Below are 72,089 nucleotides of genomic sequence, written 5' to 3'. Positions count from 1 at the left end.
TATATAATATTATGGGATCGTGTGGCACGCCGTCCACTTATATATGATATTATGGGATCGTGTAGCACGCCGTCCACTTATATATGATATTATGGGATCGTGTGGCACACCGTCCACTTATATATGATATTATGGGATCGTGTGGCACGCCGTCCACTTATATATATATATATATATATATCATGGGAACCGGAGTCTCTTCTGCTTATTTCCGATACTTCATTTTTATCTGTTACTCCCCGATAGCATGTCCCCTCCCAGTTTTACTTTGTATTATCTTGTTATTGTTTTCTTACACTTGTTGTATATATATCTGTATAGGTTTAATGTGGTAGGTACTGTCTAGCCTCGTCACTACTTCGCCGGGGTTAGGCCAGGCACTTACCAGCACATGGGGTCGGTTGTGCTGATGCTACACTATGTGCAAATTTTTGTGCACAGATCAGGGAGCAGCTTACGGACCACAGCAGTAGGATTTCTGGGAGCTGTCTTCAGTCCAGGGACTCTCGAGGTAGCCTAGTTGGCGTTCGCAGGCCGAAGTCCCTTTCCATGTTTTTCGTTTATTCATCTTGTATCAAACAAACAATATGTATTTTCTTTCAGACATTGTTTGTAGTATTCTGTAGTAGTCCGTGAGCTAGTGACACCAAACCTTGGGTAGTGATGTGTATTAAACTTCCACACTTTTGGTTTTCAGTTGCTTTAGATTTAAAGTCTTCCGCTTAGATTTTGTCTCGTTTATTATATTGTTTGAAAGAAAGCAGGAAAGGTGTTTTGAATATTTGACTTGCCTAGCTCTGATAGTAGGCGCCATCACGACACCCGATGGTGGGAAATCCGGGTCGTGACACATACAATCATAATACTCGACCTCAACTAATTCAAAAGAACAATGTTCCGGCAAAACTTTGATTTGGTCAATTATGGTAGTAAATGAAGTCACCTTGCTAGATCACAATAATATATTATTTTTGCAGCCTTCAAATTCTCTAGGACTCGTCTTAATACTGTTCAAGCTCACATGGCCAGAAAATTATGCACTGTGGAACAAACAATGAAATTTGCACTTTGGGAAAAGAATAAACTAGGTTTTGTAGTCGGAACTTATATGAAAAGCATCTATAGATGTGAGTTAGCGGAGCAATAGGAAAAATGCAGAGTTATTGTATTGTCGTGGATTGAAGCACTGTCTCGAGTGAGTCAATGTCAAACATTCTGTATGCATCAAACATAAAGAAAGTGTGGAATGACTTTCAAGAAAGATTCGATAGATCAAATTTGACAAGGATTTATCACCTTTGGAAAGCTATTGCGACATTAAGGCAAGGTATTGTCTCTAGTACTAGTTATAACTCTAAAATAAAGGACATGTTGGATGAATTAGCTCATTTTCCCTCTTACGACTATGAAGAATCTAGACCTTCCGTCGAACATCTGAAATCACAGTGTCTATTGTAATTTCATATGGGACTAAATGAAATCTATAGGAGTAATGTGCTTGCTAGGAGACCTGTTGTAACTGTGAATGAGTCATATGCCATAGTCACTCAAGAAGAAAGCCAAAGATTCTTGGGTGTTGTAGACACATAGGAAACCACGTCAATATTAGTAGGGAGAGGTCAGGATTTCAGGCCTAAGAAACCAGGGCTAATTTGTGAACATTGTGGATATAAAGGACATCTAAAGGAGAATTGTTTCAACATAATTAGATATCCGGATGACTTCAAAAACAAAAGGAAGAATCAGCCAGGTGGAGAAAAAGCTTATGCCAACAATGTTAATAAAGCTAGTGAGGAAGGAAAGACAACTATAATACAGGTGCACGAAGCTGGGCAGCTCTTCACTGAGGAACAATACAAATAGTTGATCAGTCTATTGTCCAAGACTAATGTAGGGTAATGCTCTACCAACATGGTAGATATAATCTCTTTATTATCCAATGCATGTTTGTGTGATTGGGTAATAGATTCAGGAGAAACGCATCATGTTACATATGTAAGGACATTTTAAATAATATAAAATATGTTGATGATCAAGATAGACATGGAGTGCAGTTACCCAAAAGAAATAAATCATAAATAACACACAGAGAGGAGACGCATCCATAATAAGAAATAAGACAGTAAAAAATATCTTTATATGTAATTGACTTTAAATTGAATTACTATCAGTGGCAAAGCTCACCATGCATTTCTATTTTTCAGTAACATTCTTTCCTGACTCCTATATGTTCTAGGATTTTCTTGAGAAAAGGAGCAGATACTGAGCTTTGGCATCTAAGATTGGGGCATGTATCACTAAAGTCTATGCAACATATTACATAATTACAAAATAAAGTGGATTTGCAAGTACAGGGGAATTGCCAAATTCCTCTATCGGCTAAACACTGTAGATTTAAATTTTATGTTAGTAGTACTAGTTCCACTAGTTGTTTCCAGCTTATTCACTTAGATATGTGGGATTGTCACGATCCAAAATATCTCCTTAGGAGTCATGATGGCACCCTAGTCTCCCAACTAGGTAAGCCGGTCACTCCATATTATTTCAAACAATGAAAACATGAATTAACAAAAATGGAGTCTAACCTAAATATGGAAATAAGAGTAATACAGGCCAAAGCATCAAATATTCAAAATAATATCCCAGAACTAAGTGGTACATAGTCATAAGCTCTAACTGAATATAAGAGATCAATCTCAAAATACAGTATTGTCAAAAATGCATAAACAACATAAATGAAACAAGAGGATAACTCCAGGGCTTGCGGTCAGATCATGCAGGAATATCTTGAAGTTTCTGGTGTATGCAATGCCTCATTGTTGATTAGTCCGGTTTGAAGTACCTGATTCTACACAAAAATATGCAGAAGTATAGTATGAGTACACCACAATAGGTACCTAGTAAGTATCAAGATTAACCTCAGTGGAGCAGTGAAGAGGTTCAAGTCGTTTAATACTCGTTAGACAAATAACATGTACAATTAATATATCAAAGAAAACTTATAGTTGAAATATAACTGAAAACAGTAATCATAACCCTTTTAGAACATGTAATAATAACTCAATGTAGTAAAATCAAATTTTTGATCATATAACATCATATAGAGGTAAGGCATGAGATAAGATGTCAAATATGGCCATTAACTCAGATAAGTGTCAAACGTAAGCTTTTTAGAAATAATAATGGAATAAGAATAACAAGCCCGACTCAACACAATCACAACAAGAATGACGATACCCCAAAATATCACATAACATCATCAAAATGCCACCCTTATTACGTCACATGTGCACATAAAAATGATATGACACCTTTATTTCACCACGTGCGCATATAGCCACCAATATTACGCCATGTGAGCGGCCCTAGATAATGCCACCCTTATTTCTCCCCACGCGCACAATCATAGACAAAGAAATCGCACGGCAAAACCTCGTGTTGACACCTCCAATCAATCCGCTCAATATGTCTACAAGTACCACGGTACTACAAAACAATAATGCCAAGTGCCATATATCACAACAATAGTAACAAAGTGTCGTCAAAGTATAAGTTCACAACTTTCAACAACCGTGCACGAGGACCTAACAAATAATTATAGAAGTGGAGGGATGTCCAATAGATAAAGCATGTATATGTCTAAGTCTATGAAATGAGCATGATCAGATATTCATAAAGTGATTACACAAGTTTTATATAAAGTTCATTATCACAGTAAAACACATTAATAGCCTACAGTCTATTTCGGTCAAAACCACGCATAGTATTTGTATACATGCCCGTCACATCATGTAAAGGTCATTTAACACATAATAAAAATCAACAATTTGGGCTAGCACCTAAGGGGTGTTTCCCCCACATAATGTTAGGCCAGATACTTACCTCAAACAATCTAAATCAGTCCACTAACAACTCTTTCCCGCGCAAATTTACCTCCGGACGGCTTGAATCTAGCCAAAATAACTTAATATCATAATTAAAAGCTATAAAATTAATTCCGGATAATAAAGATTCGATCATTAACTAAAATCAAAAAGTCAACCTCGGGCCTGCACCTCAGAACCTGAAAAAACTCATAAGTTCCGAACACACATTCCAATACAAGTCCAACCATACCAAAATCATCCAATTCCGACCTCGAATCGGCCTTCAAATCATCAATTTATGCTTTTAAAAAGTTTTTACAAAAATCCTCAATTTCTCCAATTCAAATCACTAATCAAACACTAAAATCAAGGTAAGAATCATGAAATGATAACAAATCTGAGTAAAAAATACTTAGCCCAATCTAAATCATAAAAATCTCCTCCAAAACTGAGCTATCTAACTCAAAGCATGATAAATGTAATAAAACCTTCGTCCAAGCTATTTTTGCACAATGAATTCTGCACTTGCGGTCACTTAACTACATCCGCGGTTCCGCATTTGTGGTCAAAACATCGCATCTACGATTCCCCCTCAACACCAGGAATTATGCTTCTGCGGTCTAGACCCCGCACCTACAGACACACGTTTGCAGTCCTCCAGTGAAGGTGCGGTCTTGCTTCTGCGAATTTCTTCCGCATCTGCAGAAACTTCTAAGCTCTATTACCATCGCTTATGCGGTCAAATATCCGCACCAGTGAACCTAGATCCATCATTCCCAGCTTCGCTTTTGCGGCTCCATGTCTGCATTTGCGGGCTCACACCTACAGTCATGCCTTCGCAAGTGCGAAAACACCAGAATTCAGATACCTTTAGCTATTCATCCAAGTCCAAGATTAATCCAACAATAATCCGAAACACACTCGAGGTCCCCAGGACCCCTTCCAAGCATACCAAACAATCTCAAAACATAGCACGGACCTAATCGAGGCCTCAAATCACACAACAATTCAAGCCTAAGGAAACTAATGAACTTTCCAAATTCAAAACTTGCACCGAACAAGCCTAAACAACTCCAAATGACCTCAAATTTTACTTGCAAGTCCCAAATGATACAACGGACCTATATCAACTCCCGAAATCATAATCTGATCCCGATATCAATAAAGTCAACCCTCACTCAAATCTATCAACCTTCCAAACCTTCAACTTTCTAACTTTCGCCAAAATGCATCAAATCGACCTACGGACCTCGAAATCCAAATCCGGATATACTCCTAAGTACAAAATCACTATATGAATCTATTGGAATCATCAAAATACTATTGTGTGGTTGTCTACATAAAAGTCAAACTCCGATCAACTCTTACAATCTAAGCCTGAAGCTAAAGGATTAAGTGTCCCAAATCAATCCAAAACTCTCCCGAAAGCACACCAATCGTCCCGAAAAGTAACGTAACTACAAATACACATATGTAAAGCATAAAATAGGGGAAACGGTTCTAGAATACTCAAAATGACTGGCTAGATAGTTACATTTTCCCCCTCTTAAAAAAAACATTCATCCTCAAACAAGTATAGAGGCATACCTGAAGTGCCAAAAAGGTGAGGATAACGAATCCGCTCTATGCTCGGTCTCCTAGGTTGCCTCCTCGCTAGTTAAACCCTCTATTGAACCTTCATTGAATCAATGTTCTTTGACCTCAGCTTCTGGACCAGCCTGTCCAAGATAGCCGCCAGCTCCTCAACATAAGTCAAATCCTTGTTCAATTGGACTAAGTTGAAATCTAATACATGTGGCGAATCACCATAATAATTCTAGAGCATGGAAACATGAAATATGGGGTGAACTCCCGATATGTTGGGTGACAATGCAAGTTTTTAGGCCACCTCACCCACTTTCTTAAGAATCTCAAAAGGACCAATATACCGAGGGCTCAACTTGCCTTTCTTCTCAAACCTCATCATACCCTTCTTGAGAGAAACTTTGAGGAGGATCCTCTCACCCACCATGAATGTCACATCACGAGCCCTCCTATCAGCATAACTCTTATGTATGGACTGCACCACACTAAGCCAATCCTCAATCAACCTCACCTTCTCCAAGGCATATCTAACCAAATCAGAGTCCAACAACCTAGCCTTCCCAGGCTCAACCCATCCAACCAGAGAACGACACCGCCTCATATATTAGGCCTCATACTGAGCCATCTAGATACTCGACTGGTAGTTGTTGTTGTAGGCAAATTCTACGAGCAGTAGGAACTGATCCCATCAAGTTTCTGAAGTAAACCACCTGGTCTATGATGGTCGTGTTTCACCTACTGACAGTTCAAACACCGGGCCACATACTATACAATCTCTTTATTCATTCTTCTCTACCAGTAGTGTTGCCTCAAGTCCTGGTATATCTTCGTGGTTCCCATATTAATGGAATATCACAAACTGTGGGCCTCCTTAAGTATCAACTCACGCAAACCATCCATATTAGACACACAAATCTAGCATTGCATCTTCAACACCCCATCATCACCAATAGTCACCTCTTTGACATTATTGTACTGCACTGTGTCCTTCAGGACAATAAAGTAAGGATCATCATATTGACGTGCCTTGATGCACTTAAACAAAGAAGATCGTAAAACCACACAAGAAAGAACTCGGCCCGGCTCCGAAAAACCAAGCCTTATGAACATGTTGGCCAAAGCCTGAACATCCAAAGATAATTGTCTCTTACCAACTGGAATAAAAGCAAGATTACTCATGCTCTCAGCCTTCCTACTCAAAGCATCGGCTACCATATTGGCCTTCCCGGGATGATAAAGAATGGTTATATCATAGTCCTTTAGTAGTTCTAACCACATCTGTTGCCTCAAGTTCAGATCCCTTTGCTTAAACAAGTGCTATATACTCTTGTGATCTGTGAATACCTCACAAGACATGCCGTAGAGATAGTGCCTTCAAATCATCAGTGCGTGGACAATGGTTGTCAACTCTAAATCATGTACTTGGTAGTTCTTCTCATGGGGCTTCAATTGATGCAAAGCATAAGCAATCACTCTACTTTCATGCATCAATACACATTCAATTACAATCCGCGAAGCATCACAATAAATTGTATAAGACGCCGATGATGAAGGCAAAACCAAAATGGAGTTGTGGTCAAAGCAGTCTTGAGCTTCTAAAATCTCTCCTCACACTCGTTAGACCACCTGAATGGGGCACCCTTCTGGGTCAATCTAGTCAAATGCAATGGACGAGAAGCCCTCCATAAAATGGCGATAATACCCAACCAAACTAATGAAACTCTGAATCTCAGTAGCAGAAGACGGTCTGGGCCAACTCTGAACTGCCTCAATCTTTTTTAGATCCATCTTGATCCCCTCACTGGACACCACGTGGCCCAAGAATGCCATTGAATCAAGACAAAACTCACACTTAGAGAATTTAGCATACAGCTTCTTCTACCACAATGTCTGAAGCACGATCCTCAAGTGCTTTTCATGCTCCTCCCAACTGCAAGAATACACCAATATTTTGTCAATAAACATGATGACGAAGGAATCAAGATATGGCTAGAATACACTATTCGTCATAAAGGCTGTTGGGGCATTGGTCAGCCCAAAAGACATCACTAGAAACTCATAATGACCGTAGTGAGTCCCGAAGGTCGTCTTCAGAATATCTGAATCTCGGATCTTCAACTGATGGTACCCCGATCTCAAATCAATCTTCGAGAATACCCGAGCATCTTGAAGCTGATCAAAAAAATCATCAATATGCAGTAGTGAGTACTTGTTCTTGATTGTCACCTTGTTCAATTGTCTGTAATCAATACACATCCTCATAGAGCCATCTTTCTTATTCACAAATAGAACTGGAGCACCCTTAGGTGAAATACTAGGCCTGTTGAAACCCTTCTCAGTAAACTCCTGAAGTTGTTCCTTTAATTCTTTCAACTCCACTGGTGGCATATGATATTGTGGAATAGAAACGGGCTTAGTGCTTGGCACTATGTCAATACCAAAATCGATATCTTTATCAGACGGCATGCTCGGTAGGTCTACTAGAAACACATCTGGGAAATCTCTCACCATCGAAACTAACTCAACGTAGGAATATCAGTACTGATATCCCTTACAAAGGCCAAATATGTCAAGCACCCCTTCTCAATTATCTGTTGTGTCTTCAGGAAAGACACCACCCTGTTAGGAACATAATTCAATGTACCTCTCTATTCCAATCTCGGAAACCCTGGCATAGCTAGTGTTACAGTCTTGGCGTGACAATCAAGAATAGAGTGATAAGGCGACAACCAATCCATGCACAAAATCATAACAAGTCCAACATATTGAGTAATAGAAGGTCAACCCTGGTCTCATAACTCCCGATAATGACCAAGCACTACCAATAGATACGGTCTACTATAATAGAATCTCCCACAGGCATAGACACATAAACATGGATATCCGAAGAATCACGAGATATATCGAAGTATGAAGAAAAGTAAGACAATACATACAAATATATGGAACCCAAATCAAATAAAATTGATGCATCCTTATGACAGACCAAAACAATACTTGTGATAAAAGCATTTGATGCAACAGCCTTAACTAAGGTTGTATTGTGGGCCAGGCCCGGGCCTAAATGCGCTAAACGGGCCGGGACAAATGTGCCCGGGCTCTGGCGGGCCGCTCTCTGGCGGTCCCGAGCCAAACGGTCCCGGGATTAGCGGTCCTGGAGGGTGGAACCGGCCCACTACGGGCCTAAGCCCACATGGCCCCGGGCTAAATGAGCCAGGCCCACAGGCCTAAGTGTTCCGGGCTATTTTTTTTTTGAATTTTTTTTATCTAAAGCAATTTCTTGTAAATTTTATATATATATATATATATATATATATATGTGTGTGTGTGTGTGTGTGTGTGTGTGTGTGTGTGTGTGTATATATAAGCTATATAATTTACAAGAAATTGTCTTAGATAAAAAAAATTTTAAAAAAAATAGTCAAGGCCTGTTTCTTCTTTATTTTAATAGTACAACACAAACACAAACATAGAAACTTAACATAACTTAAATTCAGTACAACTAATAAAAACACATGACACGGGAGACATAAAGATACATTACTAGGCTCAACACGTACATGTCACTGTTTAGTCACGACCGCCTAGTATTCTCTACTCCAACCACTTAAATTTGTCTTCTAGCTTATTTTTTTCTTCTTCCACCTCATTGAGTTTCTCCTTCAACTCTGCAACTTCTCGTTTGGACTGTCGCTCTCTTTTCCACTGCTTCAAACACAAACAATGAAGATACTGCAACTTTTCTTTGTAGTATTCCTGCTGACAGGGTTCATCAATCCATACCTCAAAATTGCAAACAATTTCGTCGGGAACCCTATAAAACTTGTTCATACACGCGCAGTAGAGGCGTCTAGCTTCACCATCATCCCAACAGTCTTGCATCATGCATTTTTTTCCGCACTCGCACCTTGGCACATAAAGGGGTTCAGACATTTGTTAAAGCGTAAAGAAAAACCTTGTTTTATGGAAATATTTGCTATTGGTTATTGTTAAACACAGAAATAACTAGAATGTGCCCATTATTTATAGACAAGCCAACACACAAAACGTTGTATTGTACCGCGCTATACATATTCACTTTTTCTGAAACGAAACAACATTTTTTGCAGTCTGTCAGCTTTTCAGACCGACAAGACAACACACAAAAAGTAGTCCACCACCATCTATACATATTCACTTTTTCTGAAACGAAATAGCTTTTTTGCAGTCGGTCAGTATTTCATACCGACAAGACAACACACAAAAAGTAGTCCACCAACACCTATACATATTCACTTTTTCTGAAACGAAATAGCTTTTTTGCAGTCGGTCAGCTTTTCAGACCGACAAGACAACACACAATTTATGCTTTTAAGTTAATTTGAGACATTTTGTGTTAAATTATATATATATATATGTCTTAATATAGCTAATGTTATATCGAAATTCGAATATAGCTTATATACTATACAATTAGTAGTTAGTATATTGCCATATATAGTATATTGCCTTATATAAGATTGTATACATTAGCAATATATATATATATATATATATATATATATATATATATATATATATATATATATATGTATATGTATATGTATATTAAGATGAACTCGGTATCAAAGCTGCAAATTAAAGTTTACATTTAATACTTCAAATTAAAGTTCAATGCCTTTAACATAATACTTCAAATTAATCTAACAAACTAAAACATTAAGAATAATACATCTAATAATTTTAAAATAACACAAATTGTCTCAAATTAACTTAAAATCTTAAATACGAATGTCTGGAGAACGCACAAGACAACTCTTTATATGCCTCCTTAAACTGCTTGTGCCCTCCTTTGGACGACGAGTGTAGACGACCATAGTTCTTGCACTTTATTATGTAAACTTCTTCATTTTCTTCTACCACATTAAAGTGTTCCAAAATAAATGGGTGCAATCTAGAATCACTGGGCATGATTTAACTTGAATTAAGAATTTGAGTTTGAGAAATGAGAGATGAGTGAAGACTTGAATACTTCAATTTGAGTTTGAGAAATGAGAGAGATTGATGATTTTGTGAGTAAAAATAAAAGAATGAGGGGGTATTCATAGTTGAGAATAGGGAAAAAGTGTGATTATAAAAAGTTTGGGGTTAAAACAAAGTTTGGAGGCCAAATGGCTATTTTTTAAAAAGTCAAACGGCTAAAATGGCAGGCCAACGGCTAGTTTTTAAACTTCTAACCGTTGGCTTTTTTTAAAAAAAAAAATTAAAAATAATCGTTGGGCCCGTTAGGCCCGGTTGAACCGGCCCAAGCCCGCTTGCCGGTCCCGGGCTCGCGAGTATTTTGGGAGGACCGGCCCACAATGGGCTTTTAGGACCATTAGGGACCGACCCGTTTGAACCAGCCCATTTGGCCCGTTTGCTAACGGTCCTGGGCTGGGCCCGGCCCACAATATAGCCTTAGCCTTAGCCCTACCCGAAAAAGCATAACAATGGACTTGACCTCCCCCTCTAGGATAACCTCTACCGCCTATCCTCCACCCTAGCTAGTTGTGTTGGTGGAGCAGCAACCATGGCCTATGTACCCTGTGGAGGTCCACCCCTCCTAAGTTTGGGACAATTCCTCAGAATGCACCTAGTATCACCACACTCGAAACAACCTCTCGGCAGGCGTGGTTTCTAGAACTGAGCCTGATTCGGACAGCTAGAATAATCGTTGTAAGCACTATTGATACCTAATTTTGCCCTCATATATTTTCAAATAGTATATATACTTTCAAAACATCATTTTGCATCATTATCTAGTTTACATTTTTCTATAATTTTTAGAGCTTTAAAATTAATTTTCTTGCATTTAAATTACATAAATATTTAGTAATTAACCCTTTCAATTATTTGTGATGACTTAATCATCCAAAATTACTATTTTTGTATCCCCATGTATGTTTCATAATATTTTCGCTTCATTTCGTATAATTATGTTTGTATTTTTAAGTTATTTACCCAATTTTGCAATAACAGCCTATATTCATATACAAATGCTCCTTACTTATATTATTTGTGTCAAAATAGAATTTTATATTTTTATAATGATAAATTATTATTTTTAATTATTTTAGTGCATAAATAATATTTTTATTTATTTAGTAATCATTTTATAAATTATTTTTTATAAATTAGTTGTATTTAAATAGTAGCCCAACCATTAAACCAATTTTTAGACCAAATTGGCCCAATGACCTAAGCCCAATAACCCCAAGACCAACCCGGTCGGACCCCTCTAAAATAACCCACCCCAGTCACTTTTTAAAATCATGATCGTTGATCTTAGAGGCCCACGATTAACCCTCCACTTTTAATTACCCCCCCCCCCAACCTAAACCCTAGAGAATCACTCGCCTCTTTACAATCGCCTTTACACTCTCTCGAACCTTTCCCCTTCTTCTACGAATCATGGCCGATGTATCTCTCAACCTCTCCAAATCCAGCTCTAAAATGGAATCAATCATTGATTCACTTACCTTATTGGTCTCCTCTCACTACCGGTCATCCATTTGTGGTGTTACTTAGGTGCTTGCCTAAGTTTGGCAAGTGAGACTGAGATCGGGCTAAAGTGGCTTGAACCTTTGATTTTGGGCATTATCTCATCTATATACACTCAATACCATGCTATGTGGCTCTGATTTTAGTGATATCTCTGTCGATTTGTGTTCTCCCTCTTGAACTAGGGTTTACCCGTTTCTCTCCTAAATTGATTCTGAATCGATTTTGCATGCTTTCTTTCCTTATTTTAGGTTTGATTTACTTTGTTTCCTTGTTTATTCGTCCAATTTTACTGCTATATAAACCCTTCCCCTTTGAGACAGACCTTAATCACTATATTTTCACTAAAATTGGAGCATTGTCCTGTTATTCTCTGGTTCTGTACTTTGTTTTTGGCTAGCTGAAAACCAAGGTCAGTGAGATTCTATTATTCAACCTTCTCTTGGTGCGAGCATTGCTCGGGGTTCCTTTGAAACTCTTGGGATCTTTAACGCATTAAGATTCTAGGTTCTTGTAGAAGTTTGTTCTTTATTGTTATCCGTTTAACTGGTAAGTCATTTGACCTTTTGCAATTTCGTTTTATGTCTCTCTGATTAGCAAATTCCTACTTCTACAATCCATGGCTTAATGTGTTTCTAGGCTACTCTTGTGTGTAACTCTGTTAGCTTTATAGTCGTTTTAAGTCTCCTTAACTTTTAATTTCACCTAATGCTGCTAGTTTTGAGATTGTCTATGTCTAACTTGGATAATCTGAACCCTCCTAAGCTCGTTTTGCTAATGTATTGGTTCCTGAATGTTCATGAATATGCTTACCTGCTTTATGTTGAATCCCAATAATGAATGCCTCACATCTGTAATAACCTGTATTAAAACCTTCATTGTTAACTATGACTTGTTTCCCTGTCATTGTGTCACTTCATGTCTTTAGTTCACATGGTTCTATACCCCTTTAGTGATTACTTGAGATTTTAGAATAGTTATCTCAACTTGTGTTTTCCTCTACCGTGTTTGAACTGCTTTGTTTCATGATGTATGATATATCCTTGGCATAACTGGGACCTTTTTTAGTTAATTAGTTTGTTGTGTCAACACCTGAATGCCTACATTTGCTATCTGACGTAAGTTTACTTTTCCCACTCTATTTTGAATCATAGTCTTGCATGTGTAATGTGCTAAGACCTTTTCTATCGACTATGATCTGCTCCTTCACGGTATATCTCTATTTTGCTTTGTTCTATATCCTTAATAACTATTCGAAACCTTTAAAATGGTTATCTTAATTTGTGTTTCCATATCATGTTTGATACTCTTCTGCTTCCTAGCATGGTTGTCTCATGACATTGTGTTGAATCCTAAGTATAATTTGGACCTTTTAGGTTTTAACTTGTTTGGTATTGTGTATGATAATCTTTGTTAATCCTGCAAATTTGTTCCTCCCTTAATTCATTCAATACGTGATTGTATATGTGTTGTTTTGCTTAAGTGTTTAACCTACTTCTAAGTCTTACTAAACCTGCTTCTAATTCTAGTGACATGTTTGATTAGTTGCTTTGTGTTCTCAACTTTGCTATGTCCACTTTAAGCTACAAGTGTATGTCCTCAACTTATGTCCTTTAACCATTGTCCACTCTCTCTCATTTGTTACCTATGCTATCCCGAACCTCTCATTCTTGGCCAGCTGAAAGCCAAGGCCACCAAGGCTCTTACTACTGACCTCCCTAGTGTGAGTATTTCTCGGGGTCCATTTGAGACTCTTATGAACTATGACACACTAGGGTGTGGAGTCTTTTAGCCATTCTCTTTACTTCTAATACTTGAACTACCCCACTCAATTCTTCCTTCCTATTATCTGTTGAATATATAAATTGGTTGGTCAATCTATGGTTGTGTAATCTGGCTTAAGTTCTTCTATGGATTCTGGGTTGTGGTGATGAATATACTTCCTGGGTATGATGCGTGAGAGTGTTGAAGGCCCAGTCAATGCTGGGTATTTCCTTTTGAGCCTGTTATGGGACTATTGTCGTTATTTGTATAATATTTGTAATCATATTCATCATTGGTGCAGTAATCTTTGTAATAAACAATTAGATGTTAGTAAAAAAAGGGGTATGGGTAGATTCTTAATGTTTGCATGAAAGGGTAGAAAACATACATGTAGGATTAAACGATTTACTTGCTATATATGCATGCAATCTCTATATGCACTGTAGAAATCATGTCATTAGGAGAAACACACACACACACACTACTTGTCTACTGGCAAAACATGAGTTCAAACGCTTCAATTATTCATGTTGCTACGTGTTATTAAAGAACCTGCCTATAGGAAACAAATACCATCGAACTTTCTTTCAATTCGCACAATTATAGCACATCCACTAGAAATCATGCCTATAGGATTTTAATCATCCCATTTGCTATTGTATTATACTGCTCACTTAGAAAATATGTCTATAGGGACCAAGCGCCAATTAGAGATCCTGCATATATGGTATCACTATTCGCCTTAATAATTATTAATACTGAACTTCTCAACATTGTTTATTGCTCACTTAGGCCGCTGTCAGAAAAGTATGAGTAATTCTGGGATCTTCTCCAATAGATTTCACTGTCTTTACTGCATAAATCACTTAGACACAATATCTATAGGATTAATAACTGGAAATATGTATTCTTAACAATCAGCTTGTAACAATTGTATAATCTCGTCTATGAGCAGCGCCTTGCATCTGAAACTATCCGTGTATTTTAAGTCATAGTCACATAGAAATCATGTCTATAGGGCTTAAGGTTCTTAATTCTGAATTGCCTAACATGAAAACTTGTCTCGCGTGCATTTGTTGCTTAAGTGTGGAGGCAAACTTAAGCCCTTAATTGCCCAATATTTGAAGTCCATTATGTTTTGTATGTCGCCTAGTTTTGACATTTTTGAGCAGCCTAAGTAAGGTCTAGAACCACCCAAGTAGAGGTCCAATACCTCCTGGACCATAGGTATGGGAAGGGTAGTGCACTCATAGAGCACGACTTAGAATTGAATTAGCACGTTTCAGGTAAACAACTTTAACATAGTAATCGGATAGTAGGAGATGATAGTCTGTGCCAGCTGAATAATATGAGTAACTCCTATCTCAAGGGAGTTGCGAAGTATTATTTCTGTTGCACGGGGTGATCTTTTAAGCTAAAAACTTAGAATCCCCACCCCCTTCCTTTATATGTTGCTATTAGATCTAAATAGTTGTATCCCTATATATTCGTATTAAGATCTGTACTAATCATGTTGTAATGAAATTCTTGGACCTTTATATTCCCTTTTTCTATTTGATCACTTAGCCTATTTGTATTACACATAATCTTAAGTTCAGTTGGGACCCACAGTTGTGCACCTCGAAGAGTGTCTAACACCTTCTCTTTGAGGTAATTTAAGCCCTTACCCGATATTTGGTGGTATTGACTAGTCAAACAGAGTTATTTGCATAATAGGTGCCCTAACGCACCTCAAAACGATTAGGTGGAAATTCTCCTTTTTAATACCTATTTAACAGAGTTGTCATATGTCAAAACCCGCTTTCACGAGAAAACAAGACGCGACAAGCACCCTGTGTAGGAGGTGCACTAGAAAATGGTTGTGCAAAATGAGTAATCAGAGATCCCAGAATAGCTGGGGCACCATGAGTGGCCTAAAGTGCAGACTGAACTAGTCAACTGATAAAACCTCTTCCATGACAGATCTTGCCCCCAGAGTAGGAGCCCTAAAATCCTCATGAACTGCGAGTCCTCTTGGCCTCCCTATCCTCCCTCTCCTGACCATGCACACGCTCTAACCTCCTAGCAATCTCCATAACCTGCTGGAATGGAGTATCGATCTCCAGCTCCCATGCTATACTGAATCTAATAGCATAATTGGTTCCCTCGATAAATCTGCGGACTCACTCTGTAACTATTGAAACCAAAGTAGGTGCACGGCGGGATAACTCAATAAACCTTATGGCATACTCTGACACTGTCATAGTCCTTTGACACGACTGCTCGAACTCTGTGTCACACATTTCGGAGGATATGGGACAAACTCCCTCAAATATATATCAGAAAATAGAGCCTAAGTGAGTGGCGTTGTACCAACTGTCCTACCCTCCTCATAAGCATGTCACCACCTATATGCAGATCCCATTAGCTGAAATGTAGTAAAGATGACTCTACTTACCTCCACAATGCCAATAGTGCGGAAAATATGGTGACACTTGTCTAGGAAATCATGTGCATCCTCCAAAACTACGCCAGTGAAAGTAGGAGGATCATACTTCTTGAACCTCTCAAGCCTCCTCTACTCCTCCTCTGATGACACTAGTCTGACCTCAAGATGAATTGCGATAATGGGCTGTTCTGGCTTAATATTTGGGACCTAACCAACATGAACCCGCTGCCCTAGATTACGGACAGTGGGTGTCTAAGCTCCTCCCCCATCCTGAGAAGTAGCTCGTGCTACTGGGATCAATCCCGTCTGAGCTAAAATACTGAACATGTTTAGGAATTGTGCAAAAGTCTCCTAGAGTCCAAGGGTAGTAGCAGGCATCTCATGTGCTTGCTCCCAGACCGGAGCTGTTGGTGGCTCCTCGGTCACCAACCTAGATGGAGAGTGACGAGGTTCAAGTCGTTTGACACTCACTAGACAAATAATCTACGCAATGAATATATCGAAGAATATTGATAATTGAAATATAATTGAAAATAGTAATCACAACCCCTTTAGAACATGTAATAACAACTCAATGCAGTAAAACCTAATTTTTTATCATAAAACATCAAATAAAGGTAAGGCGTGTCATAAGATATCAAATGCAGCCATTAACTCAGGTAAGTTTCAAACGTAAGTTTTTCAGAAATAATTATGAAATAAGAATAACAACCCCATCTCAACACAGTCACAACAAGAATGGGGACATCCTGAAATATCATACAACATCATCAAAATGCCACTCTTATTATGCTGCATGTGCACATAAAAATGATATGTCACCCTTATTTCATCACATGCACATATAGACACCCTTATTACTCCACGTGGGCAAACCGATATAATGCCACCCTTATTTTTCCCCACGCGCACAACCATAGAGAAAGAAATTGCACAACAAAACCTCGTGTTGACACTCCCAATCAATCCGCTCAACATTTCTACAAGTGCCACCATACCACAACACAATAATGCAAAGTGCCACAGTATTACAACAATAGTACCAAAGTGTCATCAAAGTATAAGTTCACAATTTTCAACAATAGTGCACAAGGACATAAAAAATATTTATAGAAGCGGAGGGATGTTCAATAGTTAAAGCATGTCTATGGCTAAGTCAATGAAACGAGCATGATCAAATAGTCATAAAGTGATTTTACAAGTTTCATATAAAGTTCATTATCATATTAAGATATGTTAAGAGTCGGTGGTCTATTTCGGTCAAAATCACACATAGTGCTCGTATACACGCTCGTCGCATCATGTACACATCACTTAACACATCATAGAAATCAACAAATTGGGCTAGCACCTAAGGGGTATTTCTCTCATACAAGGTTAGGCAAGATACTTACCTTAAACAAGTTAAATCAGTCCACTAATAAGCCCTTTCCGTGCAAATCTACCTCCGGATTGCTCGAATCTCGCCAAAATAAATTAATATCATAAATAAAACTTATAGAAAATAATTTTGAATAATAAAGTTTCGATCTTTAACTAAAATCAAAAAGTCGACTCAAAAGGTCAACTTTAGGTCGCACCTTGGAATACGACAAAACTTACAAATTCCGAGTATCGATTCCGATACAAGTCCAACCATAACAAAATCATCCAATTCCGACCTAAAATCAACCTTCATATCATTAATTTATATTTCAGAAAATTTTTCACAATAATTCCCAATTTATCCAATTCAAATCACTAATCAAACACTAAAATCGAGGTTGGAATCATGAAATAGTAACAAATCCGAGTCAAAAATACTTACCCCAATCTAAATCGTGAAAATTTCCTTTAAAATCGCCCAATACCGAGTTCTCTAACTCAACGTGTGATAAATGAAATAAACCCTCGTCCAAGCTATTTTTGCTCAGTGAATGTCATATTTGTAGTCACTTAACCGCATATGTGGTTCCGCATTTGCGATCAAGACATCGCATCTGTGATCCTACCTCAACACCAGTACTTCTGCTTCTGCAGTCTAGACCTCGTACTTGCGAATACGCTTATGGGGTCCACCAACGCAGGTTCGGTCTCGCTTCTATGCAATTCTTCTACATAGATGGAAATTTTGAGCTCCATTAACACTGCTTCTGGGATCAAATATCTGAACATATGGACCCAGATCCATCCTCCCCAGCTTCGCTTCTGCGGATCCATGTCAGCATTTGCGGGCTACTTACAGTCATGCCTTCACAGGTGCGAAAAAACCAAAAATCAGATACCTTTAGTTATTCAACCAAGTCCAAGATTGTTCCGACAATAATTCAAAACACACCTAAGGCCTCTAGGACCCCGTCCAAGTACACCAACAAATCTCAAAATATAGCACGCATCTACTCGAGGCCTCAAATCATATAAAATAACATCGAAACTACGAATTGCACCCAAATTCAAGCCTAAGGAAGCTAATGAAATTTCTAAATTAAAAACTTGCACCGAACAAACCGAAACAACTCCGAATGGCCTCAAATTTTGCAGGCAAGTCTGAAATGACACAGTGGACCTATAACAACTCTCGGAATCACAATCTAAGTCTGATATAAATAAAGTCAACCCTCAGTCAGACCTATCAACCTTCCAAACCTTCAATTTTCCAACTTTCGCCAAAAAACATCAAATCAACCTGCGGACCTCGAAATCAAAATTCGGACATACGCCTAAGTCCAAAATTATCATACAAAGCTATTAGAACCATCAAAATACTATTCCAAAGTCGTCTACATAAAAGTCAAACTTCAATCAACTTTTACAACCTAAGCCTCCAACCAAGGGACTAAGCGTCCCAAATTAACCCAAAACTCTCCTAAAAACACACCAATCACTCCGACAAGTTACGTAACTACAAATACATATATGTAAAGAATACAATAGGGAATACAATGCTAGAATACTCAAAACGACCGGCCAGGTCATTACAGGGACCTCATAGAACTCCTACCTATAATGAGAAGCATTGCTTTGTTACCATTGTAGATGAATATTGTAGGTATATCTGGGTATATTTTATTCTACCAAAGTGTGGGGTATTCTTTGTAAAAAAAACATTATTGCAATAATAAGAAATCAGTTTGGTGTCACTGTAAAAAGTATTGAGATCACATAATGGCACTAAATTTTTTAACTCTCATTGTAATGAACTGTTAGCGACTCTTGGGATCATACATCAAAGCAGTTGTTTATATACATCTCAACAAAATATTACAGTGGAGAGAAAACACATATTCACATCCTGGACTGTAAGGGCTTTGCATTTCAAAGTTCAGTGCCAATAAAATTTTGGGGTGATTGTTTGAGAACTGTTGTATATTTGATAAATAAATTGCCTATATGAGTATTAAAAAGGAAATGTCCTTATGAAATGTTACATGGTAAACCTGCAAAAATAGATCGCTTAAGGTATTTGGCTGCTTATACTTTGCAAGCAATTTACTAGGAGAGGATAAATTTACACCTAGGGCAAGAACGTCTATTCTCATTGGTTACTCTGAAATACAAAAAGGTTACAGACTGTATGATCTAGAAATTGGAAGGGTGTTTATCAGCAGAGGTGTATTGTTTAGGGAGCATGTTTTTCCCTTTAAGGAAGGCATAAAATTCATAGAAGATATTTTTCCGCATGAGCCTATTTCAGTTGTCACAGATGACTAGATGCCTACACAGAAGAATCGCCATCATTCCGAAACTCTGGTCCCAAATGAAAGATCTAATGTTGCAGCGTCTCTAATAGAAGTTGATGGTGAACATCCTACTCACATTGAAGTCATGGCATAACTAACACACATGAAACCTCAATTAAAACCTGATGATGCACATGACATACAACCACATCCTGCAAAGTTAGTTGAAGTACCTAAAGTTGTAGTTGAACTACTTGACGAATACAACTCATATAGATGAGTTGAATATTGTACCAATGTGCATACCAGAAAGTCTGGTAGAGTCTCCATACCTTGTATTTGGCTCAAGGACCATGTTACAGCACCCAGACCATAGAATACTATTTAATCCTTACTATATCGCAGACTTTATCTCCTATGATCACTTGTTAGAAGGTTAGATGTCTTATTTGGGAGTCTTTTCAACTAGAGTTGAACCAAGATCCTTCAGAGTCATGCCAAGATAAGAAATAAATATAAGCTATGTCATAATATATTAAGACACTTGAAGATAATGCAACATGAGAGTTTGTTGATCTGCATGTTGGTAAAAAAGCAATAGGATCTAAACGGGTGTTTAAGATCAAATACAAGGTAAATGGTAAAATTGAAAGATACAAAGCCAGATTAATAGTCAAAGAATATACTCAACAGGAAGGTTTGGACTATCGTGAGACCTTCTTACCAGTAGAAAAAATGATTACTGTGAGAACCATTATCAGTATAGCAACTTCTTATAAAGGATGTGGCCTAGTTCAAATGAATGTGAATAATGCATGGACTTCATGAAGAGGTTTATATGACTCTACCTTAAGGTTTCCACAAACAAAGGGAGATTAAGGTTTGCAAATTGCTTAAATCACTATATGGTCTCAAGCAAACTTCAAGACAATAGAATACTAAGTTGGCCGAAGCTCTTTTAGGAGCTAGTTACACTCAGAGTGCAAATGACCATTCCTTATTCACTAAGAAAACAAGTTCTCATATTGTCATTATTTGTGGTGTGTGTGATGATTTACTTATCACTGGTAGCAAAATGGAGTTGGGTGAAGAAGCCAAATAGACCCTACTTAGCTTTTTTAAGGTGAAAGATTTAAGGAAATTAAGATACTTCCTTAGAATTGAAATTCTGAGATCAAAGAAGGGATATTGCTCACACAGAAAAAATATGCTCTTCAGCTTATTTCACAAGTTGGTCTTGCAGCAGCTAAGCCAATTTCTACTCCTATTGAACTGAATCAAAAAATAACCACTATTAATTATGACAAATATGTAAAGGTTACAGGAGATGAAGAATTGCTAGATGTTGATAATCACCAAAAGCTCATTGGCAAGCTCCTTTACTTGACCACTACCAGGCCTAACATTTGTTTTACTTTCCAGGTGCTTAGTCACTTTTTGCAACATTCCAAACAATCTCATTGGGATGCAGTTTTGTGTGTGGTGGGGTATGTCAAAATGCTCCAAGCCTTGGGTTATTATTAAACAGAGGCCCCAAGAATCACCTTTCTATATTTTGTGACTCAGACTGGACTTCCTGTCCCAAAACTAGGAGGTCAGTCACAGTCATAGGTTACATTATCAAATCGGGTGAATCTTTGCTTTCTTGAAAATCAAAGAAACAACAAGTTGTTAGTCAAAGTTCAGCTGAAGCTGAGTATCGAAGTCTTGCAGCAGCATCACCAGAAATTATTTGGTTTCTGGGATTGCTTAAGGAGTTCCAGGTTACCGTTCATGAGCCAGTTGTTTTGTATTGTGATAGCAAAGTTGTCTTGTAGGTAGCTGCCAACCCCATGTTTCATGAAAGAACCAATCACATTAAGATAAATCGTCAATTTCTGCGATAAAGATCAAGAGTGGCTTGATAGCTCCACAGTATGTCTCTACTAGCTACTTTGCAGTTGGCTAACTTAATGACAAAAGGTGTAGGATCAGCATAGCACCACTTTCTTCTGTCCAAGCTTGGGATGCTCAATGTATTTCATCTTCCAACTTGAGGGGAGTATTATTATATGGGCTGAAATGTTAGGTGTACCAAGCAAAGGGGATCGTATATAATATCAAAAACTTTTGAGTTAGTAAGTGGTTAGAGGATAAAAATTAGTTGCTATAGAAGGCCACATTCAAAGTGTATTTCATTTGATAGTTATCATTCTCCTAAAACAGTTTTCTTCTCTCGGCTTCTTTTCTTCTCTTCCATATTCTCTCTCTCGATAATTCCATCCAAATTGATTGCATGCACAATTAGTGCAGAGAATTCAGCTGGTTTTATTAGTGTTCAGGTTGTTCCGCTTAGCAGCATGACACTTAACTGCTTTTTCATACGATCATATCAATAACATTCGTTGGCATCAGATGGAACTTGTACACTTTTCCACTGATGATGAATCGCTTTCTCAAGTGCGTTCATTATATATAGCAATTGCCCCACCAATATTCAAGAAATTTTTAATAAATATTGTTTAGAGATCCTTGGGCATGAACCAACTTATTATGTAATGATGACTATATTACTAGCAATAGGATTTTGTATAGTGGCCTCAACTTCCTGGTTTAGCTACCCTCCAGCATCTTTAGCATAACTTTGGTAATATTATTGACTAGTATTTCTAGTTATGAAAAACTTGAAGTATAACTTTCCCATTTGGGCTAATATGGTAGTTTCTGCAGAATCTTATTTACCTTGAACAGCTTTAAGCTTTGAAACGTTTTGACTAGTGAACATTAAATAAATCCGTTATTCTATATCGTGTGTGATCTCTTACACTAGCGTACTATGGGTAATTACGACGCAGAAATGAACAGTGGCGATGATACTTATGCTGCTTTTCAGGGTATATGTTGTTTTCCTTGATACTGCCTCCGTTTTTATACTATTTGTTGTTGATAAACTGAATTTGTTCCAAAGTATTTGACGTTTTCGAAAAATAAGAGATATTTATTATTTTTCCCACTCCAATTGGTGGAGTATAAAATAAGTGAGATTTCTACACATAACTAATGTGTAAGAGGTCAGTTCAGGAGAAACATCGGTAAAACACATTCATCTGATTGCTATGCAAATATAGAAATGCAGTAAGATTTTTATCCCCAAATAATAATCCCAACTGCGAATATATTCCCAGTTCTAATTCAACCCTTGCTATAATATACCCCAGTCCCAGTTTTATCTCATCAGTCTATTTTGTCAATGTTTGCATCCATAACTTATGTCTTGTTTAATCAACAAGAACTTAGTAAAGTATATTGGGCTGGGTAAGACAACAGTGTCATTGTTAGTGTTGAAAATGTAAATCACTGACATCACACGCCTCAAAGAACAATCATTAGGGAAAATAAATAAGCTTCTTTACTAGAACAAGGATTTCCTTCTTTCAACCAAGAGTAATGTACATCAACTTCAACTTTACATAGCACTTATTCCTTGATGACAAAGGCAGATTCAGTCTCTACTGGTAAATTTAAGATGGTTCAGTATTAGAGCTTTGGAAATTTAACCTTTTAAACCTCCAAATGCATCTCAGTATCATCCATAAATGACTGACTAAAAACTTATCGAAAAGTGGCTACAACTAAGAGTCAAAAATAGGATGCGAGATATGGCAACCCCATCGGTCCCATTAGACAAATGATTTGTTGGTATCTTAAGAGGTGGGATTTAAAGCAAAGCAAACGAGGACCTCATCGTTCAATTGCCTAGCCACCAAGAGATATGTCGTGTTCTTGGACCTGCAAATGTGTGTTAGAAACACACAGGTACATATTGTAAATATGTGATAGACCACGACTCAGATTCGGCTAATTACGAAAGCCCAAAAAATTGAAGCCAAATTCCGGCTACGGCCAAAAATCTCTTTTGGAGTCACAGAACCAACTAGCTTGAAACTTCCAGCTCTTCCTCTTTGCTCTTTTGGTTTTTGATCCTCTCTGATTGAGAAACAAGCAACTCATAAACTCTATTCTTCAACTGCAAAAACCCAAAGAATATGTCAGAACATACTAACGAAGAAAGTTAGCTTCATGGAAATAATGTCTACCTCATGCTGATTATTGAGTTCTATAGCCTATAGGATGAACTCTTAGAAACTGTGGATAGTGAAAGCAATTTCGGGAAATTTTTTAACACAATCAGTATCAGCTAGTAAAAAGTAAAGAGCTCATAGAGCCATGTTTTTGTCTCTGGCTCTGCTACTCCTTAATCATTATAGAAACAAAGTAATTTTCAGTTTTTCACTGATAACTTCAAATAGGAGCTCCCAAGCTCTGAACCTTTTGTCCAAGGTGAAAAGACTAGCAACTCGTCAGAATAATCATATTCTGTTGCGGCCGGAAAAGGTTCAACTTTCAGAAAAACAGCAAAACACTGCTGAATAAACTATTACCAATACGAGCATAAGACACTTGTCACCCCAGGTACAATGAGAAGACAAAAGAGAAGTCATAAAATTAGCAGACGCTCTTGAATACATGTTCAAGTTTTAGACGCTAGCAGTTACATGCACAACTTAAACATTTGAAATCTCTCAAACCTGCCATTCAATAGCAACCAATATAGAGAATAATCATACAGGGGGATTTGCATCTTCCAAGGATCAAAAGTGGTCAACTTATTGCCAATAAGATGTATAATACATTATCTCAACTGCGAGACGAATTCCCAAATTATGTTTTAAGTTCTAAAACTTGTATTTCGTGACGCTTCGGAAACTCATACAGGTTTAAGTTAAATAACCTGCTCAGTAATCTGTAAGATGGCATATAAGGGTAATAGAATGGTACCTCATGAAGACCAATCTCATTCTTGACTGACACATGTAACGCTCCATCAGGTCCCATTGTCCTATACCTCACCAGCTCAACGTCATCAATATTACATTCATCTGTTGCAAAGATGACAGGAGATGCTTGCAGCAAGTCACATTTGGACACAATATCAAGCCAAATGTGGCTGCTGAACCTCTCTCTCATTTCCTTATAGATCACAAACTGCATAGGCGGAAGTTAGCAATCAGCCCTCCCTACAATATGAGAAACTAGAGAAGATTGAAAAATAATAATTTGACGTGCAAAAACCAGTATCACAAAGGGTATTAACATTGTCCTATGCTTTTAAGATTATTGAAAAACATTCATAACTCTTCTATGATTGGGGAAGGACCGTCCCAGCCCCCTATCAAACAGAAGGAACAAGGAAAAGAAAGAAAAAAGGAGTTTGAAAGGGACACTTAACTCTTCTATGATTGGGGAAGGACCGTCCCAGCCCCCTATCAAACAGAAGGAACAAGGAAAAGAAAGAAAAAAGGAGTTTGAAAGGGACACTTGCTGAGTGTTCACTGGGAGCTCTTATATTAATACAGCTACTAATTCACATTCTACTAACTCGTGACCCACTCTCAGTTGATCCATCCTATCATTACCTGGAGAAAATAGCTTTTTATAGAACACCAATATGCAAGTTCTAGCACGTCAAATTTCTGTGCATATAGGCTTTACTAGTTCATGACCATTCTCATATGATCCATCTTCTCATTATTGGAGAATCAGATAAGATAGCTTTTTAAAATCATCAATATGCAAGTTCAAACACGTTAACTTTTTCTTGCACAAATTACTTCAGATATATAATATATCTCAGTCTCCATGTTTAACAATTCTGGTATAGAAGAATAATCAATCCATCACTTCTCTAGAGTACTTGAAGATCAGAGTTCCAGTAATAACCAAAACATAGAAAGCATTGGAGGTACCTGATCAGAAGGCGACATCCCACATTCTCCGGATAAATCATGAACATAAAGTACTGCAGTCGGCAAATGAGTCAGAACAGCAAGTGTTAACTTTTCCAAGTTATTCCTGTCCTCTGCAGGTTCAATCAAAATAAAGAAAATTTGTGAAACATAAATATAAAATGATAGAGAAGTAATCCATGACTACAGAACAGAAGAGTCCAGATTACAAGAAAGAAATTTACTGAATTATGAATAATTATCTCACCATTTTCTGAGCAGCATAGCAAAAAGAAAACTATAGTTGTTTTATTTTCTTTAAAGTCAAAACATGAAAATTCACATTTATACTTATTTCAGACAACTTTGCATCATTAGAGTTATTGTAATGAAGAAACTGAGTAATGCTTTCTCATCTCAAATTAGACTATCTGATTCTACTTTTTCTTATTTACCCCTTTTTTTTTTGCACGAAGTAGCCTGTTACTTGAAGAAGAGAAATTGCAGCTATTAATATCATAATTTTTCAGAGATCTAAGTAACACACAAATATTTGCACGCAAAGAAGGTACAATTTCTGTCAATAGTATACCAAGTTTTAATAAAATGAATTCACTCTTCCACAAACACATACTGTTCTCCGCAAATGAACCAAGATAATATACACATCTGGTTTCCTACAAACAACCATTTCATTATCAAAAGCGATGATGTGTCATCAGCTTCTTTGCAATATGTGGGAGAAAGCAAAGGAATTCAGAGAAACAATTATCCACATTATGCAAATGGTAAACGATCAAGAATTTTTACCATCACATCGCCTTAAGATACCAGGGGTATCAGTAACCTGAAGATACAAATGCTTAATCAGTAAAATAGCAAAAGAAACAGAAAAGGAAAGAAGCATTAAGGAAACATTTCCATTTTGAGAAAAAAAAATAACCTGAAAATTCTGGTAGCTCAAAGTAATATGACCCATCAGAATTCCTCTAGTTGTGAAGGGATAGTTGCAGATCTGACAATATTCAGTGACATTACTGGCAACTCAATCAAAGAAAACAATGTGATGAAAAGATGCAATCAACTGGAAAAAGTACTTGAGAACTTTCTATAGAGTTGGTAGAGAATCAAACGAGGAAAGTATGTATAGCTGAGGATTTAGTTCTAGATAAACATTGAACCAAATTCCATAAGATCTTTGACTTATTCGTAAAGCTGTAGACAAGTATCTCTCTAATTCATCTGTCTACCAATGCATCCATGACTATGATATTGCCAAACTAGTAGAGATATCTGTATCATAAGCCAGACAAAATTAATGATGAAGTACCAATCCTTTTGATTACAGTGGAGCATGATAAGAAAGAGAACACAAAATTGATTGGGTAATAATTGACCATATCTGATTATTCCATAAGCTTCCATCTCATTGTTTATCTTTCTCTTCTCTTGACTTTTTCCTTACAATTAATTGTACACATACTAACACTTGAGACCTGAGTTAGCAAAACTAAATGCAGGTCAGAGTTTTAAAAAACCTTTGGAGGCAAGCTAAGTTTTAGAATAAAAAGCTTCTTCTAACCCAAGTTAAAAACCATGGTTTTAAAAACTGGTTCTCTATCTTCCTTTTTCTTAACATTTAGCAATTCTGGAAAACTCGCCTTCCTCAAGAGCATATTATGACATGGTTTTAATTCTCTAAGATAGATAGGTGAAATCCCTAATCCCAGAAAAAAAAAGTAAAAATGGAAAGAAAGCTAACCAACTGAGTACATACCTCAGGCTTCCCTGTTGAAAGTACGCGAACCAAAGATGATTTTCCGACATTGGGAGCACCGACGAGACAAAGAGTTGGTGTTTCCAGATTGACAACTGGCATTGCCCGTAATGTCTGTCACCATTAAATTTTGTCAGACTGGCATAAACCACTGAAACTTTTCTTTTTGACTCGAGAGCAAAGATCATTGCTTAAAAAACATCTCTATGAAGTAGTCCAACTAAAAGCTTCCACACAATCAGGAAGATAGCTATCATGACTGGTAATGCTACTACATTTACCAGTAAAACCATAGACAGAGATGTTTGATATAATCACTTCATGTCTCCTTTTTTTCCTGGACATCCTTCTAAGTTAAAAATGAAGGTCCGTGTATAGTTGTTTGAAGGTTCATTCCAGTTTTCAGTATACTAATTTCAGCATAAATCTAACCACTTCTTTGAACTTTTAGTTTGTCCCAAGGCCTTCATAGACTCATACTGCGTGGATTCATTATATCTAACTGGCCTTACCTTGGCAATGTTCAATAGTTCATCAACAGCTTTTCCATCACGACCAAAAATTTCCTCAATTCTTTTCATTCCCTACAGAGATATCCTATTACTGATCAACTTATGAATATTATAAAATAAGGAATTCAGTTAAAATGTGAAACTATCAGCCTACCTCATTCAATCGCTCCTCTGCTTCTCGTTTAGATAATGACTGCCACAAATTGCATCAATTACTTGATTTACATCTTAGGTAGAAATGTAAATTGTAAAGATAGAACATAAGCACTTCTTAAATTAATAAAAATACTTCATTGAATCAATAAGAGAAAATAGAACATATTATTTGCTTGTAAACACAAGTACACAACCCAAAGAGAAAATAGAACATATCATTTGCTTGTAAACACAACCCAAGGGACTGATGTATGCTAAGACCTTGGTAGCCGTTATTTATATTTCAAAGAAAAAATTGTGACCATGTTTCTTTAGCTACAATCTACATAAAAGTGGTAATGCAGAGGTGGTGTTAATTGTTAGGAAGGTAGAGAAGTTGAATCAAGAATTTGGAGTGAATAATGTGCTCGCCGCAAGGAAAGGCTAACTTGAGTGCTTGACAGGAGCACCTTTTCCCCCTAAGAAGACTCACTCAATTGTATGTTCCATAGATAGTTAAGGTTTCTTGAGATCTTTTGGCCCAAATAAGCGTTGCATCTATTTGAATTATTACTGACTGAAAGCATGAGAGAGAGTGAACTCTATTCAACCAATGATAAGCGTCAAATTCAGCAAGGGTGGAGAAAGGAATATTCATGGCCTATTCTCCCTTTCCATTTTGCTCAAAGATTTTTACACGGCTCTTTACCTCTTATAACCTTCCATCCAAATAAGCAATCAGGAGCTATAGAGCTTTAGAATTTTCTCTGTTTCCTCTGCAATTACAACTCATCTGCTCTCACATACTCGACAAAGTCTCAGTTTTTTCTCACCAGGGGGGAGGAGAAGACTAGAAGCACACAAATATAAAGTAGGTCACTATTTTATGCAACCAGTTTCCAACCTTTGCACATAATGATGCATGTTCTTTTCCAACTGATACCACCCTTTTCCTTAAAGCTTCAAGCTTTCCTAAAACCTGCAAAAGTGCAGTTACTTAGATGTAAGACATGAAAGAGACAAACCAAGAATAAAGAAATAACTATACAGGATTGAGAAGGAAGGGGGGAAAGGAGATAGATCTATTAATAGGAGAAGCAGAAAAAAACATACAAGAACAGAGAAAAATTGATCTCACTCAAAATTAAGTAACAAACATTAGTTAGTCCAATTCAACCAATCAACTCACAATTATCACGTTACCATCACTGTGTCACAAATGCTGAACAGAATTTGATACAGATAAAGAACTTCAGATAAATTGAGAGTTACAGCAACTGAACTTTTCGTTAACACGTGCATGAAATGAAACCGATAAACCCTCTGAGAGGGGGTTGAGGATATCCAAAATTCTAGTTTCGATGGATACAGAAAAATGAATCGAGACCTGAAAATCAGTCCAACCAACTAAAGGGCCCAACAGAATCATTTCAAATCTGTCAAAGAGACGCGTGAAACAATTACAAAAACTCAAGTTTTACTAAGATAAGCTAAAATCTACATAAGACACTACAAACCCCAAGAGTCAAAAACCATATATTGTCTTTTAGTTTTTCAGGACAAAGAGACATCTAAAACTTCCAGTTTAATTACCTGTACTTTTCTGAAGAGTCAAAAACCATTTTTAAAAGTTCAAACTAGCTTTCCTGGTAGGAAAAAAGTTACTGATGACCTCAATTTCCTAGAACAAACATTATTTGGAAAAAGATACTAGAGTGATTGAAATTACCTCTTCATAGTTTCCATCTCCAAGCGTTAACTCAATCAATGATTGTTCATACGGGTGCAAATATCTTTTGTTTGGGAAGTTCTCCTTGTATGTTCTCAAGGGCACAGCTATCTCCTGCATACAGAAAATGACAAAATGTAAATTACGTTTTCAAAACTATAGATGTATCCTCCAACAAGAAGCAATAGTCTGGTCCAGAATCCGACCTTCATTAATGCGTCAAGTTGTTTTGCGCCTCTATTTCTCTCGCGTTTTGCAAGATTAACAATGCCTATTAAACATTTTAACTAAAAATTGTAATTTCTTTCATCCAATACAAAATTGAAACTACGATGAAGTGGGGGGAGTACAAACTATATAGACGCAAAGCAAAAGATTACCCTTTGTAGCCGAGACCCTTTTTGCTTTCTTCAGTGCCGACTGTAGAATATCTACGGATGGCATCACCATCGGTAATTTTTGAAATGCACCTATCTTTTCTACCTCAGGCGTCAATTTTTCCTACAAGAAAATGAGAAATCCCTTCCAATTTTCTTGTGAACATAAAAGAAACAGTGCATCCATAAAGCAAAGTCTATCTCATTAAATAGGACAGAGGTAATATATAATCTCTCGGTCCCAATTTATATGATAGTATTTCCTTTCAGTCTACGCCAAAAAGAAGGACATTGTTCCATATGAGATGATTTATAGCCACACAAATATCTATAGCTTGTTTTACGGCACAAATTTTCAAAATTCCCTCTTTCTTTCTTAAATTCCGTGTGTAATAAGTAGCCAACTCTGAAAACTAATTCAGCTAATAATAAATTCCAAATGTGAGATTAAAGGAGAAGATATACCTTTTTTTCTTGTTGGTCCTGTGTATTTGATACTACATAGCTTCCTTTTACAATTTCATAAGTAGTAGTCTGCATTTGCTTACAGAAGCATGACATTGGATATAATACACGCACAGGCACCAAGTACAGACCTGCAAACAGCAACAACACATTCGAATATTTCTGCAATTTGAAAGATAATAATATGAAGTAACTATAAGGATTTTTCTAAAAAGAAATTAAACAAAAATGAGTACCTTTAGAGAGCTTAGAACGTCCAGAAAACAGTGATGAGGAAGGAACTTGCCATAATTGAAAGAGACTTGAAGTTCCGCTCATTTCTCTTTCTCTCAGAGTTATCTCTTCTACCGGAATGTTAAATGAGGTTTAAGCGCTGAGATTTTCTGAGCTATGAATATCCATCCAAGGAAAATGGAGGAAACGGTATTTGCCCCGAAAGTCAGGTTTTGTGTGCTACGATGCGGCTGAAGTGCACAAATAGCCCCTTTTGAGGCAATTGTTTATGTTTTGTCCCTGTTTTAAAAAGTTCTCTAAACCCATAAAGGTAGCCCGGACCATAAGGGTCTATTGTATGCGACCTTATCTGTATTTCTACAAGTGCTTGTTTTCACGGCTTGAACACGTAACCTCCTGATTACATGACAACAACTTCACCAGTTACGCCAAGACTCCCCTTCTCTAAACCCATGCGCTACAAAATTTTAAAAAAAAATGTTTCTACCGGATTTGAGTGAAAACCTTCGGTAAAATACTATCTATAAGTAGCTTATTATAAAAATTGGTCAATTTATAAAATATTACTAATATTAACCAATTAGCTATTTGTAGACAAAAAAAGTCAAAAAAATTTGTTTCCTTTTGAGTGGTATTATTAGAATAGATTGGGTACATCTTAAGGAGCTTGGGTCTCAGTTTTTGGATGATTTGGTGGAGTTTTGAGGTGGTTTGAATGGAACATTTCAAGTAGAAGATGAACATGAAAAAATAATATGTATATCACACATTGTATCATCTGTGTATCATATATGTATCATATTTTTATCAAATGTGTATCACATGTATATCCATGTATACCTGCGTGTGAGATACATACGTGATACATGTTTGATACATGTGTCGCAAAAAAAAAATTGAACTCGATTTTAACTACGAATTTTGATACCAATTCAGTCCAAATCACCTTCAATCTTTCTCAAATTTTGCACATTGACTCATCTATATGTTTTTAATGAATCTTAACCATACACATTGAAAAAAGTTCTTTTTTTGCTTAGATTTTTGGAATCTTGTATATATATAGTATTTCGTCACATTATTGCTACCTCATCCATAAAATTTTCTTTTCCGTCTTGCATCTAATATTTGCTAATTACGCTTAAAAATATGGAAGGAGATCTTTGTGTGTGATTCTTAGAGAGAAAGAACCTTATTTCTTTGGGTTTTTAATTTTTATATGTGTTTGACTAGTTTTGGTAAGTCTATGACTAATGACTAGAAGTTGGTAAGTTGAAACTGTTGGTAACATTTCAGTAAGATTTTCAGTTCCGGACAAACTCTAGATCAAATAGAATTATGCATTTTTTTGGAATCTTTACCTCATATAGCAAATGTTGACACCTTATTTATTTTAAATAAATACCTTTTAAAAAAATTATATTCCACAGCTACCTTTTGATATTTATAGCCAAATATCTATTTATGGTTATCTCCTACCCTTATGCCATAAAATACTCTTTGTATTATTTTTCTCTCTCATTCTTTCAGATTTTTCTCCACCCTCTTTTTCTCAACGCCAGTGTTTCTTCATGAATACAACTACTATTCTCCACTGATTCATTCCCATTTGTCTCGCGAAATTTTCATTGTCAGTGGATGTGGCTCTGAATCAATGTCGAAATCAAGCCCTAGAGAGAAAGGTCCACCCTATTCTGATGGTCGTTGCTTTGCCATAAAATCTGGACATGGCCACTGCAACTCTTGCCTCTCACCACCTCCATTGAAGTAGACGGTCCGACGACGATGACCAAATCACAACCCCAAATGCAATTACATCAAAAATAGATGGCTTGAGTGTGAATAGTTCTTTTGCCTTGCCCGCATATAAAACTATTCCTAAATCGAGCCAATTCATTCTTACAGTAGGTTGTACTTAAACCCCCGTGCATTGTTGCTATATTTCCTCATCTCCAATTTTTAGCAAAAAATTAAAAGTCCTGATGTTATGGCATCTTTTCTAAAAGCAACCCACTTCATTCACTCCAATAACAAGATTTCAACTTCGGTCAAACCTCTCATGGCTGCCCTCAGCACCACACCAACTGTTGGACTTTCTGAGACTTTTTTTTCATTGTATTTTAATGTATCCCGTTGTATTTCATGTATTTCATTGTATTCACTGTCCCACTATATTCCATGAATGTATTCATATATTTTTTAATTAATATAATTTATGTATTCATATGTATATATGTATTCATATGTATCTGCAGTATGTATTCATATGTTTTTGCACTATAGATGACCTGCTATACTTCATGTATTCAATGTATTTTTATGTATTTAACTGTATTCAATGTACTTATATAATTTCTCTGAAGATTGCTATGTTTTGGGGTGTTTTTCGATTGAGAATTATTTTATAACTAGAAATACAAATTTTGTGTGTTATAATTGAGTTTGTTGAGCTATATTAGTAGTCTATTATGATAATTGATTCACTTTCCGTTTAAAAACAATTAAGACCATGAATTGCGCGATTTACGTTATTGTATTCACAATTACATATCGCGAATAAAGTCGAATACAATAATCTGTCCAGCTGTAATTCTCTGTTTCACGCTGCGAATACAGTCAAATACAATAATCTATCTGGCTGTAATCCCCTGTTTCACGCTGAGAAATGCTACTGTATTCATGAATACGGTAGCTTAAATACATCGAATACACTCTAAAAAACCTGAAAACATAGCTATAAGAAGTAATATAGTAAATGATAGCTACAGGTAGCTAATAACCGCTAAACAATAGTGGTTTTTGATTATATTTTTTTTGTAATTCCTTTACAACTTTAGATTAACGGGACTAAAGTGGTAAAAATAGCACGGTATAGTCAGTTTTCGTACTGGTCATTCAAAAATAGTGAGCGTTTACCAAGTCAATGAAAAATAGCCATTATTTTACTGCAACAGAGACCGGTCTAGTATAATATACTGGAGTTCGGTGCACCTGTGTGTGAACTCCAGCATATTATGCTGGACCGATATACTTTGCTGCCTCCAGTATAATATATTGGAGACTAGAGCATCAGTGCTCCAAACTCCAGTATATTATGCTGGACCGGTATACTTACTGGAACTCCAATATATTATGCTGGAGTTCTAGTGTACTTATGCTGGAACTCCATCATATTATGTTGGAGTTCCAGCATACTTATTCTGGAACTCCAGTATAATATGCTAGAGTTCAAGTATACTTATGTTGGAACTCCAGCATAATATACTGGCGTATTTTCCGGGTTTTGAATAGTGTTTTCGTTCAAATTTATCTTTACATGAAAAGTGGCTAAATTTTAATTACTTTTGAAACTGAACTATTTTTGAACGACCAGTTGTAAATCTGGCTATTTTTGAATTTCTCTGTGAGCTTGGGTGAAACCTCTCGCTTATCAAGCGGGAAGTTATAATTTACAAGGTTTTAAAAAGGGGATAATATAATGTAGCAGCCTAAAAAAGGGATACCCGATTACTCTTTTTAACTTCAACTTTTATACTCTTTTTTTTCAACTTAACCAAATATTATCCTAACGTTGATCATGTAAAGAAACTGTTTCCTTCGTTTCAAAAGGAGCGATACCTTTTTTATTTTTAAAAATAATTTGTATTTAAACTCTTTTTTATCTTTAATAACATGATTTACAACCATAAAACATCTATGACATGTTTTAGATACTACAGGGTTAGGCAGACCGAAGAAGTATTAGGGAGAGGTGATTAGACAGGATATTGCGTTACTTCAGCTTACCGATGACATGACTCTTAATAGGAAAATGTTGAGGTTGAGAATCAAAGCAGACGGCTAGTAGGTAGTCGAAACTACTAGTGTTAGTCCTGTAATATGTTATTGTTAGATTTTTAGTATTACATGTTGTTCCTTTCGTTTTGTTTTGTTGTTATTGCTTTTCTTCTCGTCTTTCGTGAGTCGAGGGTCTATAGAAACAACCTCTTTACCTTTAAGGTGGGGTAAGACCCGCGTACAGACTACCCTCCCCAGACTCTATTTGTGGGATTACACTGGATTTGTTGTTGTACATTTCTTACTTCAATTCGGTGTTTAGTCAAATACCTTCACATAAAATGGATGGAGAAAGTGTTAGCCATTTAAACTGTAATTGTATATAACTTTTTTAAAATATAAACTAGATACCTAAAACGACATGTTTAACTTCTATATAGTGTAAAAGAAGCAAATGTATGAAATACCTAAGGTCCTAAAGTCATTAATGGAGCTAATTATTTCAGGAAACCCTATTTCAGCTTTATGTTACTATTTTAAGGATAACATATAGTTTTTGTTTATTAAGAACTCCTTCGTTGCACTGAAATCTTTTCTGCTTTGCGACCCTTAAACCTAATCTCAAATCCACATTAATTGCTTGTAAATAAATTTAAATGTAAACACGTTTGATTGTTATTCAAAAGGTCCAACAGTGTGGCTTTGTGTTCACGCGCTTTGTAGTAACATAACGTATACATATATAAATTTGATCCTGAAAGCCAATTCTGATTGGTCACAAAATAAACATCAATGAATTTTGTAATAGCATATTTTATGAGTTTAGCCAATTTATCATGAATGTTAAAAGGGATAAAGAAATGTGAGTTGCAAGACATTTCAGTTCTATTTTGATCCTCAACCTTACCCATGAAGAGGAACTAGGGTTTGGAGGCAAAATTGGCTTAACATTAACCATAAATCAGATCCATCAGACAAGAAATACAATTCTGTAATGCTATTGAGTCGTCTTGATTTATCCACCATTCTGTAGACTGCATTTGCGAAAATCTACCAACGATAGGCAGATAGATACTCATTTCCCACAGCAAATGATTGTCCTATAACTTGCACCCTCTGGGGTATGCAAGTACTAAGAGTCCTCTCACTACCAATCAGCAGACATCATCTGCCTAGGTCTTAACTCAAACTACACTTTGAATAGTGTGGAAACTATCAACAGTACTAATACAAAATGGAGAGGAGATGCCAGAGCAAAATGGCATATGAATATATGTGGTAGCTCAGTCATTCACAAACATGTCATTAAGCAACAATCCACTAATATTGTGATGATAAATTCTAATACAATCAAAGAATATATGCTGTCAAATGATGACCAAGGAGCAACAACTATCAGTGTAATCTAACCCGTGAATTGCACTATTTTACAAGAATGTCTGGCACCCAATCTCATCGAACCCATGATACAGAATCAATTTCATCTCTTGCTTTCTTGTATAAGTCAAGCCTCTTAGCACATTGCACTCTTTTCTCCATCAAAGCTGGGTCTTCATCTAACAATTCTGCAAGTGCCTTGCCCTGAAAATTTGCCGAAAATTATTAGCACTGCCTTTGGGACCTTAAAAGGATGATCAAAATAAAAGTTGTATCTGGCTCCCCCTCAGAATTGTAACTAGATAAGGAAAATATGAATGAGATAATAAAAGAACTTGTTTTATTGATTGCAGATACAAGACTTTTGGAAAAGTAAATGCTGCAGCCATTATCACTTGAACAGACTGAACTATAATGTTACCCCTCCTGGCTTCTTATTCTGCAGTAGATTTGTTTTAATTTTTAACACCTATAACTCAAAGGTATTCTCTTGCCAAAGAGAAGAAAAAGAAGAATCAAGAACATTAAGAATTTCAAGTTGGCAATTACTATGATATTCTTGACCCACATGTCAGTCATTGATTTTTTAGTTCGAAGCATAAAGCTAAGGACAGTAACTTTAATCTTCAGACAACAGAGCAAAAATTACGTCAACACTTGCATCACCATCCTAAAGCTGCTCGTGTTAGTCTATCCATCACATTAAACGGCTATTTTTTACCAAATTGTGTATTCAAATTAAGCTAAACAAATGTAAAAGAGTTTCATCCAAAAGAACATAAACCAGAATTTTAAGTATCATGTATCAAAACTACCCCAAATATAAATACAAATCAGAGGCGAAGAAACTACCTCTTTCTTCCCAATTTGAGTGTAGAAGTGATTTAGTAGAGATTGTTTGGCCTCCTTAACTTGGCAATAAACCACTGCTTTAGGGATAGTGTTCCTCAGCGTATCGGTCACCATATTTACATAAGATGATACATTTGAACCAATCCTCCTAAAGTGACCCTCTGCAAACCGGTCTACAGCAGGAGTAGCTGCTGGATTTCCCCCTTTAGTAGTTGCTGGATTCCCCCCTTTCTCCACTTCCTGAGGAAGTTTTCTGAAGAAATCCACTGTCAGATAAGAGGATTCCATGTCCACCAGTCTTACGACTGTCTTTCTACCTTCATCACGAAATTTTTCCAAGGCTTCATACGAGGCCACAGCTATTGCAGATTGCAGACTGGGAAACCGCTTCAACTCCTGCTCCATCAGCATATTTAGAGAAGAGAGAAGGAGAGGAGGAGGCTTGGAAGGGGAGGAGGAAGGATAGAGCTTAACCCTGACTGTAGGGTCAACATTACCTGACATTCTCCGACTGAATTCCTCACAAGTTCCTTTAAGACAAAGTGAACCTAATAAATGAATCCTTGGTCAGTTATTCATTGACTTAATACAGTCTCAAGAAGAAGCATGTATATCAGTTGACTCCAATAGACTTCAAAATAAGTACTTACAGCATCTACTGAGGCTTCAGCTGGCCCTCTAAAATAATTTAATGCTCCCTCAATAAGCCGTCTATAACCTTGCTCAGGTGCAATCAAATGAGGCTGATACCCATCAGCCTCTGAGACAACTTTTCTCACATTTTGTATTGAAAGATGCCGATCAAATGGGAGTTTTCTTAAAGCAGCAGGAAGCTGATTGTCAAAAACTCCATAAATTCGATCACCTCCCGGTCGGCTGAAAGGAAGACAAAAAATCTCAAATAAATGAAATTAGGTATATCATTTAGCTGAACCTCATGGTACATTCATAACTGAAACTGTACAAGTGTGCATGTATGCATTAAAGGAGTATATCCAAATTAGCTTTCTCCCTTGTGCATTATGGTAATCTACTTGAGCTCCTTTCGATTGTTGTAGTTTCTTCCCCATTTTGAACTTACAGGTTCCATAAGTTGCATTTGATTCTTGGTTTTCACTTTCTAATGCCCGCTTTTTACAAAAAAAAGTTTCTTTCTACTCTCTGATAGCTACCAAATATCTATCCACTTCTCTCTCTTTTGAATTATTCCTAACAATGAGTAAAGAGTACTTACATGTATCTATCTTTTCGACAGCTATATATCTAAGCGTCATTCTGGAACTTAGCAAAAACATATAAAGGGGTGTTTGCCACATTAGAGCTAGTAGTATCCACTAGTTTGCCCTCATTTTATAGGAAGGATTAGAATGACCGAAATGCCCAAGTCTTCTTTCTCTTTTCTCCAGGAGTCTGGAAGAAAAACCATTCAGAAAAATCAAACTTCTTACAGAGTATACTGCACCATCACTTTTACCCTTATAGAAAGGGCCAGCACCCTCAAATGAAAAATGTATGTGTACACTGTCTGGGTTTACATTCATCTTCAACAGACCAATAATCCAAATGTTCATCAGTCTTTTTATTTAACTACAGGACTAGGTTTTCAAAGACGCCAAAACCAAGTCAAAAGTATGTTAGCCTAGTTCGAATAGCCCAAGCAAATATGGGAAAACAGAATAACAGGGATAGTAAGATGGACTAAGGAAGAAGCATAAACAATGAATTAAAAGAATATACCAACTGTTTTCTATGTAGAATAATGGACAGAAGGTGTCCACAAATCTTAATGATGTTGTGTACTGTTCCACTCACAGAGCTCACCATTTCTTTCATTCTTGTTTTGACATTTTAATTAGTAAATGTTTCAGGATTTTAACAGAAGTTACAACATTATTAGAACGAGGGCTTTTAAGGTCCAACCATTATTGAACGTTAATAAAGACTGATTTAAAGGTAAACAATACATTCTGAATAAACTAGTAACCGCCATATACAGATGATGTTTTCACAATTACAGATTATTTTCCTTTGGTAATATTGACTCCGAGTCCGAGAAGACATCCTTTTATTGGTATTTGCCAAGAAATGCTACAACAAGCTTTATAGTTGAACTAGTCTCATGAATGAGAACATGATTACATTACATGAACAATTTTAACCCATAAAACCCAAGGCAAGTGCAAGTTTGGATTCGTCAGATATACCGAAGTTAGTTACCTAATTATAAATCAAAGTAAGGGAAAAGGATAAGTGATGCACATACCCTCCATCCAGATGCTCCTTGAATATCTTGTCAAAAGCACGGCAAAGTTCCAAGATAGTATACAATTGTGCCTGAAATGGAGCAGTGAAGTTACTGAGTATATAGTCTCTCAACGAACAAACGACAGCATTATAAAATGAAGCTTACCCCTGCATCAACAGCAATAGGCCTCCCAAGGTGGTCCATCTCAGATTCAAGTTCATCTATGCTTTTATTAATAACTGAGGTGATGCCCGGTATTTTAGCTCTAATTACAGACTCCAAGTGCTGAAACAGAAGCACCTCAAATGTTAGCTCTATGTTAATTTATTTAGAACACTTTTTTTTCATAGACAGCACTAAAAGTATACCTTCGAGAGAAGTTTTGCAAGATATTCTGAACCCATTTTACTAGCCAGATGCCCATAGTCAGGACTGCTTGCAAAATATTCACGTTCCTTCCTTCTCGCATATGTCATGTCCACATTTTTATTTATATCAGCTTGTGAACGATTCACGATTCCAACCCAAGGATGTTGCAAACGATAAGCCCTTCCTTCTAGAACCTTAGATTAGAAATTAAAAAACTAATTCAAATACTTTCATAAGCGATTAGACTGTCCTAACTAAATTGGAGAGGATATGAGGGAACCAGCGGGACAGGGAGGAAACAACAACAGTTCACAATTCAATTAGGATAAGCTATTCCGAATTCACCCAATTATATATGCTTGAATTGTATGAAGATAAACTCAACCAATGATAACCGTCAAAATATATTATCTGGTTTTAGTACTCTGAAAGTGGGTTTCAGACTACGAGGACCAAAATATCTAATTTCTTATGTGAATTAGTTCCTTTAACTTTTGAAATAACATTTACAGATTCACAAACTATGTAAAATTACTATGAAACACAAATTTTTATTGTTAGAAACGTTTAGAAAATGTAAAGAAAAGATAACAGTGAAAGAAAAAACTGTTTGACTCAAGTCGTAATAGTATTTGTTAAATTGTGTGACTATTTCATCTAAGAGTTTAAACCGTCATATAGGATACACTTCTATTTATTTAATTATCTTTTCAACACGCCCCCTCACATGTGGCCCTGATAATTTTTTCATGGGCCAAGCACGTGAAAACTCTTTTTGGTAAATGGATGATGGTAATACTTGAACTCAGGATCTTTGTCTACTCAAATATGATATTAAATTGTATGACCATCTCATCTAAACTTAACTTGTTAGATAAGGCACCCTTTGATTTAGTTATTAAAATCTTCAAGAGTACTAAACAAACTAGGACAAACGTAGTACACTTCGATCGATAATTCATGAAGATGATAGAAGAACTCACATCTAAAGCATTAGTCCCTTTATCCATCAAATCAAGCTTGGTCAACACGCCAAATGTCCGTTCTCCTGCATGAGTAACAATTTAACTCTTTAAGGATGATTATCACAAAGGTAGGGCTGTTCACGGTTTGATGGAAAACCGATCCAAACCGAAAACCAAACCAAACCGATATTTATTTTGATTTGGATTGGTTTTGGTTTTAAATTTTAAAAACCGATAATATTTGATTTGGTTTTGGTTCTATGATAAAAAACCGAAAATTAAACCGAACCAAGCCGATTAATTATATACAAAATTTAATAATTATTTATATACAATATAATATCTTTTTCTAAATAATTTAAATATTTTATGCAATTTAATTGTTATTTTAAATTTTGGTTTATCCTACTTATATCTTAAAAGATTGCCTAAGCCCAAAACAATAGGAATCGACCAATTTTCTTTTCCTTAAGAGACTTTAATTCTCTAACCCTCCGCACATACTTTTGCCTAACAGAAGAGTTAAAAAAAATCCTACCATAAGAGTAAAGAAAGCAAACTCAAATTGCAGGACTACAGTGGCTAAAGCTTGAGAAAGCAAACTTTTAGTTTTTTTTTGTTCATTCTTTTCATATAAAGAGGTAAATAAACTTTCAGTTCCGAAAGAAATATATAAAAAAGTATAAATTTAGCAAATTATTTTCAGATCATTGTCTAGTGTTGTTTCACTATTATCGACTTATTATTAGGTTACTAAGAACCGAAAAACCAAACCAAACCGAACCGAACCAAACCAATGGTTTGTATTTAATTTGGTTTGGTTTTGGTTTTAAAATTTTAAAAACCGATTAAATTGGTTTGGTTTTGGTTTTAATCAAAAACCGATCAAATCGAACCGTGAACACCCCTACACAAAGGTAGACATTAAACAATTACAAACTCCAAGTTGTTACATCCCAAGAGTATATACCTGTGGGATCTACTTCCCTTGAAAGTTTTATAGCATCTGACGTGGCAATATCCTGATTCGCAGGAGAAATTGCTAGTATGATGCAGTTGGGCTGCATATCAAAGAAAATGTTATGAACATCAGATGATTAAACTGATACCACTTTAGCCGTCAGATATAGCAGCATGAAAATAGTTCCTGTAGTAAGACAAATGTGCACGATCTATGCAAGAATAACTAGCAAAACACGTGAAACTAGCTCTTGAACTATTCACAATGATGAACATACCGATAAGACAATTTGCCAAATTCACAACTAGGACTTAATGAAAGATAAATGCAGCAAGCCAGCATAAAGGTTTACCAGCTCATTATTGTTAACTTATGGAACTATTAGTATGGCAATATTTTAGCAATTTGATATTGACAAAATATATGTATAGAAAGGCTTTGATCAATTGGCAAAAAATAATTTTTTTTATTATCTGAATTGAAAGGACTGTTGATGTATGTTCTCCAAGAAAGCTCTGTGATACAAAATTATGAAGGATTCCAACTTGATAGATCAGTTTATTGTTTGCTTAACTCCATTTCAGGTGCTGGAAATATTCTACTTTCTTTTGCTTATCCTCATTTAATCTGTATTCACTTGTTCATAACCCCTGTTTCTATATTTGGCAAACGAAATAGGGAATCCTCGACTTCAATATTATAAACACGGGAAGAACTCCAGTCATCATTCCATCTTTTGACATCCTTCTAGCTTTTGAAACAGATTTGGAGACCAAAGTTTTAGTTAGAAACACAAATTAATCTTTTTCCTTTAAGACAAAAGCACCTGAAATCTCTAAATTGCCAGTGGTTCATGTTTGACAACAACAATTAGCTACTAGTTGTGCCATTTTGTATTTTTCTCAATACTTGAAAAGAAAACTCTTCCTTCTCAATGGTAAAAAGAATATTAGAGCAACAGCAAAAAGCGAAAAAGTGTGTCATTACCTTTGCAACGTAAGATTGAACCATGTCTTCAATGTCTTTGACAACACTCTCAGGCTGCTCCTCTGCAGTAACAAATTTGTATTATTGAGGAAACTCAGATAAATATGAATATGCATAAGTAGGAGAAAAAGTACAGTACATACCAACAGCAACTTTGGTCAAACCAGGTAAATCGATTAGTGTTAAGTTGACCACTGCCAGTGCATAACATCAAGCAAGAAATATCAGTATGAGAAAGAAAGTTGTTTTGTTTATTAGGGAGTCAGACCACCAAAAGCAACGTGATACAAGAACATAATTTCGGGAAATACTGAAACAGCAATTCCAACTAAACATTTTCAAAGCTCATATAATCATAAAGTTACTTTTGGAAGTTCCAATTAGATCCTCAAAAGATTTGAAACATTAACAGAGAGCATACCATTTGGAGAATATATGCTCAAGTGGATAGGAACAGGAGAAATCTGCTTTGTTTTCCCTGTGACTCTGTCAGTTTCATCCTGAATCTCCCTGCGTACGAGGGCTGTAAAAGCAAAGAACCTATAAAAATCACATCTTTTGCACCAGCACCCAGTAACTAAGAGCACTTCACATACACATACAGACACATAATACGAGAGAAAGAACTGTAGAGCAATATCTGAGGCGCTGAATCATTAATCATATAATGCCACATTGACACTTTTTGATAAAGTAATGCCACATTGACACTTAACATATCCCAACATCATCATCATTGGTAATTTGTACGATATATGGATTTTACCTGTTTACTTCATCATTCACCAATTTTGAAGTTGAAACAGAAAAATAAAACTTAAAAGCACGCCATAAATTCTTTCTCTTTTCTTTTGGGAAGGGGGAGGGGGAGTAATTGAAAATAAGGCCTCAAGAAGATAAAATAACGGCTATCATTTCACATACAGAAGTCTGTAAACCGTCTCCTTGGAAGGTGACCGAATTCTGCATATTCTTGCTGCCCTTCATCTGTCTTGTGAAGCTGCAGTACTAAAGGTCTCCTTGTAACAATCCCTGCAAAACTACTAATAAATGAGTATACCATTGATTCACCAATGTGATGCAAACAGGAACATATATTGTATTTCAAGAAGATTACTCAAAAATACTCCATCCCGTCCTTTTTATATATAACTTCAGCCAAAAAAAATTTGGTCCACAATATTTGTCAATCAAGAAAACCAAGGCGGCATTAACCATTTTTAATGCCACACTTATTAGTCCAAGAAGGCATCTTTTCATTAATTACTCATTAAAGGGTCGGCCCGGTACACTAAGCTACCGCTATGCTAGGGTCCGGGAAATGCAGGACCACATTGGGTTTGAAGTACGTAGCTTTTCCTTGCATTTCTCCAAGAGCCTTGAACCCGTGACCTCCTCGTCGGACAAAGACAAATTTTAGCATTGCGTCAGGCTCCCCTTCTACTCATTTAGGGAAAAATAAGGGTAATTGAGTAAAATAACCTTTATGATTAATTTTCTTAATGGGTATGCTAAAACACTGATCATCAATAATATAACAAAATCGAATTGATCCAAAATGGTGTTACCTGATCCTCGTGGAAGAAAATCTCGTCCCACTATACTTTCCAACACAGATGACTTCCCTGAACTCTGAAATGTATCACATTATAACAAGGTGAGTAAAGATGCTTTACTCCAAAAATACCACTCCTTCAATGAGTGCCAAAGTTAAAGTTGTATCAATTATGTACTCTATTCCACTTTGCGTCGCACAATTACTATTTGTAGAGTCAAAATACTTATTCTTTAACCACGGTTTTTTTTTTAAGATACTTTTCAAATATTTTGAATTGTTAACTACTAATCATACTTGTTTGAAATGTCCGAATTCATACCAAATAGGTCATTTGACCCTCGTATTCTGAATCATGTCACGTAAAGTGGAAGGGGAAGAGTCAAAAATTAGTACGGTGAATTTTAATTTAAATATCCTGATCAAAGTTTAAGACAATTGAGGCACCTGACCACCGACGACGGCAACAGAGGGAAGCTCGTCCCAAAGAGAAGAGAAGGAGTTATCGGCGCCGCCATAATCACCAAGAGCAGTACATGCCATCTGAATTCTGTTCACTAAACCTATTAAGCTCTCCATCGTCGTCATGTTTCTTCTGTTTTTCGCTCTGTACAGGACCCTAAGCTAAGCTCTAAAATTGAACAAAGATAGCTTGTGAATTAAGTTTTTTTGGAGAGAAGAGAGAAAGAAAAGCTGGCTATATGGACTTGAAAGGACGCGAAGCGAAACAGAGAGAGAAAAGTCGTCAAGTTGGACTGGTTTATTTGTTTGTTCCTTCAAAGAAGCGGAAGGTTCGATGATATGTCGCGCCACTTTGGTACATATTTATGTCCTTAACAAAAGATATTTAAAAAGAGAAGAATTTTACGCTCACACTCTCTCATTTCCAATTTATCTACTGTTGTTGGATTGAAGTTGAACACATAATTACAATATATATATATATATATATATATATATATATATATATATATATATATATATATATAAACAAGGTAAAATAGTAAATTATTTTTCTTAAAGATAAAATAAAAAATTTAAAATTAAATTATTTGTATACTAAAATAGAAATAATATATATATATTGTGACACGTGGAGTATTACTTAATTATAGTTAATTTAGAAGTATTATGCAATTTTTGCTTTTATTTGGTACTCAAGGTATGAATAAATGTCACGATCCGAAATCCCAATTATAGGGTTGTGATGGCGCCTAACATCCACAAGCTAGGCAAGCTAACGCTAGCTAATTACTTAACCAGTTTTATTAATTTATAACAGAGTGATCGAAAATGAACAAGACATTTTTATATAAATAATGCGGTACTAAACTACTCCCACAAATTCAGAGTCACAAGTACATGAGCAACTAGAATACTACAAATATGATCTGAAATAAAGTATAACTGTCTGAAACTAGATAAACAATAAACATGATAGAAGTGGACTTCAGGGACTGCAAACGTCGAACAACTCTACCTCAAGTCTCCTGTATCAGTCGAATCCGAGCAGTCTTCGCTACACACGCCAAGACCAACACTGGGATCTGCACATAGAGGTGGCAATTTGAGCCCAAACCCATCCAACCCGCCAAGAGATTAATGCGTTGGGCTACAAATATCATAACTCATGGGTCAATTTGGGTTGAGCCCAAGTTATTTTTTATAACTCAGTCTGACCCATGAAGCAACCCAAATACAACCCATGAAACTCACCCAAAACAAAAGGTATCTCAACTCAACTTATGTAGAAATTTACTTAGTTGCCCCAATTTTACTTTTTTTTTTTTTTTGTAATTTCAATTTTCTGTTCTTTTATTTTTCTGCACAATCCATCCCCCTCCCCCCCTCCCCCTCAATTTTTTCTTTATTTTTTTTGTATTTTTAATTTTTAATTTTTTTATTTTTCTGCACCACCCACTCACCCTACCCTCATACCCCCCCCCGCCTAAACCCCCTAAAAAAAATATTTACTTTTTTTTATTTTTAATTTTCTGGTTTCGCTTTTTCGTTTTTCTGCACTACCCCCACCCGCAAAAAAAAATTCAACTTACACCTTTTAAGGTAAAAGATTTTTTTTATGCAAGATGAGTGTCACACCTTCTTTTTGTGCTCTCGCCCCGAAGGGTTAAATGCGCGAGGGAGTTTTTCCAATTTAAGCGACAATATTCGAAATGAGATTATTTATTTAATTCAGAGTCGCCACTTGGGAAAGGTTCGGCTTTTGGTGTCCCAAGTCACCGGTTTATCTTGAATCCCAAATCGAGGAAATTTTCGACTTTTCAAATGAAGTCTGCGAACCAGAAATTCTAAGTAAAGAATTCTGTTGACCCGAGGGAAGGTGTTAGGCACCCCCGAGTCCCGTGGTTCTAGCACGGTCGCTTAAATTGTTATAATGGCTAAATATATGATTTTAAATACATGTTATAACTTGTGTGCTTTTATTAGATTTAAACCGCTTTTATTATTATTTATTTTTATGGAATTGCAACGTTGTGAAAATGCATTTCAAACCACGTCACAATCAATGCACCCGTGGTTGTTAATACATTCCGACTTCGTTGAGATTTGGATTTGGGTCACATAAATGCGCACCCGAATTTAAGAATGTACTTTAGTTAAGTCGCGCCTAAAGAGTCTAACGCGTTATTATCTTTGAGGAAGGCAGTGAAATTCACTAAACAGTCCATCCCAAATTCTAAGTATTTTATTATGACCAATTATTGAGGGCCTCGCAATTTGCATTTTTATTTGGCGAGGCTCGTCTCATTTTTGAAAGGATAAACCTACAGCGACTATATTTTTCTATTATGTTTGTCTCTAAAATGAAAGAAAGAAAAATATACGCTAATTAAATTACGAGCTCGGCAAGTTTGAGCCTTTTATCAATTATTGGGTTACAAAAATGCTAAACGCAAAATCGCAATCGAATTTACTCAAAAGAAAATTGTTTCATGCCTTATTCTATAATTGAACATTACTAAAAGAAAAATGAAATCATAAATAAGATATAGAATTGACAAGCGCTATCGTCAAAACAAACCAATTATTCTTTAACTAATTTAAACCTCACATTATTAGATAAATTGAACCATTGGAACTAATTTTTATTATTTGAAAATGGGCCAAACTTGACTACCAACATATTCGAAAGTTGTTAAACTTAATCGACACTTTGAAAATCTATTGCCTTTGAAAGAACTCTGTCAAACCTGGTTCGAAATCAACCCATGCCTATTAAGTTCATAACCTTAGCCTTACTACATCGAATCAAACTTCAAATACGGCAGACTTAATGATTCTGCGAAATTACTCGCTTAATATCCTACTAGTTTACGTCAACACTTAAACAGGTTTATTTTTCAAATCAACAACTACGGGATATGACCTTTATAAACTATCTGCATAATTTAAATTTCTGTCACAGAAATCTACACACCTAACAGTTTCAATTATACAGTCATGTTTCCAGTATTCATACAAAAATATAAAAAAACAGAACTAATATTAGATGAATCTACTTCGTTTGACATCTATGAAATTGAAGGCGATAAATAACATCCATATGTACAGATTCGCTGCATAATCCTGTTTCAACTTCAATTCAAGTTACATCAAGGTGATTCGAGGTATGTACCTGGATGTTGAAACACAACAAGAAGAAGAAGAAAGCAGAAAAATCAGCAGCAGCAACAGCAGCAGTAACAAGCAGTAGCAATTAGCTAATGCCAACAACAACCAGCAGATTAAACCAAACAATAAACCCAGAATCCAGTGGCAATTTCAGAAGAAATCAAGCAACAAACAACAACAAACCAACAGCAACACGACCAAAGCCCAGGAAATCGAAATATGGCCCAGAAACAACAGATCGCAGAGAAGAATCTACTAATGTTCAAATGAGTCCAATAGCTTCAAAACTTCAAACACTGGACAGGATTGCCTATTTCAAACTATGATTTTGTTCTTTTAAGAGATGCTGGAGTTGAAATTCAGTTTTGAAACTGAATTTCAAAACTGACTTATGACTTTTAAACCAAGAAACCCAATTTAAAACCTCCCTAGACTGAAAAAATGCTCTCACCCCAACTAGCTCTCTTTTTATGTTCTGACCCCTTCTATTTTTTCTGATCTCCTTATGTCTTTTTGAACTCTGATCTCTCAAATTACAGGGAAAAAGATTTTAGAGAGGTTTTTGAAGCACTGAACTTTTAGTTTTTCTAGGGATCTCCCTATTTCTGATTCCCTCCTCCTTTTATCCTTATAGAAAGGAAGAAAACCCCCTTTAAAGACAGGCTGCCCAGGGCTTAAAATAAGCCTTAAAGGCTGTAATCTCCACTTAGGGTTGTCTAGGCATGGGGTTTCTTCTACTTTAAACTGTTGAACTTTAAAAATGCAGTGGATATCCTACTGTACAGCAGGTTCCACTACTATTCTCATGTGCATTTTCAACTTTTTATCACCAAGCCCATGTTGTTACTGATTTCCAGCTGCTAAAGGTGCTTAACATATCATCAATCCCGCTATTGGTCAATTAACTTCATTAATTTAATTAATATTTTAGTACCTTACTGTCAGCTCACCTACCTTTAAGCAATTCAGAACCTTTAAAACCCCAGAATACCCTTGAAACTCCTCTGATTTATTGTATTACCCTTAAGCTTAGAGATTTGAGGTTATAGTCTATATAAACTTACACTAAACACTGATTTCAGGTTGAACTATCAGATTACTACAGCTATATCCAATTCTCAACTTAGGTTCAAACACATCATAACACAGAAGGGGTGTTAATCAAATGGCATGAGTTGGTCATATTGGGAACCAATCATGACCAACTCAAAACCAAACTTGATCAACAAAGAGTTAATAATGCAAACTAAGGAATGAGGCAGTGTCAGTCAGGTCTTAGCACAGACAAGAGAAACATGCAAGTAAGCACACTGACATGAGCAAACTCATGCTTCTCTAGTTTTTCAGATGATTTTAGTTAACGACATCTATATAATCGACTATACGAGCTATAATAGATAGCAAACAATCAATAAACAAGCTAGACAAACTAGGTTACCATGAGGCTTCAGTGACTTTAGACATAACAGGAAAACTATATGAACTAACTATTCGACGACTCTGAATAGGTTAAACACATAACTCACAACAGGTACAATTAACAAACAAATAGAAGGATTAAATAAAAAGGTCTTATAAAGACAGGCAGAATTAATTAAAAAAGAAAAAATCATATAATCTAAACTAAACACGTAAAGAGATACAAACAGAATCACTAACAGAACAGAAGGAAAGGAAAAATTACCTTGGAAGCTTAAGAACAAAGAAGACCTAGACTCGAATTGGACTTGACTTCTTTGAGGTCGAACGGATTCAATCGAAATGTTCTCAACTGGGAACAACTCGATTGAGGTCTATTAGACCCCAACTCCTCTTTTAATTGGACAAACCCCCAAGATCTTGAGTTATAGGGTTCATACAGGCCGATTTGGGGCTCGAAGGGTTCTACCTAGATTCGAACGGAACCACCGTTGATTAGGGCATGAGGGAGGTCAGGGGAGCAACTGGTGTGAATTTGGGGTCGGTTGGTGTAGGTTGAGGTTTGGTTCGAATCTTCAAATGAAGATTCGAGAATCTAGGAATTGTTTCGAGCCAAAAGGTTTGTGGATTCGGATTCAGGGTGGTTGAGTGGTCCTAGGATGTTAAGATGGTGGCCGGCGGCGTTGATGCCGCCGGGTTTCAAACGAAAGGGGACTAAGGCGGCTAGGGTTTAAACCTAGGTCCGTCTTTGAATGAGAGAGACGGAGGAACAGTGAGAGAAAGGGGGGTGCTTGGTTTGGGGGCTGGGGTAGGCTTTAGATTTATATATGGGGTGGGTGGTTTGATCCTGACCGTCAGATGAAGTGTGGTTGACGGACAGGATCTTTCGTTTAGGGGGAACGACGACGTTTGGTCCCAGAGGGGACTGGGTCGGTTTTTGACGGGAATGGGTTGGGCTAATGAGGCGTGTTGGGTACCGTAGGATTGAACAAAATGGACGGCTTCGATTGAAACTCCTATACGGCGTCGTTTGGTTTTAAAATGGGAGTTGAAAATTGGACCGTTAGATATGTTTGATCAACGGTCCAGATCCGATAGGCCTTAAACGACGTCGTTTGGTGAGGCCATAGAGACCAGGGAACCAGACTGGGTCATGAAATGATTTGGGCCTGATTTTTGGTCTCAAATTTGAGCCCAAATCCGGATTTTCTCCAATTTAAACTCTTTTCTTTTCCTTCTTTTAATTTCTAATTTAAACAAAATTCCTAACTAAGTTGTAAAATCAAAATAAAACTTATACAAATATTGATTACTACTTAAACAACAATTATCACACACATTAAACATTTAAATAAAATAAAATCCCTTAATGACAACAAATAGAATAAAAGATGCATATTTTTTGTGATTTTCCCTTAAAACCAAATTATGGTTTGATTATTTCCTAATAGTAGAACGATATCCTAAACTTACACGCGACATATATTTTTTAATATTTTTATTTGACAAAACTAAAACAATCACAGATAAAATAACTACCAAAAAATGCCCCGTAAATTCCAAAGAATTGTACAACAAAACCATTTGTTTTTATTTTTCGATTTCTTTTGGAGCAATTGTCGCGTAGACAAAAATCACGTGCTCACAGTTGCCCCTCTTTGTTCGAAAACATACGAGGTTTTCGTGCAAAGATAAAGTGAGCGGATATGAGCGATTTTTGCCCGTTGGACTACTCCGTGTGAAGCACATTTTGAAAGATTTGACCGAATCTTGATTCAAAGATTTCCTACATATCCTGGGCTGAACAGGAATCAGGTCAAATGTAGTTCGAGAAACTTTGATAGCTGGGACTACCATGGGATTGCAATGCTTGCTGTTACTGCTGTCGCTATTGCCACTACTGCTTTACTGACCTCCTTATTACAACCAAAGGAAATTGAAACTGAACTAACTACTTATGCCTGTCAACCGCTAGTTACAAGATTCCTATCTATAATTCTTTTGCAACTTGATCTTGGGTCTTAGCTGATTCTGCTTGTAGACTTCGATCCGAATCTTGATGCTCGCAAGTTGTAGGCGCTTGTTTATTTCTGCAGTATTGAGTGAAAAGGGATTGGCGGAGCTCGGGAATTTGATCAAATTTTGAGCGACCTGCCCTTTGTTTGTTGTAATATTTGGGAACATCTTCTTTTTGTTCTTTTCTTCTTTTCTTTATTCTAGATTGAGACTCATCCCGTAGGTCGTCTCGATCCATGCGCCTCGAGGTCAGACCTGCTGAGACAAACAAAACAAACGAACGAAATTTTTCTGCCCCAGTTTCACTAGGAAAATTTCGTGAGTTAATTGCCATAATAATCTATAGGATTGATGAGGGGATGCGACAACTCCAGTCTAAAAAGCGCAACTCAGGGATTGGAGCCCTAATGTCGCAAAAGGTAAAAATGCGCAACTCAGGGATTGGAGCCCTAATGTCGCAAAAGGTAAAAATGCGCAACTCGGGGATTGGAGCCCTAATGCTGGCTAAAGGAAAAAAACGCTCAACTCAGGGATTGGAGCCCTAATGTCGGCTAACAGCAAACTGCTCAACTCAGGGATTGGAGCCCTAATGCTGGCTAAAGTAAAAACGCTCGACTCAGGGATTGGAACCTTAATGTCGGCTAAACAGGGAAAAACGCTCAACTCAGGGATTAGAGCCATAATGCTGGCTAAAGAAAACTGCTCAACTCAGGGATTGGAGCCCTAATGTCGACTAAAGGAAAAACGCTCAACTCAGGGATTGGAGCCCTAATGTCGGCTAAAAGGAAAAACGCTCAACTCAGGGATTGGAGCCCTAATGTCGGCTAAAAGAAAGTTGCTCAACTCAGGGATTGGAGCCCTAATGCTGGCTTAAAGGAAAAATGCTCAACTCAGGGATTGGATCCCTAATGTCGGCTAACAGGAAAAACGCTCAACTCAGGGATTGGAGCCCTAATGCTGGCTAAATGGAAATTGCTCAACTCAGGGATTGAAGCCCTAATGTCGGCTAAAAGAAAGTTGCTCAACTCAGGGATTGGAGCTCTAATGCTGGCTTAAAGGAAAAACGCTCAACTCAGGGATTGGATCCCTAATGTCGGCTAACAGGAAAAACGCTCAACTCAGGGATTGGAGCCCTAATGCTGGCTAAATGGAAATTGCTCAACTCAAGGATTGAAGCCCTAATGTCGGCTAAAAAGAAAAATGCTCAACTTAGGGATTGGAGCCCTAATGCTGGCTAAAGGAAAAATGCTCAACTCAGGGATTGGAGCCCTAATGTCGGCTAAAAGCAAATTGCTCAACTCAGGGATTGGAGCCCTAATGCTGGCTAAAGGAAAAATGCTCAACTCAGGGATTGGAGCCCTAATGTTGGCTAAAGGGAAAAATGCTCAACTCAGGGATTGAAGCCCTAATGCTGGCTAAAGGAAAAACGCTCAACTCAGGGATTGGAGCCCTAATGCTGGGTAAAGGAAAATTGCTCAACTCAGGGATTGGAGCCCTAATGCTGGCTTACAGAAAATTGCTCAACTCAGGGATTGGAGCCCTAATGTCGGCTAAAAGCAAATCGCTCAACTGAGGGATTGGAGCCCTAATGCTGGCTAAAGTACAAATGCTCAACTCAGGGATTGGAGCCCTAATTTCGGCTAAAAGCAAATCGCTCAGCTCAGGGATTGGAGCCCTAATGCTGGCTAAAGGAAAAATGCTCAACTCAGGGATTGGAGCCCTAATGTCGGCTAAAGGAAAAAATGCTCAACTCAGGGATTGGAGCCCTAATGCTGGCTAAAGGAAAAACGCTCAACTCAGGGATTGGAGCCCTAATGCTGGCTAAAGGAAAGTTGCTCAACTCAAGGATTGGAGCTCTAATGCTGGCTTACAGAAAATTGCTCAACTCAGGGATTGGAGCCCTAATGTCGGCTAAAAGCAAATCGCTCAACTCAGGGATTGGAGCCCTAATGCTGGCTAAAGGAAAAATGCTCAACTCAGGGATTGGAGCCCTAATGTCGGCTAAAAGCAAATTGCTCAGCTCAGGGATTGGAGCCCCAATGCTGGCTAAAGGAAAGTTGCTCAACTCAGGGATTGGAGCCCTAATGCTGGCTTACAGAAAATTGCTCAACTCAGGGATTGGAGCCCTAATGCTGGCTTAAGGGAAATTCGCTCAACTTGGGGATTGGAGCCCTAATGTTGGCTAAAGGAAAAAACGCTCAACTCAGGGATTGAAGCCCTAATGTCGGCTAAAAGCAAATGTTGGGGATTCTAACTAAACCTCTTTTTTTGAATTTTCTCCTCACTTCCTTTTTCGTTTTTTTATTATTTATTTATTTTTATTATTTTTCATTTATTTATTTTTAATGAAACGCAGGAGAGAATTTGAGGAAACTTCCCTTTTGGGTTGAATCCCTATTGCAAAGATGTTTCTTGCATTCACGTATTTCTTTTCTTTTTGGGCGGCACCTGCTTCTTGCACGGTTGCTTTGGATCACACCTGTTTCAATTTTCCAAACAAAGAACAATTGTCAGTTTGAAAATGGTGGTTGGTTCGGTGGCCTTGATTGTTCCAATTTCTTTGTCCCGTCCTTATTCCTGTTGAGAAACTCTGCCATTGATTGGATTCACAGGCGAAACTCTTTTAAACTGCTCAGACTCGCATTTCCAGATTTTGTGATGATTTGCCCGTGTAAGGCTTTGGTTCTTCCATTCCATCCGGACTCAGTGGGGATTTTTATTGGGGCAGACTCGTTGGGGATTTTTTTTTACAAGGCAGACTCTGTGGGGATTTGTACAAGGCAGACTCGTTGGGGATTAGCTGGGGCAGACTCTTTGGGGGATTTTTACAAGGGGAGACTCTGTGGGGATTTTTACAAAGGGTGACCCTGTGGGGATTTGTACAAAGGGAGACCTTGTGGGGATTTGCCGGTTTTTTTTGTGTGTGTGGGTATGTGTGGCTTTACTTCGAAAGCAATCAACATCATGATCAATCGGGACTGAACTGATATACCGCTTAAGCGGGGTATTTTCTTCGCTTCTTACTAAACGGAGCTCCGTGAAACCGGTCCTGCCACCTTTTCTTTCCAACACATTCGGAATTTAGGGTTAAAACGAAAAGGATTTAAGGAAAGGGTAAACAAAGAGCGGAGAAAACGAATTTTAAAAGAGAAGTGTCCCTTTCGGGACAAGAAAAACTTATCTGAGGCAAACATGCTGACTTTAAATTGGCATGACATGCTTTTTGGACTGGATGTCCGACCTTCATGAACTTTCATTTCCTCATGAACCAAAACGGATTTATGTTCCCAAACCAGGGAACCTTGCTAGAACTTTCTGAGGTAGAATCATCTTTTCGGCCGACAGCGCCCTTTGCGGGTTTTCGCTAGCCGACCTCTCTCATTTCTCTCCTTACTGTCGCCTGATAGAACTCTTTGCGAGTTTTTACTAAACAAACTCTCTCATTTTCGATTTTCTCTACTCCCGTCGCCTTATGGTGCCCGGAGGTTTTCACCGATAAGACTCTCTCATTTTATTTCTCTCAATTTAGAATGTATCGACTTCCCATCATGATCTTTCTTGGTTTCCCCTGCCTTTGGCAATTGATTCGAAGGACTTGTACTTGGTAAAAGAATTGTGGGTGAAATTACAACTTCGGAACCATTTGGTGGGCCCCAGTTTCAACTTCAGGGTAAATTGGGTTTTATTTTTGGTGTGACTGAACCCCATAGAGAGGCTGCCTACGTATCCTTTCGGAATCAAGTCAGACGTAGTTCGGGCTCAATCAATTTTTATTTTTTTACAAGGTAGCCAAATAAATGTAACCGGCTCAAAAAGGCTTGTAGAGAGAGTTGATAGTGTTTGGGTAGTGGGAATAAAACCTTCATCATCTCAAACATGCCAAGACCACTGAAGTAAAACTCAGACATAGTACCTTTTGACTGCATCTGCATTCACTGCTATTTCAGGATCATTTCCTTCAATATCACCCAGATACAACGCTCCTCTCGGCAATATCTTCCTGATGATGTATGGGCCTTTCCAATTAGGATCAAATTTTCCTTTCGCTTCCTGGTGATGTGGCAGAATGCGCCTTAATACCAGTTGCCCTACTTCAAAATTCCTGGGTCGTACTTTCTTGTTGTAAGCACGGGCCATTCTATGTTGGTACAACTGTCCGTGACAAACCGCGGCCATTCGTTTCTCGTCAATCAAAGTCAACTGCTCCAATCGAGTCTTAACCCACTCGCTATCTTCAATTTCTGCTTCGACAATGGTTCGGAGCGAAGGAATTTCCACCTCTGCTGGTATCACAGCCTCGGTCCCATAAACCAACAAGTAAGGGGTTGCCCCTACTGATGTGCGTACTGATGTGCGATATCCCAACAATGCAAAGGGTAACTGTTCATGCCATTGTCGGGAACTCTGGATCGTCTTCCTCAAAATCTTCTTAATGTTCTTGTTTGCTACTTCAACAGCGCCATTGGCCTTGGGCCAATAAGGGGTGGAGTTTCTATGCGTTATTTTGAACTGTTCGCATACATCCCCCATCAAGTGACTATTCAGGTTTGCCGCGTTATCTGTGATGATAGTTGCAGGAATACCGAAATGACAGATAAGATTTGAATGTACAAAATCCACCACAACCTTCTTAGTGACCGATTTGAGAGTGACAGCTTTTACCCATTTCGTGAAGTAGTCGATAGCGACCAATATGAATCTGTGTCCATTTGAGGCCTTTGGCTCGATCGGACCAATGACGTCCATGCCCCAAGCAACAAATGGCCAAGGTGCAGACATGGGATGCAGTTCTGTGGGAGGTGCATGAATCAGATCACCGTGCACCTGACACTGATGACACTTTCGAACGAAGCTAAAATAGTCCTTTTCCATGGTCATCCAGTAATAACCCGCTCGAAGGATTTTCTTTACCAAAACATACCCATTCATGTGGGGCCCGCATACTCTCGCGTGTACCTCATGCATGATTCTTCCTGCCTCCTCAGCGTCAACACATCTTAACAAGTTGAGGTCTGGGGTTCTTTTATACAATACCTCGCCGCTCAAAAAGAAACCACCTGCATGCCGCCTAATAGTCCTCTTTTGATCTCCAGTAGCATGTTCGGGGTATTCGTGTGTCTTCAAGAACCTCTTGATATCATGGTACCATGGCTGGGTACACGATCCTGCCTCGATTACATTACAGTAACCGTGTCTTTCCTTGATTTGGATTTCCAAAGGATCGACGTGGGCGTTGCCTGGGTAGGGTAACATTGAAGCTAAGGTGGCAAGTGCATCCGCTAGTTCATTGTGACATCGCGGGATATACCTGAACTCTATTGATTTGAACCGCTTGCCTAGATCCTCCATGTGTTGTCGGTAAGGAATGATCTTGATATCCCGAGTTTCCCATTCACCTTGGGCTTGCCGGATAATCAGGTCAGAATTCCCCATAATCAATAAATCTTCAGCATCCTGATCGATCGCCATATGCATGCCCATGATGCAGGCTTCATATTCAGCTGTATTGTTCGTGCAAAAGAAGCGCAGCCTAGCTGTAGCAGGATAGTGCTGACCAGAGGGTGAGATCAAGATTGCCCCAATTCCTACACCTTTGGCGTTTACGGCCCCATCAAAGAACATCTTCCAAACATGAGTGTTTTCCGAGACTACTTCTATGGTGTTTATTTCTTCATCTGGAAAATAAGTACTCAATGGTTGGTATTCCTCATCAATCGGGTTTTCGGCCAAATGATCTGCTAACGCCTGGGCTTTCATCGCCGTGCGAGTGACATAAACTATGTCAAATTTCGTGAGCAAGATTTGCCAGTTGGCCAGTCTGCCAGTAGGCATTGGTTTCTAAAATATGTATTTCAAAGGATCCAACCTGCTTATGAGGTAAGTAGTATGAGCTTGGAGATAATGTCTTAATTTTTGAGCCACCCATGTCAAAGCACAACACGTTCTTTCCAACAAAGTGTACTTGGCCTCATAGCTGGTGAATTTCTTGCTCAAGTAATAGATCTCCTGCTCTTTCTTTCCGGTTATGTCATGTTGCCCGAGGACGCAACCGAAAGAATTTTCCAAGACTGTCAGATACAAGAACAGGGGTCTCTCTGGCTCTGGCGGGACCAAAACTGGGGGATTTAAAAGATATTCTTTGATCTTGTCAAAAGCTTCTTGACACTCAGCTGTCCATTTGATCGCTGCATCCTTCCTCAATAGCTTGAATATGGGCTCACATGTGCTAGTTAGCTGGGCAATGAATCGATTGATTTAGTTTAACCTGCCCAATAGACTCATCACGTCTTTCTTCGTTCTTAGAGGAGGTAGATCTCGGATAGATTTTATCTTTGTTGGATCTAACTCTATACCTCTCTTGCTTACTATGAAACCCAAAATCTTGCCTGATGGGACTCCGAAGGCGCATTTAGCCGGGTTCAGCTTCAAGTCATACTTTCTCAGTCTCTCGAAGAATTTCCTCAAGTCTTGGATATGATCGTCCTGAGTCCTGGACTTGACTATCACGTCGTCCACATACACCTCTATCTCTTGATGCATCATATCATGAAAAATGGCAGTCATAGCTCTCACGTAAGTTGCCCCAGCATTCTTCAGACCGAATGGCATAACCCGATAACAGTAAGTACCCCAAGGTGTTGTGAAGGCCGTTTTCTTGGCGTCTTCTTCATCCATCAACACCTGATGATATCCAGCGTAACAATCTACGAAAGACAATATCTCATGTTTGGCGCAATTATCAACAAGGATGTGGATGTTGGGCAATGGGAAATTGTCTTTGGGACTCGCCCTGTTCAAACTCGTTAATCCATGAATACCCGAGTCTTCCCATATTTTTTCGGCACTGGAACTACATTCGCCAACCGCGTGGTGTACTGGACTACCCAAATTACTCCTGTTTTCAACTGCTTGGTGATTTCTTCTTTAATTTTATCACTGACATCAGTTTTGAACTTTCTCTGCTTTTATTGAACTGGAGGACAATCAGGGTGAATTGGCAATTTATGCACCACTAGATCAACACCTAATCCTGGCATGTCATCATATGACCAAGCAAACACATCTTTAAATTCAAAAAGGAGTTGAATTATCGCGTCTCGCGTTTTCTCGTCCGTGTGAATGCTTATTTTGGTCTCTCGGATTTCTTCAGGAGTTCCCAAATTAACCGGTTCAGTGTCATTCAGATTCGGCTTAGGTTTATTCTCAAAGTGTTCCAATTCTCGATTTATTTCCCTAAAAGCCTCTTCTTCGTCATATTCCGATTCTTGGTTCATTATTTCACAATTAAACAGCTCGTTGTGATCTGGGCGTGAAGTCCGCAAGCATGTCATATTATTTAAAGCCGCATTATTATAACTGAAAGGAAAAGATAAAGGAAAAATAGCAAAAATCAGAATAAAGGAAAAAATGAGGAAATACTGATTTTTATTCCTTAGAATTTGGAAGATAACAAGGTTTATAATTTAAGAACTCAAAACAAGAAACTAAAGAAAAACATCCGAGTTACATCCTGGGGATAACTTGTGATGCAGGAAAGGTGGCAGGACAGGTCTACCCGGACTCCTGCCTAGTTGGGAACGGCGTGGCCTCCCAATTTTGAAGCTTGGAATTTGGCCCCACATATAGCATCTCAGCGGTGCTTGTGCCTTCTCCCGGTTTAACCATGTGAGCTTCGTAGAGCATTACTCTCATTGCCCCACATATTTCCTCGATCTCTTCGGCCGTGAAAACCTCGTCGTCTTCTTCTTCGATGTATTTCGGTCCGACGAAAGTCTCGTATAAATTTTGCAATGGTCGAGGCAGCTTCCAACCCTCATTTTTCCTCTTCCTTGCCCACTCTTCATCTTTTGGAGTGGGTTGAAAACCTATCCCAAAAAGTTCTTAGTGGAAGGCAAGGTGATGGGTTCCGTTATTCCTTGCAGCGTTCGTCCAAGCCCTTTCCCTGGCCTGAATCCATGTCGGATCATTTCTTTAGCCACCATGATTGAGGCGTTGGACAGGAAAGGTTGGGGGCAAGGTCTTCCTTCTTCATACTGCTATGCTAACACAACTTCGAAAGCCTGATAAACCGTGTGCTCACTCCCTTCCCTTGCTTTAAGATATAGGCTGGATGGGTCCCGATAAATAGACTGTTCGTCTTCTCCGTGGACCACAATTTCCCGATCTTCGTATTCAAACTTCACCATTTGGTGAAGAGTGGAAGGTACAGCCCATGCCTCATGAATCCAAGGTCTGCCGAGGAGAAAATTGTAAGACGTATCCATATCAAGCACCTGGAAAGTTATTTCAAACTCCACCGGTCCTATAGTCAACACCAAGTCTATTTCCCCGAGGGTGTCCCTCTTGACGCCATCAAAAGCCCTTACGCAGACATTATTGGGGTGAATTCTTCCGGTCCCAATTTCCATTATCTGCAGCGTAGAGAGCGGACAAATGTCAACACCTGAACCTCCATCCAACATTACCCGCTTGACGTAGTAGTCTTCGCACTTAACTGTCAGATGTAAAGCTTTGTTGTGAGCCGCTCCCTCTGGAGGTAAGTCGTTCTTGCTGAAAGAAACCTGATTAACTGCGAAGAACCTTTCTGTCATTCGTTCCAGTTGTTCAACTGAAGTCTCATTCGGTATGTACGCTTCGTTCAGGGTTTTGAGCAAGATCTTCTGGTGTTCGGCCGACCTCATCAACAGAGATAGCATAGACACTTGCTCGGGGCACTTGCGTAACTGATCCACCACATCGTAGTCGGGCATTTTCATCTTTTGGAAGAAAACTTCCGCTTCTTCAACGCTTACAGGCTTCTTGGGTGGGAAGCGTTTCCGTGTGGCGTTGTTTAATTCTTGAGTGTTTGAATATCTTCCAATGAAAGTATTCTCCAGAAGTTCCCTCGTGACTTCTCTGCCTTTGTACGTAACCAATGTTCTTTGGTAGTTCCACGGTATTGCGGACAGGTCTATCATTGGCTTCTGTGGTATGCGTCCGATAACCACTGGCTCATTCAGCCGAGGTGGTTGAATCGTCCCCCGGACCACATAGGCCCCTTTCGGTACGTACATTGGTTTTGCTTTTTTGACTTCGAATCTCTGCGGCTTCTCTGTTCGACCTCGTGGAACGTAAAGAACTTCATTCCTCGCAGGCAACATCGTCACTGTCTTTGTCTCGACCTTCTCTTCGAGCTCAACCTTGATAGCACTAGTCTTCTTTTCCCCTTTCTCTAGCTTCGGGGCGATTTTAGGCTTTTTCCTTGCATCGACGATGGCAATTATAGCTTTTAAGGCAGGATCAAACTCTTTGTCCTTACAAATCATTCCAATCAACGGCCCGTTATTGTGAGCGGGCAATGGATTGTTAGTCACATTTGGGACCTCCTCGTCCCTCAGTACTATCTTTCCCTGCTCTATTAAGTTCTCAACCACCCTTCTCAAAGTCCAACAATCATTTGTATCGTGCCTTTCTGGTCCCAAATGATAAGCACACCTAACACCGGCTTTGTAAGCAGGTGATGCCGGATTGTGCCTTGTCTGAGGGACTGGCTGCAGTAAACCCATCTGGACTAGCTTTGGGAATAAGGTAGAATATGGTTTGCCGATGGGTGTGAAAGTCCGTCTTCTAGGTGGTTCCTGAGGGCGGAAGTTATTTTGAGGTGGCTGTGGATTATAGTGGTTCCGGTAAGGAGGCTGATTTCTAGGAGGTGGAGCTTGACCTCGATTGGCTTGCTGTGGTGGATGGACATAGGGTTGGGTATTCATGACCATGTAGGGTTGAGGAGCATAGGTCACATTTTGGTGGGGGTAGTAATACTGTGGGGTTCTTTCTGGAAAATGGGGCCTGGGGTTACGATATTCCCTCGTTTCTGATGCTGCCATGGACGTTTCTTCCTTTTTCTTTCCTCTTTCCATTCCTCCGGACCCGCTTTGGACGGCTTGGGAGGTTGCCCTTATGGCTGCTTGACTTAAGATTCCACCCGTTTTCAAACCATTCTCTACCATCTCCCCGATCTTGATTGCTTCCGCGAAAGGCTTTCCCATGGCTGACATCATATTCTGGAAATAGTCTGATTCTTGAGCCTGGAGGAAAGTAGTGACCATTTCTATCTCGTCCATGGGAGGTTTTACCCTTGATGCCTGCTCGCGCCATTTAATAGCATATTCTCTAAAACTTTCTGAGGGTTTCTTCTTCAAGTTTGACAGAGAATTTCTGTCCGGTGCGATGTCAATATTATACTGAAATTGTCTCACAAAATCTCTGGCGAGATCATCCCATATATGCCATCGAGATATGTCTTGGTCCATATACCACTCTGAGGCTATTCCTACCAGACTTTCCCCGAAGTATGCCATCAACAATTCTTCTTTGCCGCCGGCTCCCCGCAATTGGTTGCAATACTTCTTGAGATGAGCAATGGGGTCGCCGTGCCCGTCATACTTTTCAAACTTTGGTGTTTTGAAACCCACGGGTAGGTTCACGTGAGGGAACATGCATAGATCGGTATAGGAAACACTCTTCTGCCCGCTTAAACCTTGCATGTTTTTCAAACTCTGCTCGAGGCTCCTCATCCTTTTTGCCATCTCATCTTGTTCAGAAGCTTTAGGGTTTTGATCTTGCCCAGGTGCAAACTCGTATTGAGGTTGTTGAGGATGAGTGCTGGTGGTGAACCGAGTTGGTTCCAGTGAGAAAGATGGTGCTTGAAATGTGAATGAGGACGAGTCAAAATTCAGCCTGTGTGTAGCGGGTTGTGCCACGATTGGACAGGGCGGTGCAGTGAATATGTTCGTAGCTACATCTGTTGTTGACATCCGGGGATAAGAATTAGAGGGTGATCCAGCAGAGTGGGCTGAAATGGCCGGGTACCCGAATGGGGTAGTTGGATAGCTTATGGGGACGTTGGAAGTCCCACTTGTCCTGGAGAACAACTCAGGGAACCCAGGGATTACACTCGGTGGCTCTTTTCCGTTATTCCAGTCATCCAACATTTCCAACATGCGGAGCCGTAGGATTCTATTTTCCTCAGCAGTTGCTGACTCGGGAGTTGGGACGGCCGAGATTGAACTCTCCTCGGAGACAGGAATTATCGGCAAAGGAATTTCTGAAGACATCTCTACACTTCCCTTTGATCTTGTGAAGTAAGTGTGGATACTCCCTCTCGACTTAACGACGGGCAACTGAACACTTCCTTTCGACCTCGTGAAGTATGAATGTGAGACTAGACCTCCACCAAACCAAACCACCTTTTCTAAAAACCTGGAACTTAGCAGCAAGCAAACGGTTAGTTTGAAACAAATAACAGATAGGTAATCTCACGTTGGGGCGTGATGCACCTATATAGTTAAGTGAATTTCTACATGTTTGCAACAAAGACATGCGTCATTCCGACTTCTCTTTAGGCTTCCCTTTATTTATCATGTATTTTATTTATTTATTTATTTTTATTTTATTATTTCCTATTATTATTATTTTTCATTATTTGCAGTTAAAAATGTGACCGTATCCGATGAGGATTGCCTATGTATCACGATGCCGCGTGAATCAGATCATTACGTAGTTCGAAACAGACGAGTGTAAAAGAAGCACACATTTTATTACTGAAACAATCTATTACAAACTAACATTTTTGAAAAAGGGGAAAATAACAAGCCTTGAAATAAGTACAGACTCAACAAACTAATACACCCTGATGCGAAAAGACGGACAAAAGATGCTAATATGGAAAATACAGACTCGACCTATGAATTCATTAAGGTTTCGAGAATTGGCGCCCGTGGGGCTCGTTCGGCCTCGCTGCAGTTTTAGGTGTGAGGTCCCTTTCAAGTTGTTCCAGCTCATGCATGGTCTGCTTGACATAAATCATCACTGCCGAGAGAACGGTAATGCTGGTCATGTTTTCACATTGTAGACACCTTTTGATGATGGCATGGGCAATGGTCTTAATCTTATCCCTAGTTTGCCTCTTTTCTTTGAGTATGTGCTCTATTTGATCATTACGGGCTGTCATAATCCGAGAATCCTGGAGGCATTGATTTTGCCACTGCTGAATTTCTACTTCCATTTGGGCTAAGAGCTTGTGGCAATGTCTATTTTCAGCTCAAAGGGTTCGGGTTTGCTCAAACGCTCTGTCCACCTTTCCTTTCAGATTGGCAATGGTTTGCTCGTGATCCCTTTTCAACTGCTGCAGGTACTGGTTACGCTTTTCTGTCCTTCTTGCCTAGTGTGCTTCGAGTCCTGCTATGGTATTTTCAAGATTTTCTGACTCACTCCGGCACTCCCCAATTTCCATCCTTAAACCTTTTATCAATCGTTCATCCGACCGGCTCCTTTGCTGGTTATCAGCGTCTATCCTCATCTGTTTGATCTGGGCCCTGAGCATCTCGTTTTCCTGAGTCAAACTGTTCTTTTCTCCCAGATTAGTAGCAACTTGCACGTTGTGCTCATATTTCATACCTTCAACTTGTTGCTTCAATTTGCTGATTTCGGCACGATAGCCTCTTTCTTTTGCTAACCAATCCCACTGCTTTTGCGACGACTCGGCGAAATTCAGGATGTGGGGTCTTTTAGCCGGCCTTTCGTGTTCAAGTTCTCTTCTGTACCATGCAAGGTAACCTGGCGCCATTTCACTTTTGGCCCGATCCTGCACACAAGTATCCGCTTTCAAATATTGACATTCATTCCAGATCTGGTGGATTTTTGCTTCAGGAAATTGTCCGTCAGGGCTAATCTCAATTGTTTGAGCACTAAGATCTTCCTCGTGTGGCACTATCTGGCATCTCCTGAGTTGTCTCAAAACTTGGCAAGGCGCGTAAGGTTGAATGCTCTTAAGTCCCATCAGTAGAAAGTGAGTTCTAGCTGCTGGCATATACATGACCTCATCAACAGGCAACCATCCCAGTGTCCACTGTATTTGGCTGGCAGTGAGAGTCTGAAAGAATGAAGTCCATGCCATAACTCCTTTGGGCAGATTGACCTCCTTGGTTCTCGTGTAAAACTCTTCTATGCAAGTTTTCTTCAAGGAACCATGGATCAAAAGCTCGGAACGATGGCAGAGATGTTCGGTCATCCATATTTGCAGCAGCAAGTTACACCCTTCGAAGAAATTTCCGTTGGCTTTGCAGGCTGTGAGAGCTCGAAAGATATCAGATACCACCATAGGCGCGAGAGTACTATCATTCTGAGTGAGCAAAGTACTGACGACCCCGGATATTTTCAGATCAATATTCCGTCTTTCCTCGGAAATACCAGAAGGCCCAAAAATGTTATCATGAAAGCCACCCGTCTGTGCTCATCCCACTTCTGACGACTACCTTTGCTGCATAGCTTGTTAATCGGATTATTGAATCCTCCTACATGACCATACCTGTCGTATATGAAGCATGGATTTCAAAAACCGGCGGCCAAATCTGGGTTATGGACCGTCTTGGGTATTTTTAGTGAGTCTAGAAATCGATGCACCGTGACAGCTCTTGGGGCAACCAGGTATTTTTGCCTTAATGGAAGTTCAGCATTTCCGATGTACCCAGCCATTTCCTCCAGAGTCGGGGTGAGTTCAAAATCGGAGAAGTGGAAAACATTGTGCGCTGGGTCCCAGTAGGTGACCAAAGCTCTTATGATATCTCCCCAAGGCTGGATTTCCAATAAACCCGTGAGACCTTTCAGATATTTCTTGACCTCATCTTGCCCTTCAACACCTAGATCATTCCACCATAGCCGTAACTTGACAGGGATTTTAGTCATTATCGAAAAGTGTTCATTTTGCATTGTGCTCATCCTGCACATTTATTAAGGTGACTTTAAGCAAAAATGATTTGACTCAAAAATATTTTGACTATATTTTTAAAAAGAAGATCCGATTTTCGAACACGGCCTTTCAGCACTTCGGGGGTGAAGATTTTAAGGCTGTGAGGGTCAACCGATCAAAAACTCTAAAAGATGACCGAAAGTGGCCGTTTATGCAAAATCAGCCTTCCGCCGTCCCTTTCGGGAACATTTGGCTATTTTTGACAAAAACAATCACTTGATTTATTTATGACTCTTTTTTTTTGAACCAACATGGGGAACACGGCCTCACAGAGCCTCGGGGACGAGGATCCTAAGGCCGTTGGGCAATTTGGTCAGAAAAATAAAAATGACCAATAATGGCCGTTTGTGCAAAGTCAGCCTTCCGGCGTCCCCTTCGGGAACATTCGACTATCTTTGACAAAACGGCATCACCCGACTCATTCATGACGAAATTAAAATTCTAACATTTTGGCTATTTTTGAAAAGGGGAGGTTGGACCCGATGAGGGTTGCCTACGTATCTCGCACCCTGTGAGAATCAAACCGGCGTAGTTCGGGCTGATCAGAAATAGGGGAAAACAAACTAAATCCTTTTTTTTTTAATAAAATCTTTTAAAGAAAAGGAGGAAAACTATTTTCTGGATTTATATATATATATATATATATATATGAAAAGAGACGAAGACTAAGGAAATATTTTGAATTTTAAACTTCTTTTCACTTTTTTTTTTGAAATTTCGAAAATCTTTTAAAGAGATACTACAAATGAAACAATATATTTTTTTTGAATTTTGAATTTTCCTTTTTTTTTTACTTTTAAATAAATACTTTTTTTTTTATTTTGAAAGTGATTAAAAGGAATTTTTTTTATATGTTTTTTTAAATCAAACTAAAAGACAAATTTTGTTTTCATTTTTTTTTAGAAAATTCCGGCGAGGTTTTGACACTACTTGGAAATTGATTTTATTTTTCCAAAAATAAGTAATTATCTCCCTACGCTGCTATTTTCCTTTTTTTTTTAAAGTTTTTTTTTAGAAACCGGTCAGCATGCAGAACTGAAGCAAATAAATGCACAAAACAAACGGGATGCAGTAGGATGGTCTTTTCATTTCTGGTTGCCTGTCCTAGATGGACCCAACCCCTGTGTTGAGTCCCCTATGTCAAATGCAACATGATGCAAATAAGCGTTCCTACTAGGGATCCGGCATGAGGTTTTGTTATACTAGGTTTATAACCTGGGTATATGTTCTAGACTGTGTACCCGAGCGGACAACTCGAGTCGAGGAGGGGGCTACGTACCGGGGACCCGCGAGATCGTCCGGCTTTGTAACTTGTCCGGCCTCTTTCTTATTTCAGGTATTGACACTAACAGAATAGGGAGTCTCGACCAGCGAGCTTCTCCCCGGAGGTAAGAAGAGAAGGGTTTCGGCACAGTTTATATACAGTTCAGATAATATCAAAGCGGTAAAAGACAACATTTAGCACGTTATGCAAAAACATGTAATAAAGATCAGATAATAAAGCCAAATATAACAATTATTCTAAGCTCGAATTCTGAACCCTGAACAAACGTTCTGGGTTTTTGTCCCCAGCAGAGTCGCCAGAGCTGTCACACCTCCTTTTTGAGCTCCCGCCCCGAAGGGTTAAATGCGCGAGGGAGTTTTTCCAATTTAAGTGACAATATTCGAAATGGGATTATTTATTTAATTCAGAGTCGCCACTTGGGAAAGGTTTGGCTTTTGGTGTCCCAAGTCACCGGTTTATCTTGAATCCCAAATCGAGGAAATTTTCGACTTTCCAAATGAAGTCTGCGAACCAGAAATTCTAAGTAAGGAATTCTGTTGACCCGAGGGAAGGTGTTAGGCACCCCCGAGTCCCGTGGTTCTAGCACGGTCGCTTAAATTGTTATAATGGCTAAATATCTGATTTTAAATACATGTTATAACTTGTGTGCTTTTATTAGATTTTAAACCGCTTTTATTATTATTTATTTTTATGGAATTGCAACGTTGTGAAAATGCATTTCGAACCACGTCACAATCAATGCACCCGTGGTTGTTAATACATTCCGACTTCGTTGAGATTTGGATTTGGGTCACATAAATGCGCACCCGAATTTAAGAATGTAATTTAGTTAAGTCGCGCCTAAAGAGTCTAACGCGTTATTATCTTTGAGGAAGACAGTAAAATTCACTAAACAGTCCATCCCAAATTCTAAGTATCTTATTATGAACAATTATTGAGGGCCTCGCAATTTGCATTTTTATTTGGCGAGACTCGTCTCATTTTTGAAAGGATAAACCTACAACGACTACATTTTTCTATTATGTTTGTCTCTAAAATGAAAGAAAGAAAAATATACACTAATTAAATTACGAGCTCGGCAAGTTTGAGCCTTTTATCAATTATTGGGTTACAAAAATGCTAAACGCAAAATCGCAATCGAATTTACTCAAAAGAAAATTGTTTCATGCCTTATTCTATAATTGAACATTACTAAAAGAAAAATGAAATCATAAATAAGATATAGAATTGACAAGCGCTATCGTCAAAACAAACCAATTATTCTTTAACTAATTTAAACCTCACATTATTAGACAAATTGAACCATTGGAACTAATTTTTATTATTTGAAAATGGGCCAAACTTGACTACCAACATATTCGAAAGTTGTTAAACTTAATCGACACTTTGAAAATCTATTGCCTTTGAAAGAACTCTGTCAAACCTGGTTCGAAATCAACCCATGCCTATTAAGTTCATAACCATAGCCTTACTACATCGAATCAAACTTTAAATACGGCAGACTTAATGATTCTGCGAAATTACTCGCTTAATATCCTACTAGTTTACGTCAACACTTAAACAGGTTTATTTTTCAAATCAACAACTACGGGATATGACCTTTATAAACTATCTACATAATTTAAATTTCTGTCACAGAAATCTACACACCTAACAGTTTCAATTATATAGTCATGTTTCCAGTATTCATACAAAAATATAAAAAAAAAATAGAACTAATATTAGATGAATCTACTTCGTTTGACATCTATGAAATTGAAGGCGATAAATAACATCCACATGTACAGATTCGCTGCATAATCCTGTTTCAACTTCAATTCAAGTTACATCAAGGTGATTCGAGGTATGTACCTGGATGTTGAAACACAACAAGAAGAAGAAGAAAGCAGAAAAATCAGCAGCAACAACAGCAGCAGTAACAAGCAGTAGCAATTAGCTAATGCCGCCAACAACCAGCAGATTAAACCAAACAATAAACCCAGAATCCAGTGGCAATTTCAGAAGAAATCAAGAAACAAACAACAACAAACCAACAGCAACACGACCAAAGCCCAGGAAATCGAAATATGGCCCAGAAACAACAGATCGCAGAGAAGAATCTACTAATGTTCAAATGAGTCCAATAGCTTCAAAACTTCAAACACTGGACAGGATTGCCTATTTCAAACTATGATTTTGTTCTTTTAAGAGATGCTGGAGTTGAAATTCAGTCTTATGACTTTTAAACCAAGAAACCCAATTTAAAACCTCCCTAGACTGAAAAAATGCTCTCACCCAAACTAGCTCTCTTTTTATGTTCTGACCCCTTCTATTTTTTCTGATCTCCTTATGTCTTTTTGAACTCTGATCTCTCAAATTACAGGGAAATAGATTTTAGAGAGGTTTTTGAAGCACTGAACTTTTTCGTTTTTCTAGGGATCTCCCTATTTCTGATTCCCTCCTCTTTTTATCCTTATAGAAAGGAAGAAAACCCCCTTTAAAGACAGGCTGCCCAGGGCTTAAAATAAGCCTTAAAGGCTGTAATCTCCACTTAGGGTTGTCTAGGCATGGGGTTTCTTCTACTTTAAACTGCTGAACTTTAAAAATGCAGTGGATATCCTACTGTACAGCAGGTTCCACTACTATTCTCATGTGCATTTTCAACTTTTTATCATCAAGCCCATGTTGTTACTGATTTCCAGCTGCTAAAGGTGCTTAACATATCATCAATCCCACTATTGGTCAATTAACTTCATTAGTTTAATTAATATTTTAGTACCTTACTGTCAGCTCACCTGCCTTTAAGCAATTCAGAACCTTTAAAACCCCAGAATACCCTTGAAACTCCTGTGATTTATTGTATTACCCTTAAGCTTAGAGGTTTGAGGTTATAGTCTATATAAACTTACACTAAACACTGATTTCAGGTTGAACTATCAGATTACTACAACTATATCCAATTCTCAAATTAGGTTCAAACACATCATAACACAGAAGAGGTGTTAATCAAATGGCATGAGTTGGTCACATTGGGAACCAATCCTGACCAACTCAAAACCAAACTTGATCAACAAAGAGTTGATAATGCAAACTAAGGAATGAGGCAGTGTCAATCAGGTCTTAGCACAGACAAGAGAAACATGCAAGTAATCACACTGACATGAGCAAACTCATGCTTCTCTATTTTTTTAGATGATTTTAGTTAACGACATCTATATAATCGACTATACGAGCTATAATAGATAGCAAACAATCGATAAACAAGCTAGACAAACTAGGTTACCATGAAGCTTCAGTGACTTTAGACATAACAGGGAAACTATATGAACTAACTATTCGACGACTCTGAACAGGTTAAACACATAACTCACAACAGGTACAATTAACAAACAAACAGAAGGATCAAATAAAAAGGTCTTATGAAGATAGGCAGAATTAATTAAAAAAGAAAAAATCATATAATCTAAACTAAACACGTAAAGAGATACAAACAGAATCACTAACAGAACAGAAGGAAAGGAAAAATTACCTTGGAAGCTTAAGAACAAAGAAGACCCATACTCGAACTGGACTTGACTTCTTTGAGGTCGAACGGACTTCAATCGAAATGTTCTCAACTGAGAACAACTCGATTGAGGTCTATTAGACCCCAACCCCTCTTTTAATTGGACAAACCCCCAGGATCTTGAGTTCTAGATTTCATACAGGCCGATTTGGGGCTCGAAGGGTTCTACCTAGATTCGAACGGAACCATCGTTGATTAGGGTATGAGGGAGGTCAAGGGAGCAACTGGTGTAAATTTGGGGTCGGTTGGTGTAGGTTGAGGTTTGGTTCGAATCTTCAAATGAAGATTCGAGAATCTAGGAATTGATTCGAGCCAAAAGGTTTGTGGATTCGGATTCAGGGTGATTGAGTGGTCCTAGGCTTTAGATTTATATATGGGGTGGGTGGTTTGATCCTGACCGTCGGATGAAGTGCGGTTGACAGACAGGATCTTTCGTTTAGGGGGAACGACGACGTTTGGTCCCAGAGGGGACTGGGTCAGTTTTTGACGGGAATGGGTCGGGCTAATGAGGTGTGTTGGGGACCGTAGTATTGAACAAAATGGACGGCTTCGATTGAAACTCCTATACGGCGTCGTTTGGTTTTAAAATGGGAGTTGAATTGGACCGTTAGATATGTTTGATCAACGGTCCAGATCCGATAGGACTTAAACGACGTCGTTTGGTGAGGCCATAGAGACCAGGGAACCGGACTGGGTCATGAAATGATTTGGCCCTGATTTTTGGTCTCAAATTTGAACCCAAATCCGGATTTTCTCCAATTTAAACTCTTTTCTTTTCCTTCTTTTAATTTCTAATTTAAACAAAATTCCTAACTAAGTTGTAAAATCAAAATAAAACTTATACAAATATTGATTACTACTTAAACAACAATTATCACACACATTAAACATTTAAATAAAATAAAATCACTTAATGAAAACAAATAGAATAAAATATGCATATTTTTTGTGATTTTCCCTTAAAACCAAATTATGGTTTGATTAATTCCTAATAGTAGAATGATATCCTAAACTTACACGCGATATATATTTTTTAATATTTTTATTTGACAAAACTAAAACAATCACAGATAAAATAACTACCAAAAAATGCCACGTAAATTCCAAAGAATTGTACAACAAAACCATTTGTTTTTATTTTTCGATTTCTTTTGGAGCAATTGTCGCGTAGACAAAAATCACGTACTCACAATGAGCATGATTCTAAAATGTGGGTCAAGTTGGGGGGTTTGGTTATGAACCACTATTTAGCCCATCTTGACCCAACCCATTTTAGCCAAGTACACTTTGGGCTGGGTTGGGCAATGACCCATTTATTAACCTAATCCATCTTGACCCGCCTAAATTCAGCCCAACCCGCCCATTTGCCACCCTATCTGCACAAAAAGTGACGAGGCTATGGGAAGACACTCACAATAAACTTGTTCGAATAATAATAACAGAATACAAAAATAGAAATAAATCAATAAACTCATATAAACGGACCCGAAGGTCAACTACTAGAGGGCCCCATAATAACATGATCTCAAACCTCATATCACAATACCGAGATAAAACTCTAAAAATACAACATATCAACTTTGTTGCGACGTGCAACCCGATCCCATCACTTAACACAATAATTGTTGTGGCGTGCAACCCTATCCCAACATTTAACACAATAACTGCTGTTGTATGCAACCTGGTTCCAATATCATTTTATTTCAATATCGTTGCAGTGCGCAACCCGTTCCCTATATTAATCATAAATGTGATGACCCGATAGGTCATCTTATGTTATAGAACCTAATTCTGTATTTCGAAGTCTTAAATACCTCAATTTAATCTTCCTCGATTTACGTGCACAGTTTGAGTGTCTTTCCGAAAAGCTTATATGTAAAAAACTGATAAAAATAAGAATTTTGCCTTACAAATTTATTTGAGTTGACATCGGTTAACATTTTGAGCAAATGGACCAGGATCCGTATTTTGACTATGCTGGTGGGTCCGTATCGTAATTTAGGATTTGGGCTTATGCCTGGAATCATATTCGGAGGTCCCTAGCTCGAGTTATTAATTTTTGTTGAAAATTAAAAGTCTGAAAGTTTAATGATTTTTAAGAATTGACTGATGTTTGGTCTTGTTGATACCGGGTCCGTATTTTTGTTTCGAAGCCCGGTACAAGTCCATTATTATATTTATGATTTGTTTGTGAAACTTGGTGAGAAACGGAGTTGGTTTGACGTGATTCGGACGTTCGGTTGTGAAAATAAAAGTTTTAAAGTTTTCTTGGAAATTTCATTTGATTTGGTGTTCAATTCGTAGTTCTAGGTGTTATTTTGGCGATTTGATCGCGCGAGCAAGTTCAGTTGATGTTTTTGAACTTGTGTGTAGGTTTGGTTTGGAGCCCCGAGGACTCGGGTGAGTTTCGGATAGGCTACGGAGTGAATTGAACTTAGAAAAACACGGCTGATGCATTTTGATTTCTGGTGTGTGCTGCAGATCTCGCATTTGCTAAGAGGCCA

General features: G+C 38.0%; 4 protein-coding genes across 4 annotated transcripts; all 4 read right to left on the bottom strand.

Annotated features, from left to right (window-relative positions):
- Positions 1 to 5,532: 5,532 nt before the first annotated feature.
- On the bottom strand, positions 5,533 to 6,051 carry LOC138874951 (uncharacterized). The gene is made up of 2 exons (XM_070153751.1): positions 5,760 to 6,051; positions 5,533 to 5,651 (listed from the first exon to the last, which is right to left on the bottom strand). The coding sequence occupies exons 1-2, from the start codon at positions 6,049 to 6,051 to the stop codon at positions 5,533 to 5,535; spliced, it is 411 nt and encodes a 136-aa protein (XP_070009852.1).
- A 17,134-nt stretch (positions 6,052 to 23,185) lies between these two features.
- On the bottom strand, positions 23,186 to 31,045 carry LOC104221369 (uncharacterized). The gene is made up of 14 exons (XM_009772432.2): positions 30,817 to 31,045; positions 30,581 to 30,711; positions 30,119 to 30,239; positions 29,945 to 30,009; positions 29,739 to 29,852; positions 28,914 to 28,988; positions 28,029 to 28,067; positions 27,875 to 27,946; positions 27,363 to 27,476; positions 26,529 to 26,600; positions 26,396 to 26,432; positions 25,607 to 25,719; positions 24,639 to 24,845; positions 23,186 to 23,826 (listed from the first exon to the last, which is right to left on the bottom strand). Exons 1-14 carry the CDS (start codon positions 30,896 to 30,898, stop codon positions 23,734 to 23,736), a joined length of 1,335 nt encoding a protein of 444 aa, XP_009770734.1. The 5' UTR covers positions 30,899 to 31,045; the 3' UTR covers positions 23,186 to 23,733.
- Positions 31,046 to 35,837: 4,792 nt separating this feature from the next.
- Positions 35,838 to 44,638, bottom strand: LOC104221370 (phragmoplastin DRP1E-like). The gene is made up of 15 exons (XM_009772433.2): positions 44,350 to 44,638; positions 43,916 to 43,979; positions 43,272 to 43,379; positions 42,769 to 42,870; positions 42,491 to 42,541; positions 42,348 to 42,409; positions 41,370 to 41,460; positions 40,418 to 40,482; positions 39,434 to 39,628; positions 39,231 to 39,350; positions 39,084 to 39,154; positions 37,471 to 37,696; positions 37,318 to 37,368; positions 36,821 to 37,216; positions 35,838 to 36,172 (listed from the first exon to the last, which is right to left on the bottom strand). Exons 1-15 carry the CDS (start codon positions 44,488 to 44,490, stop codon positions 36,044 to 36,046), a joined length of 1,872 nt encoding a protein of 623 aa, XP_009770735.1. The 5' UTR covers positions 44,491 to 44,638; the 3' UTR covers positions 35,838 to 36,043.
- Positions 44,639 to 59,006: 14,368 nt separating this feature from the next.
- Positions 59,007 to 60,515, bottom strand: LOC138874950 (uncharacterized). Its single transcript, XM_070153750.1, has 3 exons — positions 60,042 to 60,515; positions 59,337 to 59,933; positions 59,007 to 59,147 (listed from the first exon to the last, which is right to left on the bottom strand). The coding sequence occupies exons 1-3, from the start codon at positions 60,513 to 60,515 to the stop codon at positions 59,007 to 59,009; spliced, it is 1,212 nt and encodes a 403-aa protein (XP_070009851.1).
- Positions 60,516 to 72,089: the final 11,574 nt, after the last annotated feature.

This window comes from Nicotiana sylvestris, chromosome 8 (genome assembly GCF_000393655.2).
Source record: "Nicotiana sylvestris chromosome 8, ASM39365v2, whole genome shotgun sequence".
In the NCBI taxonomy this organism is placed as follows: domain Eukaryota; kingdom Viridiplantae; phylum Streptophyta; class Magnoliopsida; order Solanales; family Solanaceae; genus Nicotiana; species Nicotiana sylvestris.
Note: the sequence above shows the minus strand (reverse complement) of the source record. Positions and strands in the feature narration are given on the sequence as shown.

Bases quoted from the DNA above. Each gene is read 5' to 3' on its own strand.
- LOC138874951 (XM_070153751.1), bottom strand. From the start codon at position 6,051: ATGAGGCGGTGTCGTTCTCTGGTTGGATGGGTTGAGCCTGGGAAGGCT. The intron at 5,652-5,759 runs GTGAGGTGGCCT...CACATGTATTAG, and splicing joins TGAGATTCTTAAGAAAGTGG to ATTTCAACTTAGTCCAATTG.
- LOC104221369 (XM_009772432.2), bottom strand. From the start codon at position 30,898: ATGAGCGGAACTTCAAGTCTCTTTCAATTATGGCAAGTTCCTTCCTCA. The intron at 25,720-26,395 runs GTAAAAATTCTT...TTGAACCTGCAG, and splicing joins TATCTTAAGGCGATGTGATG to AGGACAGGAATAACTTGGAA. The intron at 23,827-24,638 runs GTACCATTCTAT...GGGTTTTTGCAG, and splicing joins ATGAGATTGGTCTTCATGAG to TTGAAGAATAGAGTTTATGA.
- LOC104221370 (XM_009772433.2), bottom strand. From the start codon at position 44,490: ATGACGACGATGGAGAGCTTAATAGGTTTAGTGAACAGAATTCAGATG. The intron at 39,629-40,417 runs GTGAGTTCTTCT...TTCTAATCTAAG, and splicing joins AAGGGACTAATGCTTTAGAT to GTTCTAGAAGGAAGGGCTTA. The intron at 37,697-39,083 runs GTATGTGCATCA...TCTTCCTTTCAG, and splicing joins AAGGAGCATCTGGATGGAGG to CCGACCGGGAGGTGATCGAA.
- LOC138874950 (XM_070153750.1), bottom strand. From the start codon at position 60,515: ATGGGTTTACTGCAGCCAGTCCCTCAGACAAGGCACAATCCGGCATCA. The intron at 59,934-60,041 runs GTCAAAAAAGCA...CGCATACCACAG, and splicing joins AGAAGCCGCAGAGATTCGAA to AAGCCAATGATAGACCTGTC. The intron at 59,148-59,336 runs GTAAGGGCTTTT...CAAATGGTGAAG, and splicing joins TTCACCCCAATAATGTCTGC to TTTGAATACGAAGATCGGGA.